The sequence below is a fragment of the Salvelinus sp. IW2-2015 genome, unplaced genomic scaffold, assembly GCF_002910315.2.
Source record: "Salvelinus sp. IW2-2015 unplaced genomic scaffold, ASM291031v2 Un_scaffold245, whole genome shotgun sequence".
Classification (NCBI taxonomy): Eukaryota; Metazoa; Chordata; class Actinopteri; order Salmoniformes; family Salmonidae; genus Salvelinus; species Salvelinus sp. IW2-2015.
The window spans coordinates 1323187-1395275 of NW_019942528.1; the positions used below are offsets into that span (position 1 = coordinate 1323187).

General features: G+C 41.2%; 1 protein-coding gene across 1 annotated transcript; it reads right to left on the minus strand.

Moving 5' to 3' along the window:
- Positions 1-32836: 32836 nt before the first annotated feature.
- Positions 32837-58832, minus strand: LOC112068212 (bromo adjacent homology domain-containing 1 protein-like). Its single transcript, XM_024135302.2, has 7 exons — positions 58657-58832; positions 46691-48346; positions 39631-40073; positions 37340-37499; positions 36833-36912; positions 35962-36053; positions 32837-35356 (listed from the first exon to the last, which is right to left on the minus strand). Exons 2-7 carry the CDS (start codon positions 48324-48326, stop codon positions 35167-35169), a joined length of 2601 nt encoding a protein of 866 aa, XP_023991070.1. The 5' UTR covers positions 48327-48346; positions 58657-58832; the 3' UTR covers positions 32837-35166.
- Between the last annotated feature and the right edge of the window lie 13257 nt (positions 58833-72089).

Below are 72089 nucleotides of genomic sequence, written 5' to 3' on the forward strand. Positions count from 1 at the left end.
TATTGACTTTTGGCGGGGGTGAATAGTTATGCACGTTCAAGTTCCGTTTTTTTGTTTAATTACTTGTTTGTTTCACAATAAAAAATATGTTGCATCTTCAAAGTGGTAGGCATGTTGTGTAAATCAAATGATACAAACCCCCCAAAAATCTATTTCAATTCCAGGTTGTAGGCAACAAAATAGGAGAAATGGCAAGGGGGTGAATACTTTCGCAAGCCACTGTATGCACATCCATATGTTTATGGTTGAAAATAAATAAAAACTATTTGCACTTATTTGCTGTATTTCCTCCCCTGCTCTACCCTTGATATAACAACCTATGTTTTATATTCTTTGCCAGTTGTTACAAGATGACCTTACCTTGTTGAAAAGGTGGCGTAGTACGACTACCTATAGTACGCTCTGTTACACCAGTATAGTGGAAAGGAGGGTAGATACTGATAATCTATTGTTGTGAAAATAATAGTATTGGAGTCACCGTTTTTGTACCATGTCTCCTAGAGGTCTTAACCAAGAGTTTGATATCAGACCATTTCTTACATGAATATGTCACTTATGATTTATCTTGCCTTCCAGGTCACTTACTTGGTCATTTTGTAAGTAAATATTATTTTCTGTCAGTACTAGATGTGCCCATCTCATTGATATCAAATTATTAGAGATACACAAATTGTTTTTGCACCCACCATATGTCATGTATGGTGAAATGTGTATATTTTGGGATGTGATCACTCAGTTTGTTTGTTTGACCTGGCGAAGATCCGTTTCGGATCGAAACGTCAATAAAGCGGTGAATTGGGAGCTTTAACAGCGTGAGGGCCTTCTGGTTCTTTATTTAATCTTCAGCATAACAATGGTTGCATGGAGTATACTGCATGGTTAAAGGTACACAGCGCAGTGCTGAAATAGACTGTCAACTTTTTAGCTGTGCACCTCTGACTATAATCAATATTATAGAACAATTGGATCTATCACTACTACCATATCATAACAATTATCAGATTGGAGCTTAAGCTTGCCTTATATCTATATATTACTCCTGAGGTGCTGACTTGCTGCACCCTCGACAACTACTGTGATTATTATTATTTGACCATGCTGGTCATTTATGAACATTTGAACATCTTGGCCATGTTCTGTTATAATCTCCACCCGGCACAGCCAGAAGAGGACTGGTCACCCCTCATAGCCTGGTTCCTCTCTAGGTTTCTTCCTAGGTTTTGGCCTTTCTAGGGAGTTTTTCCTAGCCACCGTGCTTCTACACCTGCATTGCTTGCTGTTTGGGGTTTTAGGCTGGGTTTCTGTACAGCACTTTGAGATATCAGCTGATGTAAGAAGGGCTTTATAAATACATTTGATTTGATTTGATGTCTATCAGATTCAGTTACAACACCCCTCAGACCCAACTCATCGGAATGCCTTCACCGCTTGACCCAACTAGCAATTCAGACCAGTCCGAATTCAGGTCCTAACTACACAAGGTCTCCCTGTCTAAATAAAGGTTAAATAACATTTGAATAAATCAGATTCTAGTCTAACCCCTATGTCAAAGAGGACTATGGAGATCTTACAGCAACACACCATACACATGTGCACACGCACTCCCTCATTTTTACATGACCACCTGCCAGGGGAGCTGGACCTGATTTCTCAAAGGGAAATTTCTGCAAACACACACTGCTCTCAATTACGACTTTTGATATGGACGTGAGCAATTTAACAAGTGCCCCATAAACATGTTATTTCTTTGCGAGGTTGTTTCTTATTCCATGTCTTAATTACTTGGATGGTAACGGTTTCCAACACATGCTACCCAGCTGCACCAAATCAGCATTGATTCTCAACAAAGTCTTCTAACCTGGTAGCCTACCTACACACTGTAATACATTGATTACCTTTTTTTTTTATATAGCTACATGCTAAAAGACATGTTGTAATATAATGAGTTCAAGGTACTCAGTAAATGTCATGAGAATGGATCACATCATTCAAATAAAGTATGGTATGATGATAAACATGATGTGTCTTTTATAGCAAATAAGGATGCATCTTATGTGTATGCTTTGAATGAACATGGTTGCTGATATAGGAAGATGGACTACAGATGGTGGTCTGCAGGTTCAACATCATTGCACAACAAAGTAGGTTGAGGGGGAGAGAAGGTTGACCTTCACCCCTCTTACCAGGGTTGTGTTCGAGAGAAAACATGTTGTGTTCCGTTTTCCCACAGTGACATATTACACACAGATGCTGGCACCAAATCATATGGTTCTAAGCTTTGGAGTATTTAGGAATCAGCCCTAGAGATATTATTGGTCATTTTAATCACAAGCGTTGCACTGCTTTTCAAAAGCATTTGATCAAGCCAACATATGGTATTTCTAGTAGGGATTAGCTGGAAAAAAAATACCCCAGCTCCGTATCAAGTAGCTTTGCATATGTTTTCATTATATTCGTTATATTTAACGGCATGATTTTCAAATATCAATTTGATGGTTTCTGGTCCAAATGAGGTCCAAAAATTAGAGGAACAGTCAGCTTTATAAACATCAAGAATCATTAACCTTGACGTACTCCAGGGAGTATCAATGCTTTGTGCAAAATACTGTTTATTATGATGGGGATGTGCAACTCTAGTGCTAAGGGCCTCTGCTATGGAACGCTCAGAGTGAATGAACAGCCTTGGACACCCAGGTCAGGGTCTGGGTCACACTCTGTCTCTCAGTTCTTGAATTAGTCCATGGGTCAGACCCCCACATTTGGGATATCAGGGTGACGATGTCTGAGTGATTTTCTTGAAGGTCTATGTCCCTAGAGATGGAAAATGTGTGATAGCAATGCAGCAATGGCAGCTTTCTCTGTTATCACCCTTTCTTTCATCCCAGTCATTTCCCCATAGGGATTTTACCCTATGACAAACAATGTCAGTATACAACAAGTGTACAACAAGTTGCTCACGTATACCTTTTAATCATATATCATTGGAAAGCTAAGATTCACAGCTATCCATCAGACACATTTTCAGGAATGTTCAGGTCAACAGAACTTTGACCTCTAGGGTACATATCAGAAATGCCTGTATAAATTGCTTAAGGAAACCCTTATCTTATACATTTTGAACTTTGTTCGAAACGTGGTTCTGAAAGGACATGAAATTACCTTTTCAAATAATATATAATATAACCAACTTTGAAAGCACCACCCACAACTATTGTTTAAAAATAGCCCATATTGTGCAATTGACATTAGAATGTTGGAAGCTAAGCCATAGAAATCCATGTAGTGGGGCAGCTATGTTTTTGAATCAAAAATACACCTAGAAAATAGTTTTAAAAATATTTGTAGATACAGGGCTAAGATGGCAGCATGTCAAGTTGTTTGTGTAAAGATCGCAGGTCTCCCTCAACTCGGAAATTCTTTTAGCGCTATTTTCACTTCCCTACTCGAAGTTTACCAAAGTAACCCGCTCTCTGGCTGGCCTGGGTTCTATCCTCTTTTCCGTCTACGGAGTCTCATCCAAGCTGCTCCTCTTCGCTCTCCACCTGGCTGTCAGTGGCAGCTCATCAATCCCCAAACCGTTCTCTCAATCAACCCCCACCCCCAATCTACTCACACAGACTCATACACACACACAGTCCCTCTCTCCCCTTACCTTTCCTTGGCCTCTATTTATTACATCTCTCAGAGAAAATTAAAATTTTCGTGGTATTGCTTTGCGCACTGACTTTCCTGAGAAAACTAACATTGTCGCTGGGTGAGTACATCTCCCCTTCATTAGACATTGTGTCTGTAGGAACTCGCTCTTTTTGTGCCGATGCATTTGGGTCATGATGTGAACAGTACGAACTTGTGTCATTACTAAAGTCTAATGGTTTAAAGTTACTGTTTTGTATTGTCTGGAAACTCACTTGTAGAATTTGCTTGAAGTAGGTCTCTTAAAAAAGAGAAGCCGTCAAAAGTTGTTAAACAGAGGTGCCTAGTTATTCTTCTTTTGTTGATATCAGCCAACGTGCAACCTAACCCTGGCCCTGATATTCAATATCTCCAAACACTGTCTGATTTCAAATCCAGATCTGCTCTTGTTTTTCATTTAAATGTACTCAGCCAGTTGTTTAAAATTGACGGAGTTAGGATTGAACTGATTCCAGAGGCCGACCCAAAACACCGCCAACAGAAGAAAGGTACTCGGCATGGTCTTCTAGTCCGATTTAGGAGGCGCTCACACCACCCACCGCTTCCGAGTATATTACTCGCTAATGTTCAGTCTCTGGATAATGAAGTTGACGAGCTCAGGGAAAGGATTTCTTTCCAGCGAGACATCAGGGATTGTAACATACTCTGTTTCACGAAAACATGGTTCTCTCAGGATATACTCTCTGAGTCCGTCCAGCCAGTTGGGTCCTCAGTTCATCGCGCAGGCAGGAATAAATATCTCTCCGGGAAGATGAAGGGCGGGGGTGTATATTTCATGATTAACAACTCATGGTGTGATTGTGATAACATACAGGAACTCAAGTCCTTTTGTTCATCCGACCTAGAATACCTCACAATCAAATGCCGACCGGATTATCTCCCAAGAGAATTCTCTTCTGTTATAGTCACAGCCCTGTATATCCCCCCTCAAGCCGATAACACGACGGACCTCGAAGAACTTCACTGGACTGTATGCAAACTGGAAACCACATATCATGAGGCCGCATTTATTGTAACTGGGGATTTTAACAAAGCAAATTTGAGGAAAAGGGTACCGAAGTAGCCAACATATTGACTGTAGTACTCGTGCTGCTAAAACACTCGACCACTGCTACTCCAACTTCCGGGATCCCTACAAGGCTATCCCCCGCCCCCCTTTAGGCAAATCTGATCACAATTTTGCTCCTCCCTTCCTATAGGCAAGATCTTGATCACGCCGACTGGGATATTATAGCCTCCGAGAATAATATTGACGTATGCACTGATACAGTGACTGAGTTTGTCAGGAAGTGTATAGGAGATGTTTTACCCACTGTAACTATTAAAACCTACCCTAACTAGAAACCGTGGATAGATGGCAGCATTCGCGCAAAACTGAAAGCGCGAACCATCGCATTTAACCATGGAAAGGTGACTGGGAATATGACAGAATACAGTGTAGTTATTCCCTCCGTAAGGCAATCAAAAAGGAAAAACGTCAGTATAGAGACAAAGTGGAGTCGCAATTCAACGGCTCAGACACGAGATGTACAGTGGGGAGAACAAGTATTTGATACACTGCCGATTTTGCAGGTTTTCCTACTTACAAAGCATGTAGAGGTCTGTAATTTTTATCATAGGTACACTTCAACTGTGAGAGACGGCACTAAAACAAAAATCCAGAAATCACATTGTATGATTTTAAGTAATTATTAGCATTTTATTGCATGACATAAGTATTTGATCATCAGAAAAGCAGAACTTAATATTTGGTACAGAAACCTTTGTTGCAATTACAGAGATCATACGTTTCCTGTAGTTCTTGACCAGGTTTGCGTACACACTGCAGCAGGCGATTTTGGCCCACTCGCTCCTCCATACAGACCTTCTCCAGATCTCTCAGGTTTCGGGGCTGTCGCTGGGCAATACGGACTTTCAGCCCCTCCAAAGATTTTCTATTGGCGTTCAGGTCTGGAGACTGGCTAGGCCCACTCCGGGACCTTGAATGCTTCTTACGGAGCCACTCCTAGTTGCCCTGGCGTGTGTTCGGGTCGTTGTCTATGCTGAAAGACCCAGCCATGAACCCATCTTCAACTCCTTACTTAGGAAAGGAGGTTGTTGGCCAAGATCTCGCCGATACATGGCCCAATCCATCTCCCCTCAATACGGTGCAGTCGTCCTGTCCCCTTTGCAGAAAAGCATCCCCAAAGAATGATGTTTCCACCTCCATGCTTCATGGTTGGGATGGTGTTCTTGGGGTTGTACTCATCCTTCTTCTTCCTCCAAACACGGCGGTGGAGTTCAGACCAAAAAACTCAATTTTTGTCTCATCAGACCACATGACCTTCTCCCATTCCTCCTCTGGATAATCCAGATGGTCATTGGCAAACTTCAGACGGTCCTGGACATGCGCGTGGCTTGAGCAGAGGGACCTTGCGTGCACTGCAGGATTTTAATCCATGACGGCGTAGTGTGTTCTATTGGTTTTCTTTGGACTGTGGTCCCAGCTTCTTCAGGTCATTGACCAGGTCCTGCCGTGTAGTTCTGGGCTGATCCCTCACCTTCCTCATGATCATTGATGCCCCACGAGGTGAGATCTTGCATGGAGCCCCAGACCGAGGGTGATTGACCGTCATCTTGAACTTCTTCCATTTTCTAATAATTGCGCCAACAGTTGTTGCCTTCTCACCAAGCTGCTTGCCTATTGTCCTGTAGCCCATCCCAGCTTTGTGCAGGTCTACAGTTTGATCCCTGATGTCCTTCACAGCTCTCTGGTCTTGGCCATTTTGGAGAGGTTGGAGTCTGTTTGATTGAGTGTGTGGACAGGTGTCTTTTATACGGTAACGAGTTCAAACAGGTGCAGTTAATACAGGTAATGAGTGGAGAACAGGAGGGCTTCTAAAGAAAACGAACAGGTCTGTGAGAGCCGGAATTCTTACTGTGGGTAGGTGAACAAATACTTATGTCATGCAATAAAATGCAAATTAATTACTTAAAAATCATACAATGTGATTTTCTGGATTTTTGTTTTAGATTCCGTCTCTCACAGTTGAAGTGTACCTAGGATAATAAATTTACAAGACCTCTACATGCTTTGTAAGTAGGAAAACCTGCAAAATCGGCAGTGTATCAAATACTTGTTCTCCCCACTGTATGTGGCAGGGTCTACAGACAATCAAAGGGAAAACCAGCCACGTCACAGACACCGACAACTTGCTTCCGGACAAGCTAAACACCTTCTTCATGGATTTGACACAGTGCCACAGTGACGTGAGTAAAACATTTAAGCGTGTTAACATCTCTAGGGTACGTGGGACGGTAGCGTCCCACCTCTTCAACAGCCAGTGAAACTGCAGGGCGCCAAATTCAAAACAACAGAAATCCCATAATTAAAATTCCTCAAACATACATGTATTTTACACCATTTTAAAGATACACTTGTTGTAAATCCAGCCACAGTGTCCGATTTCAAAAAGGCTTTACGACGAAAGCAAACCAAACGATTATGTTAGGTGAGTGCCTATTCACAGAATAACACAGCCATTTTTCCAGCCAAAGAAAGGATTCACAAAAAGCAGAATTATAGATAAAATGAATCACTAACCTTTGATGATTTTCATCAGATGACACTCATAGGACTTCATGTTACACAATACATGTATGTTTTGTTCGGTAAAGTTCATATTTATATAAAAAAATCTGAGTTTACATTGGCGCGTTACGTTCAGAAGTTCCAAAACATCCGGTGATTTTGCAGAGAGCCACATCAATTTACAGAAATACTCATTATAAATGTTGATGAAAATACAAGTGTTATGCATGGATTTTAGATGCACTTCTCCTTAATGCAACCGCTGTGTCAGATTTCAAAAAAGCTCAAACCATGCAGTAATCTGAGGTCGGCGCTCAGAGCCCAATCAAGGCAAAAATATACCGCCATATTGTGCAGTCAACAGAAGTCAGAAATAACATTATAAACATTCACTTACCTTTGATGATCTTCATCAGAATGGACTCCCAGGAATCCCAGTTCCACAATAAATGTTTGTTTTGTTCGATAATGTCCATCATTTATGTCCAAATTCCTCCTTGTTGTTCTAGCGTTCAGTACACTTTCAAAACTCACGACGCGCGGGCAAGTCCAGCGGAAAGTACGGACGAAAAGTTAAAGTTATATTACAGTCCGTAAAAACATGACAAACGAAATATTGAATCAATCTTTGGGATGTTTTTAACATAATTCTTAAATAATGTTCCAACCGGAGAATTCCTTTGTCTTCAGAAGTGCGATGGAACAGAGCTCGCTCTCACATGAACGCGCATGGTCAGCACATGTTCAGGTCATGGTAGACCTTACTCAATCCCCTCTCATTCGGCTCCACCTCACAGTAGAAGCATCAGACAAGGTTCTAAAGACTGTTGACATCTAGTGGAAGCCGTAGGAATTGCAACATTACCAATATCCCACTGTATCTTCAATAGGAGCTGAGTTGAAAATCGACCAGCCTCAGATTTCCCACTTCCTGGTTGGGTTTTTCTCAGGTTTTTGCCTGCCATATGAGTTCTGTTATACTCACAGATGTCATTCAAACAGTTTTAGAAACTTCAGAGTGTTTTCTATCCAAATCTATTAATAATATGCATATTCTAGATTTTTTTGGCTGAGTTGCAGGCCGTTTACTCTGGGCACGCTTATCATCCGGACGTGAAAATACTGCCCCCTACCCCAAAGAAGGTAACTTCTCTGGGATATGTGGGACGGTAACCTCCCACTTGGCCAAAAGCCAGTAAAAATGCAGAGCGCCAAATTCAAATAAATTACTATAAAAATCAAACTTTCATGAAATCACACAAGAAAGACACCAAATTAAAGCTACACTTGTTGTGAATCCAGCCAACATGTCTGATTTCAGCACACCTTGCGATTATGTTAGGTCAGTAAATAGCCGCAGAAAAACACAGCCATTTTTCCAGCCAAAGAGAGGAGTAACAAAAAGCAGAAATAGAGATAAAATGAATCACTAACCTTGGATGATCCTCATCAGATGACACTCATAGGACTTCATGTTACACAATACATATATGTTTTGTTCGATAAAGTTCATATTTATATCCAAAAACCTTAGTTTACATTGGCGCCATGTTCAGAAATGCCTCCAAAATATCCGGAGAAATTGCAGAGAGCCACGTCAAATAACATAAATAGTCATCATAAACTTTGATGAAAGATACATGTTTTACATAGAATTAAAGATACATACACTTGTTCTTAATGCAACCGCTGTGTCAGATTTCAAAAGCTTACGGCAAAAGCACAATATTCAATAATCTGAGAACAGTGTTTAGCCACAAAAGGAAGCCATACTTTATATACCCGCCATATATTAGCAACTGGGACTGAGGAGCAGGCAGTTTACTATGGGCACCTCTGTGCACTTTTCATCCAAGCTACTCAATACTGCCCCTGCAGCCATAAGAAGTTAATAAATCGATGTCTCTATTGTTCAGTGGCACTCTCGGGTCATTTTTTAAAGATTTGAGAATGGGATTCACTATATAGACTTATACCAAATGGATGGCATTATACTGTACTCAAAACAAATTTGTAGCAAATCATATAGGACCTCAAATTAATTTAGGGGATTTTAAAACCTCATTAGGCAGTTCATCAATGCCAAATGCTTTCCCATTTTTTGCAGTGTCAATCATCTTAACTTCTCATTTAAATATTGGTTACATATATAAGAGGGTTCAAACATTTGTATTTTCCATTTTAGCTCTCAGGGAGCACATGTCTTTATAAAATCCTTCCTCAAAATATGCCACATTTTTGTTACCTGAGAACAAACTACCCCTGTGTAATATCAGAGTTCAACCCCCCCTGCTCTTCCCTGACTTCCATTGGAATTTTCTTATGTCGTTTTGGTCCTAACTTGTTTATTTTGCTCCAAAACTGTAGAGGATGTCTTGTCTGTATCTCCTCAAGGTGTAATAACTGTCCTCTCTGATATCTCCATTTAAATAGGCGTGGGAGGCCCCGGTTCACAACTGAGCAAGAGGACAAGTACATTAGAGTGTCTAGTTTGAGAAACAGATGCCTCACAAGTACTCAACTGGCAGCTTCATTAAATAGTACCCGCAAAACACCAGTCTCAACGTCAACAGTGAAGAGGCGACTCCGGGATGCTGGCCTTCTACGCAGGCTGAAGAAGGCTGAAGAAATTTGGCTTATCACCAAAAACACTCCCAAACTTTTACAGATGCACAATCAAGAGCATCCTGTCGGGCTGTATCACCGCCTGGTACGGCAACTGGTCCGCCCAGAACCGCAAGGCTCTCCAGAGGGTAGTGAGTTCTGCACAACGGTGGCAAATTACCTGCCCTCCAGGACACCTACACCACCCAATGTCACAGGAAGGCCAAAAAGATCATCAAGGACAACAACCACCCGAGCCACTGCCTGCTATCATCCAGAAGTTGAGGTCAGTACAGGTGCATCAAAGCTGGGACCGAGAGACTGAAAAACAGCTTCTATCTCAAGGCCATCAGACCGTTAAACAACCATCACTAACATTGAGTGGCTGCTGCCAACTGCTACTACTGACTCAAATCTCTAGCCACTTTAATAATAAAAAATTGGATGTAATAAATGTATCACTAGTCACTTTAAACAATGCCACTTTATATAATGTTTACATACCCTGCATTACTCATCTCATATGTATATACTGTACTCTATACCATCTACTGCCTCTTGCCTATGCCGTTCGGCCATCGCTCATCCATATTTATATGTACATATTCTTATTCATTCCTTTACTTGTTAGATATTACTGAATGGTCGGAACTAGAAGCACAAGCATTTCGCTACACTTGCATTAACATCTTCTAACCATGTGACCAATAACATTTGATTTGATTCTATCTAGTGAGAGTGCACAGAACATTTTAGCTTTAATTACCTGGTTGTCCAACTGAAATCAACATAAGTTTTTCATTGCCATGTCTCATTTTCGATTAATTGAAAATTGTACTTTTTTCAAAGTATCTGTCTTTTTCAAACAAGCATTGCAGAGCTGGCTACAATTTCAATTTCATCCCCCTGAAAAGATACAACAAATATTATGATGAACTCAAATGTGCTGGTTGATAAAATACCTGTATTTATGGGAAAGATGTTTGAAACGGGTATTTTGTTCTTAAAGAGTATTGTAAAATGTAATGGTAGAGTTATGTCCTTCATGGAGTTATCAGAATTGGARGGGAAGGTCTGCTCAATCCAAGAGTACAACCAATTGATTACAGCATTGCCCCAAAAATGGAGGAGGCGGGTGGCAGCGGGAGGAGGTAGGGAACTGGTCTGTCTGCCCAATATAAAGGATCAAAACTGGCGGGAGGAATAAAATAGCATAAAACGGAAAGTATACCAGTTTCATTTTGAGGACCAGGATGTTGACAACTGTGCCATTCAGATTGCAAAATAGTTCGGAAGAGATTTTTGATGTACGATTCAATGGTACAGGGTGTATGAGTTGATATATAAAACAACGCAAGATCCAAGACTTCGTGCTTTTCAGCTAAAATTATTACATAGAATTCTTGCCACCAACAAAATGTTGAGTGTTTGGGGGATAAAATCATCGAAGCTCTGCAGATTTTGTTGTGAGGATACAGAATCAATAGACCATTTATTTTGGTATTGCCCTCAGGTAGCCTGTCTCAGGTTCTGGAATGGCTGAACATGCCTAGCATTGATCTAAAATTGACCCTAGAAATAGTACTGTTAGGAGATCTGGAGAGACCGGGTCAGTCAATTACTAATACTCTGAGTAAAATGATTTATCTTCAACACACAATCTGTAGATTCTATTCGATTAGATAGATTGAAATTGTACGTTAAACATCATAGCATAGTTGAAAGATATGTGTTGCGTAGAACATAAGTGGGTGGCCAGCAGAGATAGATGGGATGGGCTGAGGGAAGCTGAGGGTTGGTATGTGGAATTGGAGACAAGTGGGAGTGGAGTTGCTGTGTGAGAGAGAGAATGATGGTCAAAATAAAACATAATAAAAGTACATTTGAATGACACTAAGTGGCAGTGTTTTTACAACTAATGCCGGTTTGCCTGAGGCTGATGCCGTGCAGGTGTTTGTACACATGCATATACACACACTCTCGTTCAAATAAACACATACAAGAACACACACATACATGTAATAGTGCAGACATGCACACAAACATATACAGTGGCATTGCTGTTATGATTTCAGTTGTCTTTGATGTCCTTTGTTATAAATTTATAAAAAAAATATATTTTTAAATTGCATTTGTTGTTTGCTGTTTTCTTCTGTCTTTTCCTTTTTTCTCTTTTAGTTCATTCTCTTGGTTGTTGGTGCATCGTGGGGAATGGAATTAATTGTTTTTTTGTTTTTTTTTCTGGAGGGGGCACTGTGGGAGGGGTCTCGAATGGTTGAGGGACAGCTATTGGGGAACTGTGGGGGGATCGGGTTTCACAAGATTGTGATCATGAAAAAGGAAACTATGACATATATTTTATATCACTATCATGCACACGCACCCTCACACATAAGGATGGCTCTGTTGCGGAAAGACTGATACATGTTTGATAGTGTCTTGATGCTGTATTGTTTGTCCTTCATGTTCTAATACTTTAATGTTACCCCTTCCTTGTGTAAAACCCCCCCCCCAAAAAACTAGTTTTTCATGGGAGTCCTGCTGGTATGGATAAAGGCTTGAGTTTTTTTCACTCTTTAAAGCAAGTGAATAGCTAAAGAAGTGACACCGCCACAGATGCATGAATTTGTGATATCTCCATTTGTTCATTTATCAATTTCTAAGTCCAACTAGATAGACAGACAGTGTTCCTGCTACATTGTTGTCATTCAGTAAAGGTGTAGCTAGCTACTGTAACTTTTACTGTACTAGCCTACTGTAGCCTACAACCATGCTAAATAACGGTATAGTTAGTTAACACACTTTTGTACATCGCGCTGTAATGTAGAATTGACGTTATTTTAGCGCCCAAAAAATGTAATACTTCCAGGTCAACTGTAATATGAATACCATTGTAAAGCACAACTTCATGCTGCCCGTCTCTGCATGATTGAAGAAGGCAATGAGCTCTGTTGGGTCTTTTTTTTAAATGGTGGGTGGGTGAAACCTGCTGCGTGATAGAGAAAGGGGGAGATAAGCCGTGTGGAGAAACTGCTTTTTTCACCCGATCTGTCCAACTTATCACCTCTGAAATGTAAATAAAACACTATAAAGAGTTTATATAATGTGTCATTACATACCTATTGGATGACTAGAAAGTTCTTAAAGCAAAAGTGACTTACCTGTCTTTTTGGCGAGTGCTGATCTGCTGGCAAACTGGATCTAGAGTCAGCTAAAGTTAGCTAACTAGCTAGTAAGTTAGCCATCTTGGACATAAAACAGAGAAAATAATTGCAGTTGTGTTGTAAGAAGTCATTTCCAGATGGAGAAATGCCAGACCGGTATGTCATAACTAACTTTAAATAACAAAAATATATTTTTTAAATTGAACCTTTATTTAACTAGGCAAGCCAGTTGAGAACAAATTCTTATTTGCAATGACGGCCTAAGAACAGTGGGTTAACTGACTTTTTCAGGGGCAGAACGACAGATTTTTACCTTGTCAGCTCAGGGATTCGATCTTTCAGTTATTGGCCCAACGCTCTAACCACTAGGCTACCTGCCACGTCCTTCTTCCTCTTCTTTTTCGATTAGGTTTTGGCATCAAATATATGTTGCATTACTGCCACCTACTAGACTGGAGTATAACTCCCTTATACTTTGCTTTAAACAATAAATTTAAAAAAATACAACTAATACCCTACCATCTAACACTACACTCACAAAAATCTCAAAATAAAATTTAAATAAACATACTCCACTATTTGAATCTATTTAGTCCTACTTCAGGCCAACAGCCTGAAAGGATGGGACACCACCACTTATTACACCCTGTAACTCTTCTGATGTCAAGTCTCGCACACCCAAATACCTCTCTGCAGCTGCCACCACAACCTCTATTTTCTGTGACTTACGTTCCAACCCTGCAGTACAGTTGATAACCATTGCTATAAATGCCAAAAATCCAATCTTACTGAAACATATATCACTTGTTGGTTTATCCCTCTGTACTGGTACAGATCTACTACTCACTCCACTCCTCTCAGGATTCCTCCCCCTTGACCCATCTTCCTCTACTTTCTTCACTGCCTCAGCATATGACAACTTCTGCACTACTCTAACCCTGGAAACCTCAACCTGCCTCTCTCACACAGCACATTTCTGATCCCCAGCCCCATGGGCCCCCCCTTACAATTAACACATACCATTACTTTCCCCAATGCTACACATTCCTTTGTCTCATGCCCTTCTGCACACTTCTCACACCTAGGAACTTCCCTCCTACACACTGCTGGCACATGCCCATAAGCTTGACACCTGTAACGACGTAATGTATTTAGCACAAAAGCTCATACAGGATAGCTTATATATCCTAACATCTCTTTGCCGGTCAAAGACTCAACATCAAAACTCAAAAGAACAGACAATGACTCTTCTGTATCTCCACATACGCCACCCTGTCTGTCACCTAAACAACAAGCATCACAAACACTGGAAATCTTCCCCTTCATTTGGTCAGCTTTCACATTTACCGCTACCTCAGTAAACACTCCTTTCAATGGCACCCTTTTCATGACAGCAAAACAAGTCACATCTCTTGACCCCATTCGATTAACACGGAGCGCCTGCTTCTTCTGACCAGCAGAAACACAAACAATTATCGCAAGACCACTTCTGGTTACCCTCACCGATTCCACAGCACCCAGCTATGTTTTCACCCACCCTGAAACCACAAATGGATCAGCCAAAAGGCAAGGGTCTACTTTTGCCAAAAACGTAACTCCTACTGTCACAGACTCCGCTCCTTGCTCCGTGAGTTACCTAATGTTTTAGTATAGACAGACTGAAAGTGTCCTTTCTACAGTGGCCTTTGGGGTGTGGAACATTGTCACAAAACCAACCAGTGGCCAGAAATATATTACACCCATGGTGATAAGACACCTTAGAGAATGAATAGGAAAAATTGAGGAAAGTTAAGCTTTACTATATCACACACACAGACCAACCGTTCCAACATTATCCCCTTGCCACCTCTGTATCCCCTGTTACTTATAATCTGATTCAGCAGATTTAGTGCCGGGAAGGCAGTGTTTCCATTTTGAACCATTTCATGTGTCTGAAGGTAGCATTCCACCTACCCGGAAGGCCCAGAGAGCAAATCAAGTGCACCTATTGGCCTACCGCTGGCCAATCAGATAGCTCAGATCACAGTGTCTGCACAGTTTCCTCGAACCATAGACTGTAAAAAGAAACCTTGAACACACAGCAAAACTTTTAAAAATCATGGCTAGAGACTCAACGAATACAGCAAAGAGCTGCTGTTTTTATGAGTAAGTTCATGTTTGTTGTTATTCAGCACTTTCAACACTTTTTTATAAGCCATAAAATGCCCATTCCTCCTACTTCCACTCACGCTACAACCAGTGAATGAGTATAGCAAAGTGTTCCAATAAGTTTGCGTTGTTTTGATTAGCGGCTTGTGTCTTTTTATATTGAGGAATATTTCACATTCTCTGTTCATAGGGGTAACAACATTCATTGGTGCATGAGGCAGAAAAAATGCAGTTTCGCCATCAGTTGGGAGACTGTGTCCCTTTTTCTTAGCGGAGGGAGGGAGATCAGAGGAACAGTGAGTAGGGTGAGAGACAGCCTCACCGCTGCTCCCTCCCTCCCTCCCCTCAGATTGACCGTCAAATGCAGGCCATCAGTCCAGTAAAAAAGAAAAAAGATTTATCATGCTCACTCAGCAATGCCTCACAAGTAATACAACAAGTTATCTACAGTATTACCAGTGTGATCATATACCTAAAAAAAAAAAAAATTTACCATATGCTGACACATGCACATTTGTGGCCTGCTGGAGGTCATTTTGCAGGGCTCTGGCAGTGCTCCTCCTTGCACAAAGGCGGAGGTAGCGGTCCTGCTGCTGGGTTGTTGCCCTCCTACGGCCTCCTCCACGTCTCCTGATGTACTGGCCTGTCTCCTGGTAGCGCCTCCATGCTCTGGACACTACGCTGACAGACACAGCAAACCTTCTTGCCACAGCTCGCATTGATGTGCCATCCTGGATGAGCTGCACTACCTGAGCCACTTGTGTGGGTTGTAGACTCCGTCTCATGCTACAACTAGAGTGAGAGCACCGCCAGCATTCAAAAGTGACCAAAACATCAGCTAGGAAGCATAGGAACTGAGAAGTGGTCTGTGGTCTCCACCTGCAGAATCACTCCTTTATTGGGGGTGTCTTGCTAATTGCCTATAATTTCCACCTTTTGTCTATTCCATTTGCACAACAGCATGGGAAATGTATTGTCAATCAGTGTTGCTTCCTAAGTGGACAGTTTGATTTCACAGAAGTGTGATTGACTTGGAGTTACATTGTGTTGTTTAAGTGTTKCCTTTATTTTTTTGAGCAGTGTAGTATGTACAGTGGCTTGCGAAAGTATTCAAACTCGTTTTTCAACCACTCCACACATTTCTTGTTAACAAACTATCGTTTTGGCAAGTCGATTAGGACATCTACTTTGTGCATGACACAAGTAATTTTGCCAACAATTGTTTATAGACAGATTATTTCACTTATAATTCCCTGTATCACAATTCCAGTGCGTCAGAAGTGTACTTACACTAAATTGACTGTGCCTTTAAACAGCTTGGAAAATTCCAGAAAATTATGTCAAGGTTTTAGAAGCTTCTGATAGGCTAATTGACATCATTTGAGTCAATTGGCGGTGTACCTGTGGATGTATGTCAAGGCTTACCTTCAAACTCAGTGCCTCTTTGCTTGATATCATGGGAAAATCAAAAGAAATCAGCCAAGACCTCAGAAAGAAAATTGTAGACCTCTACAAGTCTGGTTCATCCTTGGGAGCAATTTCCAAACACCTGAAGGTACTACGTTCATCTGTACAAACAATAGTACACAAGTATAAACACCATGGGACCATGCAGCCATCATAACGCTCAGGAAAGAGATGCGTTCTGTCTCCTGGAGATGAATGTACTTTGGTGCGAAAAGTGCAAATCAATCCCAGAACAACAGCAAAGGACCTTTTGGCCTTTCTAGGGAGTTTTTCCTAGCCACCGTGCTTCTACACCTGCATTGCTTGCTGTTTGGGGTTTTAGGCTGGGTTTCTGTACAGCACTTTGAGATATCAGCGGATGTAAGAAGGGCTATATAAATACATTTGATTGAGATCTGAAAATAAATGTAGTCCTGTTTTGTGTAATTTCGCGAAGGCTCTGTGCTATACTGATCGCCCTATACGTTTTTGTGCATGTACATATGGTTGTCCTTGTTCGATAAAGCTATTGGGTGGAGTTTTCCATTAAGATCATAGTTAAAACCTTACAATGTATCATAAGTAGTCTAAGTGTTTTCCCAAGCCTTCATTGGTAAAGTGGCTCTTTAAAAACCTTCACACATCTACGAATGATCCAGACCACTTGTAGAGCCGCCAAAGTGCATCGTAAGATGTTTTTTTTGCCCTTCCGTGTCACTTTATTTACAGAAGATCTCCGCTAAACATAGCCTAAACTACTTCATTCTGACTGTGACTGCTGATAATGAAGTTGACTACAAATACAAAGTTGCCAAAGTATTTGCAAGTGTTACGAACAAGTGAAGGATACAATGATGCTTCAAATGAAAACTGAGATGACTTCATTAAAAAGTACATAGCCAATATAGGCCCATGTAGCCTATTTCAAAATATTGTAATCAAAATCATATTCAATTTAGTTATATTTTGTGACTAGGCTACTGTCTGTAGTTTTTGCCTCAATGTGTTTCATGATGTGTGGCAACGTGCGCAATGATGTGCCCAATGTGATTTAGTGCATTATTATTGGGTAAGCATAATAAGCTGCCTCAATATCCTATTTGCAGCCGTAGGTCGTAATATCTCTCTAGGAGCTGATCCGTCGTCTGTATTGTGGAATAATTATAATGTTAAGGTAAGATTTGAATGTAAAAGCTGTTCCGAGAGCAGCGCTGCTTTTCTTTCAATCCTATCAGTATTGACACATGGTCTAACAACGAACTAAGATTTTTTTTTCCCGACAGCCTTTTTTGGGAAACACTTAAAAAGTCGGCCTGTAAATAAGAATGCATCTTGTACGATCATCGGAATGCTTAAGTTTGATCGCAACTGGTAAACGAGGCCCTGACTGGTCCTGTGTCCTACACTGTCCAGACTGCAGAAGATGTCATTTGGAAAAAGCTGGGTGACATCCTAACCCAGCAGTCGTCACCTGAGGCTCACAAGTCACGTTCTCAGGACACTGACTCAGTGTGTGACGAGACTGTGACACAGGCTACTCACATGCCTACTACGCCTGTGTCAACGCCACAGTCTAAAGACGTTGTTTTTGAGAGTCAGGTTGACCGCCGTTACCCTACGAGAGATAGGCAGGCACCAAGATGCTTGGACTTGTAGAACAAGCTCTCCCAACAGTTCATGTAGAAGGGGAAGATTTGTTGTGTATTGGGGTTGTGCCGCAGAGCACAGTCTCCTCCCAGGATTATTTTTGAAAGTTGAAGCTCATTTAAAGCATTTCTATTAATTAAAATAAACTTAAAATGCTATTTGGAGAAGAGAAAAAAACTATAAAAATGACCACAGCCATTATTCACCTCAGTCGATCTGCAAACACATAGCCTATTAGCTATACAATTGTAATGTTATACCCCTGAAAGGCGGGAAATATGAAAAATTATTAATACTGACATGTAGCGTCAGCTCATCAACTGCCGTTCACATTTGTATTCCTAGGCATTAGTAATCAAGCTCCGCACAAACAGACATCATTGGAGCACACAGATGATCATATTATCACATTCACATAGGTAGAGGCTGCTGATGGGATGACGGTTCACAATAATGGCTGGAACAGAGCGAATGGAATGGCATCAAACACATGGAAACTATGTGTTTGTTGTATTTGATACCATTCCACCAATTCCGCTCCAGCCATTGCCACCATCCCGTCCTCCCCAATTATGGTGCCACCAACCTCTTTCACATGAATTTTTAGAATATTACTTATGATTCTTTATTCGTATCAGTGATGTAGTGGTGAAAAGGGTGGGTAATGGCCAAACTATATCTCCAGCAGGCAATCGAGATAAGATCAACAACCACCGATATAGACGAAAACATATGACATTTTTAGAACAGTATTGTTTACATTTTGATTGCATTTTAATGTAGGCCTATAGGGAAGATAGGCCACATGGAGATGTTCATATTGAAACATATTGTCACGCCCTGATCTTAGAGATCCTTTTTATGTCTCTATTTGGTTTGGTCAGGGTGTGATTTGGGGTGGGTATTCTATGTTCTATTATTTGTATTTCTATGTTTTGGCCGGGTAGGGTTCTCAATCAGGGGCAGTTGTCTATCGTTGTCACTGATTGAGAACCATACTTAGGTAGCCCTTTTTCCCATCTGTCTTTTTGGGAAGTTGTCTTTGTTTGTTGGCACTATATCGTTTAGCTTCACGGTTGTTTTGGATTGTTTATTGTTGGCGTCATATAAATAAAGTAATATGTAAAGCTCACCACGCTGCACCTTGATCCTCTTCATTCAACGGCCGTGACACATATCTTCATTTTTGACATTTAGATACGATAAGTATAGATTTTCTCAGAGACTCCACATGGGGCGCCCAACCCCAAGTTTGGGAACAACTATATTAACATCTCTCTCTGCTTGCGTCCTCTCTCTCGCTGTCTCCTCTGCTTCCTCCTGCATGCATTGCAACCTGCCTCAGCATCTCCACTGAGCGCCACATCACTGTCTGTCTCAGTAGCCTACTCTCTGTTAAGCAAAGTTATTATGATAACTTAGTATCATATTGTTTGATCCTGCTGGTGTAGGCTCCATTTAACTTCAGCATCTTACTTCATCCTTCTAGCTGGCTAAGTAATGCTAGCCAGAGACCTTTAATGTTACTGCAGTAGCTGGGATACATTTTTACTGTAGATTTTGACCCATAATTGATTTTCTGTATACAACATATATAAATATTTATTATTCAATTTTTCAACAAAAAGAAATTGAGGTCCGGACCTCTGTGTCCTCATATGTAGTTATGGCCCTGCTGGCTGCCAGTGTCTGGGACTCCATTTTAGGGCTTTAGAATTACACATGAGAATGGAAATGCAGCCCTGTCGGTTGCCGTTGAGTGGCCATGACTAATACCTGATCCTTCTCTTTCCATGGAAGCAGGAGTCTGTTATAATGAGAGAACTAGTGAAAGCTGACTGGGGTAGAAGGGACTTGGACACAGAGCACATGGAAAATAAATCCATACCCATTTGTAATAGTCACACAAACACAGGAGGTTGGTGACACCTTCACTTGGGAGGATGGGCTCATGGTAATGGTTCGAGCGGAATGAGTGGAATGGTATCAAATACGTTAAATGCATGGTTTCCATGTGTTTGATGCCATTCCATTTGCACCGTTCCAGCCATTATTATGAGCCGTCCTCCCCTCAGCAGCCTCCTGTGTTACACAAAGAGCTCACAGGGAATACATTTTCAGTCATTCCATTTGAACTGTGTTAGACACACAGAGGCAATATACCTGACAGAATATGATGATATTGAGAGCTTTTGTCTGGCTTTCACAAGGGGGCACAAATAAAATAAAATTGTATTTGTCACACGCTTCGTAAACAACAGGTGTAGACTAACACGGGGGTACCAGAACGGAGTCGATGTGCAGGGGTACGAGGTAATTGAAGTAGATATGTACATATAACTAGGAATAAAGTGACTAGTATTTTTTTTTTTATTATAATATTTTTTTTTTACCGTTATTTTACCAGGTAAGTTGACTGAGAACACGTTCTCATTTGCAGCAACGACCTGGGGAATAGTTACAGGGGAGAGGAGGGGGATGAATGAGCCAATTGTAAAGTGACTAGTAAACAGGAAAGAAAAATAAACAGTAGCAGCAGCGTATGTGATGAGTCAAAAAAGTCAGTGAAAAAAGGGGTTAATGCAGAAAGTTCAATAAGCTATTTAGTTAACTATTTAACTAACTATTTAGCAGTCTTGTGGCTCAGGAGGAGAAGCAGTACAGGGTTCTGTTGGTTCCAGACTTGGTGCATCAGGACCGCTTGCAGCGCAGTAGCAGAGAGAACAGTCTATGACTTGGGTGGCTGTAGTCTGACAATTTTTAGGGCATTCCTCTGACACCGCCTGGTATAGAGGTCCTGGATGGCAGGGAGCTCGGCCTCAGTGATATACTGGGCCGTATGCACTACCCTCTGTAACGTCTTGCGATCGGATGTCAAGCACTTTCCATACCAAGAAGCCAGTCAAGATGCTCTCAATGGTATAGCTGTAGATGTTTTGAGGATCTGAGGGCCCATGCCAAATCTTTTCAGCCTCCTGACAGGATCAGGCGTTCGTTGTTGTGCCCTTTTCATGACTGTGTTGGTGTGTGTGGTCCCTGATAGATCCTTAGGGATGTAGACACCGAGGAACTTAAAGCTCTGGACCCGCTCCACTACAGCCGAATGGGGGTGTGCCCTATAGTCCATGATCAGCTCCTTTGTCTTGCTGATGTTGAGGAATATGTTGTTGTCCTGTCACCACAATGCCAGGTCTCTGACCTCCTCCTTATAGGCCATCTCACCGTCATCGGTGGTCATGCCTACCACAGTCCTGTCGTCAGCAAGCTAAATGATAGTGTTGGAGTCGTGCGCGGCCACGCAGTTGTGGGTGAACAGGGAGTACAGGAGGGGACTAAGTATGCATCCCTGAGGGGCCCCTGTGTTGAAGGTCAGTGTGGCGGATATGTTGTTGCCTGCCCATCAGGAAGTCCAGGATCCAGTTGCAGAGGGAGGTGTTCAGTCCCTTAGCTTAGTAATGAGCTTGGAGGGCACTATGGTGTTGAACGCTGAGCCGTAGTCAATGAACAACATTCTCACATAGGTGTTCCTCTTGTCCAGGTTGGAAAGGGCAATGTGGAGTTTAATAGAGATTGCATCATCTGTGAATCTATTGGGGCGGTATGTGAATTGGAGTGGGTCCATGGTGTCTGGGATGATGGTGTTGATGTGAGCCATGACCAGCCTTTCAAAGCATTTAATGGCAACCAATGTGACTGCTACGGGGCAATAGTCATCTAGACAGGTTACCTTGGCGTTCTTGAACACAGGGACTATGGTGTAGGTATTACAGACTGGCTCAGGAAGAAGTTGAAAATGTCAGTGAAGACACTTGCCAGCAGGTCAGCACATGCTCTGAGTATGGGTCCTGGTATTCCGTCTGTTGTTAACCTGTTTTAAAGGTCTTACTCACATTGGCTACGGAGAGCGTGATCACACAGTCGTCTAGAACAGCTGGTGCTCTCCTGTATGGTTCAGTGTTGCTTGCCTCGAAACGAGCATAGAAAGAATTTAGCTTGTCTGGTAGACTCGGTTCACTGGGCAGTTTGCGGCTGGGTTTCCTTTTGTAATCTGTGATAGTTTGCAAGCCCTGCAATATCCGATAAGCGTCAGAGCCGGTGGAGTAGGATTTGATCTTAATCCTGTATTGACGATTTGCCTATTTGATGGTTTGTCGGAGGTCGTAGCAGGATTTATTTTTTGTGTATTTTACCCCATTTTTTTCTCTCCCCACTTTTGTGATATCCAATTACGATCTTGTCTCATCGCTGCAACTCCCCAACAGGTTCGGGAGAAGCGAAGGTCGAGTCAAGCGTCCTCTGAAACATGACCCATTGCAGGATTTCTTATAAGGGTCCGGATTAATTTCCTGCTCCTTGAAACCAGCAGCTCTAGCCTTTAGCTCAGTGTGGATGTTGCCTGTAATCCATGGCTTCGGGTTGGGATATGTACGTACGGTCACTGTGAGGACGACGTCATCGATACACTTATTAATGAAGCTGGTGACTGTGGTAAACTCTACAATGCCATTGGATGAATCCTGGAACATATTCCAGTCTGTGCTAATGAAACAGTCCTGTACCTTAGCATCAGCTTCATCGAACCCCTTCCGTATTGAGTGCATCACTGGTACTTCCTGTTTGAGTTTTTGCTTATTAGGAGGATAGAGTTATGGTCAGATTTGCCAAATGGAGGGCGAGGGAGAGCTTTGTATGCATTTCTGTGTGTGGAGTAACGCTTCGACCACACCGATAGCGTCATTGCGCAAAATAGTATGCAGCATCATCTGGGATATGTATGCAACAGAAGTTCAACATTCAACTTCTGCTACCATTTCTGTCAAGCCGTCTATGCATACAGTTTGACGCATATGTTCGATAAATTCAACGTATGCACCACACCGAACACACTGCAACTGCCTCTGCAACGTAATGCTGCAAGGCAAACGCAGCGTTTCATTGGAAATGAATGTAATTCTGGTGTACCAAAATGCAATGACGCTGTCGGTGTGTTCGAAGCGTCAAGGTGATCTAGAGTTTTTTCTCCTCTAGTTGCACAGGTGACATGCTGGTAGAAATGACAAAAAATGGATTTCAGTTTTCATTCAATAAAATCACTGACCACTAGGCGTGCCACCTCTGGATGAGCGTTTTCTTGTTTGCTTATGCAGCTCATTGAGTGCGGTCCTAGTGCCAGTATCAGTTTGTGATGGTAAATAGACAGCTACGAAAAATATACGAAAAATATAAATGAAAACTCTCTTGATAAATATTATAGTCTACAGCTTATCATGAAGTATTCTAACTCAAGCGAGCAGAACCTCGAGACTTCCTTAATATTACAGATTGCGCACCAGCTGTTAAAACTTGTTAGGGCTAGGGTCCTTTTTTTCAGAATTTCCGCCTGACTGTTACTCAGGCCCAGAAGCCAGGATATGCATATAATTGGTACCATTGGATAGAAAACACTTTGACGTTTGTAGAAATGTTAAAATAATGTATGAAACTAAAACACAATTGATATGGTAGGAGAGAATCCAAAGAAAAGCCAACCAGAAGTTTTTTTTGAGATCCCATGCTCTTACAATGGAAAGCTATGGGTCCTATGCAATTCCAGCCCCCAGATTGCAATTCTTATGGCTTCCACTAGATGTCAACAGTCTTTGTTCAAGGTTTCAGGCTTGTTTCTTCCAAAATGAGGAAGAATTTTGAGTTTTGGTACAGGGAGTCAGTTGGAAAATTGTCTGTTGTTTAATATTTATTTATTTATTTGAATTGCGTGCCCTCCAATTTCACCGGAAATTGTCGACAGGTGTCCCGCTGACGGGACGCCTAGCCCTAAGACACACACTCCCCCTTTAGTGACAGGACAGTCTCGAACAGAGCTAGTCCAGTTTGTCTCCATTGATTCTATGTTTGCCAATAGTACGGTGGGTAAGGGCGGTTTTGTCAGGGTGCCCACACGTCATCCTCTCTTACTTCGCCTTTTTCTTTTCCGCGTTTTGGCAATTAGGGCATGGTCCAGGGTGAGCAGTATGTCCTGCACCTCCAACTCGTTGAAGTAGAAATCTTCATCCAAATCAAGGTTAGTGATCGCTGTTCTGATGTCCAGAACCTCTTTTTGGTCATAGGATACGATGGGGGAAACGTTATGTGCAAAAAAAGTTACGATCAGCGGAAGAAAAAGAATATGCAGAATTGGTCTTCGAGCCTGTAAAACAGCAGCTATCCATTGCAGCGCCATTCTTTTTTTTTTACAGTTGGTGGTTAATCTATTATCGGTAGAGGCTGAGAAGACAAATAACAAAGATGGAGCATTCTCAGGACCATATGAGAAAGTTATGGCATTATGGATTAAGGCAGTGTTTCTCAAACTCTGTCCTCGTTTTGAATGTTTGAAGAGAGACTCAATCTGAAATGGTATGTAATCCGTTACATGTAATGGAATTTTAAAAAACTGTAACTGTAATCCGTTACGTTACCAGCAAAAATATTTGTAACCGGATTACCAGAACTTTTGAAAAAGTTGCTAATTCTTCTAGGATTACTTTAAAATTTAGAAGGGATGTTGGCAGAAAAAATATGTCCATAAAACAATTGCCTGTTTTCTTAATTACCTTTCATAATAACATCAGTCATTAACCGAGTGCTACTTTGATCTTCCCGCCTGAGCAACATACATGGTCACAAAAGAAAAAGGTTTGGTGCGCCAACGCAGTGCATACTTTGGATAGCGTTTCAAATAACAAATTGTGTTCAAAGAAGAAAAGGGCAGGAATGCAAACTATGTTTGCACACGGTAAAGCTGCTTTCGACATACAGAGACTCGACTTCGAACCTGAAGAAACACTTGGAGATAAGGATGATGATTGGCAGATGTGGCATGCTAGCTTGCTTAGCTAGCTAGTCTCTAGAGACAGACAGGTTGTCTTTACAATGTTACCAATGTTCCAGCATACAGTACCAGTCAAAGGTTTGGACACACCTACTCATTCAATGGTTTTTCTTTATTTTTACTATTTTCTACATTGTAGAATAATAGTGAAGACATCAAAACTATGACACAACACATATGGAATCATCTAGTAACCAAAAAAGTGTTCAACAAATCAAAATGTATTTTAGATTGTAGATTCTTCAAAGTAGCCAATTAGGCTCTGCATAAAGACAGTAGCATCCCAAATGGCACAATATTCCCTATGTAGTGCACTTCTTTTTTACAGAGCCCATATGGGGAAAGGGTGCTATTTGGGACACACACATCTTTGCACACTCTTGGCATTCTCTTAACCAGCTTCTCCTGGAATGCTTTTCCAACAATCTTGAAGGAGTTCCCACATATGCTGAGCACTTGTTGGCTGCTTTTCCTTGACTCTGTGGTCTAACTCAACCATAACCATCTCAATTGGGTTTAGGTCGGGTGATTGTGGAGGCCAGGTCATCTGATGCAGCACTCCATCACTCTCCTTCTTGGTTAAATAGCCCTTACATAGCCTGGATGTGTGTTTTGGGTCATTGTCTTGTTGAAAAACAAATTATAGTCCCACTAAGAGCAAACCAGATGGGATGGCGAATCGCTGCAGAATGCTTTGGTAGCCATGCTGGTTAGGTGTGCCTTGAATTAAAAATCAATCACCAACAGCATCAACAGCAAAGCACCCTCACACCATCATACCTCCTCCTCCATGCTTCACGGTGGGAACCACACATGCAGAGATCATCCATTCACCTACTTTCACAAAGAAATGGCGGTTGGAACCAACAATCTTAAATTTGGACTCATCAGACCAAAGGACAGATTTCCATCGGTCCAATGTCCATTGCTAGTGTTTCTTGGCCCATGCAAGTCTCTTCTTCTTATTGGTGTCCTTTAGTAGTGGTTTCTTTGCAGCAATTCTACCATGAAGGCCTGACTCACACAGTCTCCTCTGAACAGTTGATGTTGAGATGTGGCTGTTACTTGAACTCTATGAAGCATTTATTTTAGCTACAATTCCTGAGGCTGGTAACTCTAATTAACGTATCCTCTGCGGCAGAGGTAACTCTGGGTCTTCCTTTCCTGTGGCGGTCCTCATGAGAGCCAGTTTCATCATAGAGCTTGATGGTTTTTGTGACTGCACTTGAAGAAACTTTCAAAGTTCTTGAAATATTCCACATTGACTGACCTTCATGTCTTAAAATTCTATACAAGGTGTCACTTCATTCYTGCTATTTGATGGGAACTAGCCCCCGTCCCCCTACAAACCTCAAGTTTGCTCCTTCAGGCCCGCAAATGCAACAAGAAAAATGTTGCTCTATTAATTGCTCCTCTGGGATTTGAACTCTCAAACCCTCCTTTGAAGATCAAACACCATWACCACTACTCTACCGGTCGGACAGAGTCAAAATGTTAAGGGGTACTAAAAATGCACACACCAAAGACACGATTTCAGAGGTTGGAGAAGGGTGTGGGTGCTTGTACTTCTTGGATCCATCAACCATTCCTCAATCTTCTTCTGATGACTACAAGCATAGATTATGAACCTTCAAAACCTACACTATAGGATGGATGTGTTTAGGAATGGGGGACGCAATTCGAAAGTTACATGTTTCCAATTACCAGCAAATAGACGCTAGAAATGTTACACCATCATCATATTATTGTTGTCACGTTCCTGACCTGTTTTCCTTGTTTTTGTATGTGTTTAGTTGGTCAGGGCGTGAGTTGGGGTGGGCATTCTATGTTATGTGTTTCTATGTTTAGGTTATTTGTCTATTGGCCTGATATGGTTCTCAATCAGGGACAGGTGTTTTACGTTTCCTCTGATTGAGAACCATATTTAGGTAGGCTGTTCTCACTGTTTGTTTGTGGGTGATTGTTCCTGTGTCTGTCGCACCACACGGGACTGTTTCGTTTTCGTTCGTTTGGTTAGTCTGTTTCCTGTTTGTGCGTTCTTCGTGTTACATTGTAAGTTCTCATGTTCAGGTCTGTCTACGTCGTTTTGTTGTTTTGTAATCTATTTCAAGTGTTCTTCGTATTTTCGTCTTGTTTAAATAAATTCTTTATGTCTGCATACATGCTGCGTTTTGGTCCGATCCCTACTCCTCCTCTTCAGACGAAGAGGAGGAGAGAAGCCGTTACAATTGTACATTTTTCCCTTCATTTGCCGACTACTGTTTCTAAGCTATCATAGCATGTGGGTTTTTTCAGGGGGACCAGGTATCAGAACACATTTGAATGGTCTACAAAGCATGCCCCCAGGTAAAAGTAGGCTTTTGCAGAGAAGGGTTATATTGTTACTCCACGACATAATATGTTATCACTCCATTAATGTAATGATGGGCTGTCATTTCTCTTTGCTTATTTGAGCTGTTCTTGCCATAATATGGAGCTATCTTCTGTATACCACCTCTACCTTGTCACAACCCAACTGATTGGCTCAAATGCATTAAGAAGAAAATTAATTCCACAAATTCACTTTTAATGAGGCACACTTTTTAATTGAAATGCATCCCAGGAAGCTGGTTGAGAGAATCCCAAGAGTGTGCAAAGCTGTCGTCAGGCAAAGGGTGGTTACTTTGAAGAATCTCAAATATAAAATATATTTTGATTTGTTTAACACTTTATTTGTTATTCAAGAGTTGTGATGTCTTAACTATTCTTCTACAATGTAGAAAATAGAAAAAATTAAGAAAAACCCTTGAATGAGTAGGTGTGTCCAAACTTTTGACTGATTTCAGAGAGTTCTAGCTACCTAGTTAGTCATATTTCTAGCTAGCTAACCTGTTTAGTTTGCTAATTTACTTGCCAACTTGCCTACACTATGTGGTATGCTGCTCACTTAAGGTTGCTCTGTTGGTTGCTAGATACTGTAGTCAGCAAGATATTATTGCAAGTATGCTATTATGCTAATTTGTTCACAATTCCGCTAATTAAATATATTTTAAGTAAGATAAATCAGTTGTAGACAATTAGGTGACATTCACTTGGCTAGATAGTATAGCTAGCTAGCTACATCAAAAGTAAAAATAAAAACATTTTGAAAGCTAGTTGCACTCTGTAACCCAACATAACAATCAGGGTTGCTATGGTTTCAGAGTAACATGCTTCCCAAATCAATAAAGCCACACTGCAATTTTCCTGCTGTTCAATTGTTTTTCAACCCAAATAAATGCCTCTATTATTCAATGTGTGGCTCAAACATTCTGCAATAATGTTGTTAAATTGGTAATAATATTTGTTTTATTATGTGTATCCAAAAGTAACGGAAAGTTTCCAAAACTGTCAAAATATTGTCTGTGAGTATAACAACTGATTTTGCAGGCAAAAACCTGAGGAAATCCAACCCGGAAGTGCCTCTTATTTTGAAAAATCTCTGTTCCATTGCCTGCCTTTCCTTCATTTAAAGGGATATCAACCAGATTCCTTTTCCTATGGCTTCCTCGGGGTGTGAACAGTCTTGAGACATAGTTTCAAGCTTTTATTCTGAAAAATGAGCGAGATTTATCAAAACGCGTCAGTGGATAGCTGAATGTCCTTGGATTAGTTCATGTGCGCGAAAGTTGTAGCTCGATATTTTCTTTATCTCTTTTATTGAATAGTTTACCGTCCAGTTGAAATATTATCGATTATTTATGTTAAAAACAACCTGAGGATTGATTGTAAAAAACGTTTGACATGTTTCTACGAACTTTACGGATACTATTTGGAATTTTCGTCTGCCCTTCGTCACTGCTCGAGCCTGTTGATTTCTGAACATAACGCACCAACCAAATGGAGGTTTTTGGATTTAAAAATAATATTTATCGAACAAATGGAACATTTATTGTGTAACTGGGAGTCTCGTGAGTGCAAACATCCGAAGATCATCAAAGGTAAGCGATTAATTTTATTGCTTTTCTAACTTTCGTGACCAATCTACATTGCTGCTAGCTGTTCGTAATGTTTTGTCTAGTGATCGATAAACTCACAAACGCTTGGATTGCTTTCACTGTAAAGCATATTTTCAAAATCTGACACGATAGGTGGATTAAATTAAATTGGTATATGTTTTTATTTATCACACTCTTCTTTAACCATGTATGTTCTTTAACACAGAGCCGACATATTCCTTACTTTTTTCCCCTTCTACTTGCCTCTTCCATTTTTGTGGTAATGCTGCAATTAGTTGGTTGTAATTTTGGGTAGAGCAGACATTTCCATATGTCTGTGTTAGCTGCATGTGTGACATAACTCCACCAGTCCGATTTATGATATCATTCACTAAAATTACACCTTTTCTAAACATTTCTTCGAAAAATATGTTTTTTTTAATCAATTAGTATATTTGTTGTGTTATCTGTTCTGTCTTTTCAGGTGGATTAAACTGAAATTGCAAACAACTTTTTATAAGGCTTGTTTAAAAAATAACGATATTTTGGAGATTATTTCCTTTTCAAACAACCAAAAGTGAGCAGGTGTAATCTGAATAAAAGGATCAGATTACGCTACTGAGTTTAGGTAATCCGAAAGTTACGTTACCGATTACAATTTTAGACAGGTAATTAGTAACGGATTACATTTAAAAAGTAACCTACCCAACCCTCAGTGGGAGCCAACAGAAGTGACAACAAAAAGGATACTAAACAACACTAAATACACTAAAGGACACTAAACAACACAACACTAAATACTTCCTACAATTCATAATAATTCAATCACAATGGATTCGTTTCCATTAAAAAACTGCCTGTGTTAGCTGCTGAGTTAGTGCAATGTCATTGGCTAGCTAGCTATGTTGTGCTAGCTAGCGAATATGCTAATGTTCACTAGCTAGCTAAACATTTGTCTATGGGCTGGCACTGTTAGTAGTGGATTATGCAGAGTGAATTAAACACTGTATTTGTCATCTTGCTAGGTAGTTATCGAGCTGTGGCCATCTCGCTAGTATCAACAAGGGCTTTCTACAAAATAGCAACATTAGCACAGCTACTGTAGCCAGCTTGATAACATTGGCATCTAGACCATGAACTAAGCAACACACATTGCCAAACAATGCTACTGGCACCTTCTGGTTTGGAGTATTTTAACAAGGCCGAGTGGCTGACTACTTCAAGGTTTTGCTGTGCGAACACAATAAATATTAAATGCTGACACTCTGTACGGAGGTCCTAAGTACTGTCAGCAGGCAAACATTTGACAATCCTACCAGTGTGTCTGAGCTATACGGATTTCTAACCTACGCCAACCCTTCCATTATAGTTCAGAAAGCTATCATTATCAGACACATTTAATGTCTGGTAGCCTATACCATATGCCCTAGGATGGAGAAATCAATTTCTACAGATCACATAATTTACTTACTTTCCGGTGACTATGAAAAATTAATCGGCCACATCGAGAAAGACAATATTTAAATATCTTAAATGCCTAATTATGTCTCTACCCTCCTTCACTCCCCCCAAGTCTGAACCGAGTGCACACTGATTTTACATGTACAATCGCGTGAAAAAAATGTGGCAGTCAGACACAAATGCTAGATCCACAATCGGTGCTATGTGTGCAAGCCTTAAGAACTGAGCAATCTGCTCTATGGTACTTTTTTGATGGGGTCAGAAGGAAACCAGGCCACCAGCCTTTGTTTACTGACCAAATTGACATAAGTGAAGTGGTAGCAAATTACATTTCTCGAAATACGGAAAAACAATATTACACCGAGACCTTGAATTAGCCTCAAGAGCATCCGGAAATAAAATGCACTCTAAGTCGCAAATGATTGAATCGATGGACCAATGTTTTTTCTAAAGAAAGCGAAGACAGCCACTCCAAATTGAAGATCTTAGGGACAGCTGAAAATGGGATGAGTGACCTTGCAGGTGTACTCCATTTTCTTGCAGGTGTACTCTATCTCAAGTGTAGATATAGTTCTACTGTCATTGACTTAAACTGTGTACAACATCTGTGCACGGAAACAGACCGACTGGAGTCAATTTTCACTGGGGAACTTGTAAAAGAATTTCACTGCAGTAGATTGCGAGGTATGAGGGGAATGAACACACATGGACACATACACAAGTGAGGGAGCATGCACACAGACACACACACAAACAACCCGAAGGTAATAGATCAATACAGTACAAGGGGATTAAACTGTAAGAAGGTTACTCTTATTAAGCTTTTATCAAACATGGAGGCTGTTAGACATACAAATGGAGTTAGGTTTAATGGTTAAGGTTTGGGGAAGGGTTAGCTAGCATGCTAAGTAGCTGCAAATTTGTTAATAAGCTAAAGTTGTCCGTAATGAGAGAAAAACATTTGTGTTGCTAGACATTCACGTTATAAGCCCAACCAACCTTCCTCCTATTGTTTCTGTCTTAAGTAACCTACTCTCTTTATCTGTGATTGAAATTAACTGTATACAAAATTGTGTAATGCACACACAAAAAATCACATCTTTGTGTGCCTGTCACAAAGTTCCAATAAGCAACTTGTGTCTATTTCACAATAATCTGTGATACTGGGTTGTTAATTACTACATTGGATCTCCAAGAGTCCTTGAACCCCCCATATCCTGATCCACTCAATGAGAATATATGAATGGCCACCATTAATTCACAAGGAAAGGTGGATTACACATTAAAGTGGCATAAGACATCAAAGGACTGTTGTAAGCACGGGGCATTACATTTTTGTGACACTCAAAAAGGTGTCATGAGGAAACTGTGAAAAGTCAACATATGATAAGAGTACCTTTTATCGTTCCAATATTTTTTCTGATTTGAGGATCAATATTAATTAATTTAATGTAAACTTCTGTGTCCGTATATATCAGTTGTCTCAAAGAAGAAGTGCTGATCTTGGATCAGCTTTCCCCGTCCATGTAACCTGATCCTTAAACTACTCCTACTCTGAGACGCTTGATACATACGGCCTATGGAGACATCCTTTATTGTATTTGTCAGAAGCCAAAATTATGTTGAATGAAACACTGAAAGCAGAACTAGCAGGACACCATGTGGTGGGTTGGTCTTAGTACGCTTCTCAGGTTGTTCCTAGCAACAGCTCATCTCACTGAACCAGGAGAAAGTTAAAGAGCAATTCCACCAATTTCCAACCTCATATTCATCATCTCCAGCACCAAACCAGTATCTATGATCTGTGGTTAAAAAGATAATAAGAAAGGTCCTAACAAATGCTTCTCTATAACCACCTTTCATCCAGTTTTTAAATGCGAATGAAGTCATACCGTAAGAGAGGGTATTTTCTTGCTCAACCACGTCATTGAATTTCACAGTGTTTGAAAATCACGGTTTTAAAATGTTTTAACTTTTGATGATGCACTTGGGTAGAACTTTGTAACTTTATGTAATTTTTTCTGTAAAACTTTTTTTTTTTTTTTTTTTTACATACATTGACACTGGTATGGTGCTGGAGATAATGAAAATGAGGTTGAAAAGTGGTGTAGTTGCCCTTTAAATGCAGAAAGTTTTTTATTAGACAGTCAACTCCGTTCAGGACCTAGATAAGAGTCAGTTACTGATGTTGATTTGTAAGAACTGGACACAATGTCATGCACATGCAAAGATGAGTCAGACTGACTTTGCAATCTCATCAAATTAAACTCTTGGATTCCAAATCATATATTATTTATTCCATTTAAATATTGTTTTATGTTACACAGGTCCATGTTAAATGATACAAACACTCTGTGCTATGAATATCCTTTCCAACAATTCCCAGAAACTCCATGCTAAAACTTGTAACATATGCAAATAAGAAATTTGGAATTCAGAGTTTTCTACACCGGGGAATGAGTTGAATGTGACATTTTACACTCCTTCTATTCCCTTATTGGTAAATCCATTTGTTATCAATTAACAGAATTTACCAGAAAAAAATGGCATTTAAAAAATACATAAAATAACAATGTTGTCCTACTTTTCTTGGAAAGGGGATACCTAATCAGTTGCACAAGTGAATGCATTCAACCGAAATGTGTCTTCCACAAGGGATGCCTTAATCGACGTCATCGGCGCCCGGGAAGCAGATATTGTTAGGGGTTAACTACCTTGCTCAAGGGCAGAACGGCAGAGTTTTTTTCCAGCTAGGGGATTTGAACCAACAATCTTTCGGTTAGTAGCCCAACGCTCTTCAACTGCTTGCCTACCTGCAGCCCATTGGACACTGAGTCCCCTGAGACAGGCAGGCACAACAGGCCATGTAAGACAAATCTGTCACATCTTGATTGGACATAAAGGAATCGAGAGTGTAAGAGATTTTTCTATGGCCGGTGAACTCTACATCAAGATACATCTCAGAAGCAGGCTTGTGTGTGTGTGTGTGTGTGTGTGTGCATATATGTTGATCAGACAGGAAGCTTTCCCAGGAATTGTGATACCAAACTTTGATTCCCTCTGATCTAAGCAAACACACATGTAGATGAATACACAGTGTGACTTCCATGATGACGAATTAGTTGCAGTTTCAGCCTAAAGACACAGTCAATCTCAAAATGGAACATGGATTAGTGCAAAGTAACACAGGAAGGGCCTGAGTGAATTTAGGAGTGGCTTGTACTGAACTGTAGCTCCACTAACTGACAACCTTTGGTTTAGACAGAAAGCAGGGCATTTGGTGCAGTGTGAACTGTGAATGTATTGGGGCTTGCATCCCAAATGTGAACCTGCGGGTTATAAGGCAAGTTCTGGGTAATGGCAGGGTGGATGTTGGGTTCAAACACTTGTTCATTGGTCAATTCAAGGCAGGGTAGTAGGAAAAAAAACATTATCTTGGGGGTGGCCCTTCCAGTTAAGAGTCACAGGTCATTCATATGCTGAATCTAAAAAAACAGTCCCTTCCTTTCTGCCCTCCATTTGCACGTTCATGCACGTCTCCGCCATATGCACAAATGTCCAAAAACTGAGGGAGATAAAATTATCAAAGTGATAGCTACTTTGACTGAGCCAGCAAGGCTGCCGGCTCCAGAGCGAAGTGCTATCCCAACACACAGCGCAAAATGTTTTGAGTTTGCGCAATATGCATTAATTTGTGTCTGATTTTGAGCAAATACCAAATAAATTACCTCACAAATTAAATGTAATCTGTTAACTGTTACTGGGGTTTATATCTTGAGACGACGAGGGGAATTTGTTAATTAGAATTTCCTGCTCATATAACTATTTAAATTATTGTTTAAATGTGAAACATGAATTGCACGATTCAAGTCACAAGTGTGTACCAAAGTTGATGGGTTTATTTGATCACCTCTCCACTCTAGAAGTCCCCCTAGGAATTTCTTCAGCAGCACGTGACAACGGAGGACGTGACAACGGAGGGCACCTCTGAGTGAGTTGTTAGGGGCGAGGTGCTGGTTTGGGATTCACAGGTACTTTACCTCTAAGACAGTGCAGAGAGTGAGTCAGTGTTGGCAAACGCCTGGATAATTTCTCGCTTTGAAAAGTCAAAATAATTCACTCTTAAATTACTTTAAAAATAAATTAGATGTTCTCCATATATAAATACATATTTCTCTATGCACTTAAGCCAATTAAACTTTAAATTCAAGACAAAATCATTACAGATAAGTGTTAAGCTCACATATATACATATAACCCACATATATATATAGGCCAAGGAATGGGATGATGCAAAAATTTAATCATAATTTGGCAAAGTAGTAAAAACAAAAAAGGGGATTTGTGCTTGGGATGATAAAAAACATTTCCTCCTTGACCAAGTGTGACCAACAGGATTTGCGAGAGAGAGAGAGAGAGAGACATTGAGCAAAAACACTTCCAGACATTGAGACTTACTCATCTCACACCCCTCTCAAAACAGAGTGGCTTGGTCTGTCTCAACTGGCGCTTTTGGTGAGTATTCTGAGGAAAGAACAAAAGTGTCTTTTTAACCTCTTCTTTCACTGTTTAAAATCCTTCCTTCTACCACTGTCCTCACAAGCGCTACTGCCGGTTCCTCAGGATGCGCCCGTAGCGTAAGTCGTAGACGTGGCGACAGACGAACACCAGGTTGGGGTCGATGTCCGTGGGCACACAGCGGTGGGCAGAGGTGCCGTATTCAACACAAGGCGGTACCATTCTGGTGGCACTTTCAGGGAGACCCTCCCCGCGACATTTCACGAAGGCACAAAATCTGAAATACCATGTCAAGAAGACCACCCAAATGCTTAAATGGAAATTCCACCGTTTTTCAACCTCATTTTCATTATCTCCAGCAAAATACCAGTGTCTACAAATGTGAAAACGGCACATTTCTATGTTTTGTAGAAAAATATATAACATTTAAAATGTTCCTCCCGATGGCCTCACTAGAAGTTAAACATTTGTGAAAACAGTGATTTTCAAAAACTGAGTTTCGCAGTGACGTGGAGAGCAAGAAAATACCCTCCCTCTGGCTATGAACTCATTGATGGTTTTGAAAATCACTGTTTTTCGTACTTTTAATACTACCTTGTGATGACACAGAGAAGCATTTTGTTTTGTCTTTTTAACCGCAGATCATAGAAACACATAGTTTTTACATATATAGACACTGGTATGGTCCTGAAGATAATGAATATGAGGTTGAAAAGTGGCGGAATTGCCCTTTAACATCTTAGAATAGCTCACAGAGAAAAATAAGTGAACAAATACAATGCAACAGATATAATGTAATACAATCCACTCAACATCATGTGGCTCCCACATCCTATTGATTCTCACGCCCCAGCTCCCATCAGCGAAAAACAGACACCTTACCTACAGTACTGTGCTAACGTCAAAACGTAGCACTTGTCTTCAATGCAGGCCACACTGTTCTGGTCCTGATGCCGAGATGCAAAAATCTCATTCTGGAAACAAAGTCAGGTGACAAGGCGGAAGAAAATTATGCATGAATCTTCACTTATGAACCAAAACAAATACCTTGCTTAAAGGGATATTTCAGCAATTTTACATATGTACATGTATCAAAATATGTTATCACTGAACTATCCCTTTAATATGAAGAGGAATCTCATAACTATGTGTATCTGACATCATCACCAAGACCCACTTACCATCAGGAAATCACACAGTCATGGGAGATCAAAAAAGTGTGTCTTGTTTTAATCCTAGCTAGTTATCCTTACAGAGGTTTTAGTAGAGCAAAGTAGGGCACACTGCAACAAAATGTTTTACAGCAGGTCATGAAAATCTGTGTTTTCATTGGACAAGTTCAGTTCATGCCTCCCTGTTTCAAAATGTTTTTCTCCCTACTAGCTCACTCACACAACCTAGCTCTCTCGCAGATCATTTCCACTGGGCACACATTGATTGAATCAACGTTGTTTCCACGTCACTTCAATTAAATTACGTTGAACTAACGTGGAATAAACGTTGAATTGACATCTGTGCCCAGTGGGTTGTGAATAAGGCTGCTGTTTATTATTTCTAGCCTGGGTGAACAAAGTCTGTTTGTTCCTGAGGGATATTGACAACGGGAAGCCTGTCGCCTATTTCTCCAGGAAATACATAATTCAACGGAAGCAATGTGTTTGCCATCTCATTCCCTATGGAGAACCAGGCTGGGGCTGGACAAACATTGTGGATTGCAGCCACACAGTGTGAACTCAGCTTTCTGTGAACCCACCTCACAGTGTGTGCTGGGATTGCGGCCTCCCTGTGTGTGTTCTGGGCGGTAGTACCAAAACAGACTCATCATCATCTCTCCTGAGGATACACACAGACAGTGCAATTTTCAGAGTGATTAGAGGATAACTGAAGTTGTATCGAATTATGATGGGTAGGGATTCCATCCGGTGATGGGTAGGGATCCTATGCATAATATTTCACGTTTTGTCACATTCTCTAAATGATTATGCAGCAAACAATGGTCTGTTTAACAGACCTTGGTTCAAATGGTATTTGTTTTCATTCTAATGTTTTGAGCATTTGATTCCTGCCTGGAACAAAAGATGGGCAGGTTTTGTACTTTTGGGGCTATTCCATTAGTTTCATTGTGCAAGGCAAGCTCAATCTGAAGTATTTCAAACAAAATCAATACTATTTGAACCTGTGTGTCTATGGTTTTAAACATGGCTATAGTTTTCATCCATCTGTGTCAGTTTAAATTTGTGTAAAAAAGGCAGTGCCTCACCGGATTCTGAGTCCTCCCATAGGGCTGAGATTTTGGCTATGTAGGGCAGAGACTTCTTCCTGGGGCCAGAGCGCAGCAGGACTGTGTCTCGAACCCAAATGACCTCCCCATCCCGCTTGACCCCTTCAAAACATTTGCGCAACACTGTTGTCTCTTCCCCCTGGAAACATAGTCAATATATCACCATTGTTGCCACATACTATTAGCAATGGTATTAGTACATGCTAAGCACATGATGTGTAATAATATCATACATGCATACAGACAAAGTTTGTCTTTACAGTACTAAATATAATATTCTGTAGCCTCAGCTAGTTACCTTACAAGGTACAACCAATATCTCGACTTGAGCTGCAGCAGATTTCCACAACAATTTTCAAATTGCAAAAAAAATAAATAGGGGTAGGGATTGCTAGCTAGCTAGCTAGCAAACGTAGCTACGCACAATAATACCAAAGTAAATATCAGCATGTAAAGTAGCTAGCTAGCTGGAAAATGACCTAAACAAACTGCTCTATCCATTTAGAAGTCTATCTCACTGAGTTCAACTTGCAGTTCCTCTCTGCCCAGAGCGAGTGCAGAGTACTTTGCTATGGGAACAACGGCCCTTTCCCACTTTTCCCACAGGCAAACAGGGCGCATTGCAAGATGGTACATAAAGGAGAAACTGAATTGAAAATTGGTGCACTGTTTAGATTGAGCACATCTAATCGAAATATACTTTGTTGTGACGATATAAACGGTTGAATGTGTTCTAGACCAGTGGTTCTCAACTGGTTTTGCCTCGGGACCCACATTGAACCCGGTTGTCTGTCGTGACCCAATATTCGCCAAAAAATAATTGCCAAAACACAATCTGGAAACCTATACTGATCAAAAATATAGACGCAACATGCAACAATTTCAAAGATTTGACAGTTCATTTAAATTAAAATAAATAAATTAGGCCATAATCTATTGATTTCACAGGACTGGGCAAGGGCGCAGAAATGAGTCAGCCTGGGAGGGCATAGGCCCACCCACTGGGGAGCCAGGTCCAGCCAATCAGAATGAGTTTTTCTCTACAAAAGGGCATTATTATAGACATAAATACTCCTCAGCACCCCCTCAGACATTCCCGCAGGTGAAGAAAAAGAATGTGGAGGTCCTGGGCTGGCGTGATTACACGTTGTCTACGGTTTTGAGGCTGGTTGGACGTAGTGCCAAATTCTGTAAAACGAAGTTGGAAGCTTATGGTAGAGAAATTAACATTCAATTATCTGTCAACAACTTTGGTGGACATTCCTGCAGTCAGCATGCCAATTGCACACTCCCTCAAAACTGCACATTTTAGAGTGGCCTTTTATTATTCCCAGCACAAGGTGCACCTGTGTAATAATCATACTGTTTAATCAGCTTCTTGATATGCCACACCTGTCAGCTAGATGGATTATCTTGGCAAATTGAGAAATGCTCACTAACAGGAATGTAAACAAATTTGTGCACAACATTTGAGAGAAATAAGCTTTTAGTGAATATGGAATATTTCTGGGATCTTTTATCTCAGCTCATGAAACATGGGAACAAAACTTTACATGTTGCATTTATCAATTATTTCAGAATATTTTAAATGCTATATTGATATTAAATGTAGCAATTACATGACAAGGGAACAACATTCCCACCACTTTTATTGTCAATAATTAAATTTTGCCCATATTATTGATGAAGAATGTTAATAAACTCATAGTTTGAGACCACAAAATCAACCAAAATGGCACTGCTAATAGCTCTACATTAAAAATACTGTTATTAAAGAAAGATTGTTCAGAGATAAAATTATTTAAAAATGTAAATTCATTATAATTTCTTCAAACTTTCTACCTGGTTTAAGTCACTCAAGTTCAGACTGGAGTATGTTTTCATAAAATCATTATTATTATTATTTATTTAAAAAAATGACCACCGCAACCCATTCAAATCCTCCCACCAGTTGAGAATCGCTGTTCTAGACAAGTATGCCCATACCATCTATTGGCTGATTTGGCACTCTGGAGTGCAGGTAATTGTTTTAAAAGCGTTATTGAATGTGATAGTGTAATCCCCTATCTCCACTGACGAGAACCATGTACAGTAGCTATGATGCGTTCCTACACAATTTCCTGATTTCACAGACAGACCACTTAGAAGTTAAATCACAGGAATATTATTACTTTACCTTCTGATTAAACATAGGCTTTCACCAAATTGACAGGAGTTTCATGATTTTTATTTCTGGGGGTGGATTATCCCTTTAACACAGCAACACATACCACAGTGAAAACCTCTCTCTCGAAAGGCACGCCCACGGGCAGCCAACCATTGGTTGCCCGGCGACGGGTGATCCTCTGCTGCTTGGCAGCTCTGCAGGCTGCGAGGCCGGCGGGCCCCAGCTGCTGCTTGGCAGCTCTGCAGGCTGCGAGGCCGGCGGGCCCCAGCTGCTGCTTGTCTTGAATGTGGGGGCAGACGGACCACGACCCGCTGCTCACCCCAGACAGAGAGCCGCTTGGTGGCTTAGCACTCTGAGGGTACTCCCGGACCACCTGCACCGGGACCTGCAGTTGGCTGGGGTCTGATAGAGAGGTCTGAAAGCAGGCCACTGATTGGGCAGCTGGGGGAGTGCTGGGGCTGGCGGGGAAGCCGGAGAGGGGCCGGGGTGCGGGGGAGGCTGGGAAAGAGGAGGAGCTGTGGTCCTCCAGAGACGAGGAGTAGTCTTCTGTGGGGAAAATTGGAGCTGTCAGACACTGGAGTGATCAGTCTCTTAAACACACACACATGCACCCACACACACCCTCACATAGACCCTCACAAAAACTCCAGACTCATCCTCTCCTTTCCTGTCATGGTGAGCCCACTCTGTTTCAGCACCAGCGACGCTGCATGCAGTAGAGATTAGAACACTGCCTATCTGTATCCCCTGTATTAATTGTAGCTGTGAGGCACAAGGCTGAAACAGCGGGCCACAAACGCACATCAGAATGACAGAGATGTCCATTTATTGTGGTCTGATGGACCACAGACCGGCAGTGTGGAATCAGAGAACTGGTTAAAGTTGATATGATACTGTAATATACAAAGTGATGCAGTCAGTTGAGGTCAAAGCATTTAATGCACCTTTTTTTTGTGAATAGCGTTTAGTCACCTATTACGCTAAATGTGTTTTTGTTGTTGTATTATAGCATTTATGCTACTTGACTCTCATCTCAATCGGCACTCATTTACCACTTCTGTTAATTCCTGGAAGTATATTATTACATAATCTGATGCATGATTGGATCTGTGCACAAAGGTCGTGGAGATGCTGTATTGTACTCTAATGTAATGTAGAGTCTTTAAAAAAAACATAGGAATCAACCAAGCTGTGGGGCAGCTTCACCTGACTATTAAGGCCAGCTAGGATGAGACAGGATACAATAAATGTCACATTATAATAAATTATCTCAATCTTGTTGTAGCTGATCAAGATGTCTTGATCACTTCTTTGGGGAAAAGGGTCAATTTCTGTGTCACTTCAAAGCAGGCGGTTCAACAGAGGCAACAGGACACGACCAAATACCAATTTACTTCAGCTAATAGCGCCTCTGACTGTGCAATGCCAATTATATACCATCTTGATCTGTAATCAGCCTACTTAATGAGGTTGTGAATGCTGCTGTGGTCCCTGACAATTAAGACCTGAACACAGACCAGCTGAGAACAAATTCCCTCAGTAACAGTGGTTCTGCTGTCATCCTGACGCAGTGACTAAAGAACAGTAAAGGGGCTATGATACTTTGGGACTCCTGGTTGATAGTAACAACATGTGGAATCACGTCGGCCTGTCTTGTGTGTACAGTAATTCAAAATGCAAAAGGCACTCGCACATCTGAGCAATCTTTTTTGCAGGTGCATGGTAACAGTTGAACAAGATGAAGGAAAAAGGAAACCGCACACTGCTCTTGATAGTATTACTGATCTTTAATAAGCTTTACGTATCGGCCTCACGGCCTTCGTCAGAGCTTTTGTGAGGTTTTTTTAATTAGCACCCTTATGTAGACCTAGCCCCACCCACATCCGTTCCACGCATTGAAAGGGGTTGGAGGCCAAGGAAAAACAAATAAGTGTTACCAAATATAACAATATGCATTTCACAAATATTCGAATAAAGTGTGTAAATAAGACGTATTAAACACGTCTGTAAAACCACAATGAGGACATAGACCTACCGAGCAAGTTTTCATTCATCATTGGGTACATCGTACGAAAAACAGTAATCTTAAATAGGGGAATAATTCATGTTCAAATTCTCTTATATATAAGAGTTGTGAATATTATTAGTATTATGAGTATTATTCATGTCACCTCCGCTGTCTGATATCTTAACTTTCTCTATGCCACAAAATCTAAAGGTAGAAATGTCATGCTTTAGGTCATTAAAATGTACTGCGACTGGATAATCCCTGTCGTTTCTCCTGATTGAACTTTTATGTTCACTGATTCTCTGTTTGAGATAACAAGAGGTTTTACCTACATAGCACAGCCCACATGGACATTTAATAATGTAAATAACATCGGTGGTGGAACACATAATAATGTAATTTATTTGGAACCGTTTTCCTGTGTGTGGATGGCAGAAATATTCACACTTCATCATGTCGTTGCACTGTGTGCATCCTCTGTGGATGAAGCTCTTAATTTGGCATTTGGAAAAACACGAGATGAACTGCTACAAAAAAGACCAGCTAAAGCTAAAGAACACTCTGTAATGTTCACAACCACATATACTTTGAACTCGCGAAAAGTGGGAGATGCGGTCAAGAAACACTGGAATATTTTATCATCGGACCCAGTTTTGCCGGCTGAATTTAAAAATCCACCATTTATAGGACAGGTCACAAGGGATTATCCAGTCGCAGTACATTTTAATGACCTAAAGCATGCCATTTCTACCTTTAGATTTTGTGGCATAGAGAAAGTTAAGATATCAGACAGCGGAGGTGACATTAATAATACTCTGAGTAAAAGAGTTGTGAATTTGAACATGAATTATTCCCCTATTTAAGATTACTCTGATGTTTTTCGTATGATGTACCTAATGATTAATGAAAACTTGCTCGGTAGGTCTATGTCCTCATTGTGGTTTTACAGACGTGTTTAATACGTCTTATTTACACACTTTATTCGAATATTTGTGAAATTAATATTGTTATATTTGGTAACACTTATTTGTTTTTCCTTGGCCTCCAACCCCTTTCGATGCGTGGAACGGATGTGGGTGGAGCGAGGTCTACATAAGGGTGCTAATTTTTTTTAAACTCACAAAAGCTCTGACGAAGGCCGTGAGGCCGATACATAAAGCTTATTAAAGATCAGTGATACTATCAAGAGCAGTGTGCGGTTTCCTTTTTCCTTCATCTTATGTGTACAGTACCAAGCTCTGCTACAAAGATGAACAGAGCCTATATAGAGGACCACTGGGAGCAATTGGGATTTCGGAGTAACTGTACTTCAGTTGATCAAAGACCACAGCTTGGCATCTCCGCATGAATACTACTCAGCTTCAGTAGTAAATACAGTACATTCTATCTAAACCATCTGTGGTGATTACTCATACAACTAGTGGCTAGATACAGTAGTTAAGGCACTCCACTGACCATGTACGTTGAGTGGGGGGCTGGGATAAAGAAGCAAAGTTCAGCTCAGGACTGTGGATGTTAAACCCTACTAGGCTTTTAGACCCCACTGAATGAATCCGGAGAACATGACTGAACAAATGTCTTGTACAATGTTGATTCTTGCCTCCTATTTGACATTTCTGATTCTCTGTAACATTTTCCTATAACTGCCATTTCTGTGAGGAGTATTCTGAGGGGTCAAAACATGAGTATTCTCCACAGATTGTTGCTGGTTTGACTGCTCGACTTAAAGGACACTGAGCCATCTCAAACATGTGGTTAACACCCTGCAACTATCATGGCCCGTTCACATCATTATCACTGTATACAGTCACCTCCAAAATGAGTAGCATCCTTGATAAAGATGAGCAAAAAAGACTGTATAAAATAAATTTGACAAATACTGAGCTATATTGTAAACAAAAAAAATACATTATTTTAGACTAATACAATTGCTCAGAGAAAGAGATTTTGTTTAATAAGTGATACAAATAAATCAAAAAATTATTGGCACCCCTGTTTTCAATACTCCGGCAGCCTTCCCTTGCCATTTTCTAAAATGTTTTTTGAGATTGGAGATACATTGGGAGGGATCCTCCATACAGAATATTTCCAGATCCTTGATATCCTTTGGTCTGCGCTTATGGACTGCCCTCTTCAATTCATTCAAACCAAAGGTTTTCAATGGGGTTGTAGTCCGAAGACAGAGATGACCATTGCCAAAATGTTGATTTTGTGGTCAATTAATCCTTTCTTTGTAGATATTGATGTGTGCTTGGGGTTGTTGTCGTGCTGCAAGAGCCACTCGTGGCCAAGTTGAACCTCCTGGCAGAGGCAACCAGGTTTTTTGGCTAAAATGTCCTGGTACATAGTAGAGTTCTTGATGTCGTTGACCTTAACAAGGTTCCCAGGACCAGTGGAAGCAAAACAGCCTCATAACATCAAAGATCCACCACCATATTTTAAAGTAGGTACCCAGCTAGCACATTTGGTTCCTTGGAAGCTGTGGGAACATCCGTTTTTGGTTTCTCACTAGTTCTGGGAACGAAGCCATAAGTGTCCTGACTGGTAAAACTGATTTTTCTTTTAAACGTTCTGAGAACTGACGTGAACATTTTGCCTGTTCTGTCAACGTTAATTCTTAGGTTGCAGGTAGATTCTGATAGTGTTTTACTATGGTTCCCTGGGAGGCTTTATTAACGATCTGAGAACAGAAAGTATAGGTTATTTGAAGTTAATTATTAAATTACGTTCTGAGAATATGTTTCAATAAGACTTTTAATAACACAGCTAGCTTAGGCTAACTGTTTTGAACTCCAAGCACACATGGAAATTAATTTGCTTAGGCATTAATCATGGAAACACATTCATTTTTTATTGTGGCACTACAGTGGGGCAAAAAAGTATTTAGTCAGCCACCAATTGTGCAAGTTCTCCCACTTAAAAAGATGAGAGAGGCCTGTCATTTTCATCATAGGTACACTTCAACTATGACAGACAAAATGAGAAAGAAAAATCCAGAAAATCACATTGTAGGATTTTTAATGAATTTATTTGCAAATTATGGTGGAAAATAAGTATTTGGTCACCTACAAACAAGCAAGATTTCTGGCTCTCACAGACCTGTAACTTCTTCTTTAAGAGGCTCCTCTGTCCTCCACTCGTTGCCTGTATTAATGGTACCTGTTTGAACTTGTTATCAGTATAAAAGACACCTGTCCACAACCTCAAACAGTCACACTCCAAACTCCACTATGGCCAAGACCAAAGAGCTGTCAAAGGACACCAGAAACAAAATTGTAGACCTGCACCAGGCTGGGAAGACTGAATCTGCAATAGGTTAGCAGCTTGGTTTGAAGAAATCAACTGTGGGAGCAATTATTAGGAAATGGAAGACATACAAGACCACTGATAATCTCCCTCGATCTGGGGCTCCACGCAAGATCTCACCCCGTGGGGTCAAAATGATCACAAGAACGGTGAGCAAAAATCCCAGAACCACACGGGGGGACTTAGTGAATGACCTGCAGAGAGCTGGGACCAAAGTAACAAAGCCTACCATCAGTAACACACTACGCCGCCAGGGACTCAAATCCTGCAGTGCCAGACGTGTCCCCCTGCTTAAGCCAGTACATGTCCAGGCCCGTCTGAAGTTTGCTAGAGAGCATTTGGATGATCCAGAAGAAGATTGGGAGAATGTCATATGGTCAGATGAAACCAAAATATAACTTTTTGGTAAAAACTCAACTCATCGTGTTTGGAGGACAAAGAATGCTGAGTTGCATCCAAAGAACACCATACCTACTGTGAAGCATGGGGGTGGAAACATCATGCTTTGGGGSTGTTTTTCTGCAAAGGGACCAGGACGACTGATCCGTGTAAAGGAAAGAATGAATGGGGCCATGTATCGTGAGATTTTGAGTGAAAACCTCCTTCCATCAGCAAGGGCATTGAAGATGAAACGTGGCTGGGTCTTTCAGCATGACAATGATCCCAAACKCACCGCCCGGGCAACGAAGGAGTGGCTTCGTAAGAAGCATTTCAAGGTCCTGGAGTGGCCTAGCCAGTCTAGAAAATAGAAAATCTTTGGAGGGAGTTGAAAGTCCGTGTTGACCAGCAACAGCCCCAAAACATCACTGCTCTAGAGGAGATCTGCATGGCGGAATGGGCCAAAATACCAGCAACAGTGTGTGAAAACCTTGTGAAGACTTACAGAAACCGTTTGACCTCAGTCATTGCCAACAAAGGGTATATAACAAAGTATTGAGATAAACTTTTGTTATTGACCAAATACTTATTTTCCACCATAATTTGCAAATAAATTAATAAAAAATCCTACAATGTGATTTTCTGGATTTTTTTRCCTCATTTTCTCTGTCATAGTTGAAGTGTACCTATGATGAAAATTACAGGCCTCTCTCATCTTTTTAAGTGGGAGAACTTGCACAATTGGTGGCTGACTAAATACTTTTTTGCCCCACTGTATGTCAGTGTGATTTGAACCTATGTTCTTCTGTTCTCTATCTATGGAATTAGTCCACTGCACCACCAGGATGGAGATAGCATGTCATGTTTTTTTTTTTACTTATACAAAGCTGTTCATTTTTGTGTATTCAAACAGAACCCATTTCAAAGGAAACAAGCACTCATTAAGATCAGGTGTGGCCAATTAGTAGCTGTGGCCACTAATTGGTATATTCGATATATGTGGTATATTCGATATTTTTGCCAAAAAAAATTCTCCCATTGCCTGATTTTTGAAGGTCAACAACCATTCATCTCTTTTCGTTTGTGGATTCTTTGCCTTTTCACATGATGAATGACAAATATGTGTGTATTACCTCATTTTTATACCCCAGTGAAATAGGAAGCCATGGAAGGCCACAATACAGTTCCTTGTTTAATTTTTAAAAGTAGAATGTTAATGCAGATTTTATTTTGTTACATCTTATTTATAATATTCTTTAGAGGTGCCAATAACTTATTTGTTTTACGTACTTGTTTAGCAAAATCTCTTTCTCCTAGCAATTGTCTTTGTATAAAATACTTTTTTTTAAAGCATATAATATAGCTCAGTATTTGTATCATTTATTTTATACAGTATTTTTGCTCATATTTATCAAGGGTGCTAATAATTTTGGAGGTGACTGTATCTATAGGCATTTCTGCCTCCCCTTACCCATCTTAATCTTGTAGCTGCAGCTGGAGCAGCCTGCGTTATAACAGCACCTCCTGCTGGCTAGGGTCGGTACTGCTCTATATGCGTATCCACTGATTTGGCAGGATTCTCCATAGCAGTAGACCGGGTGGACGATTCCTGAGGGTTGAGAGCCTGTCGGGGACAGCAGCTTGGGGCTCTGAACCTCACCAGAGCACAACATCATGGGGGCCACAGAGGAGGGAGGGTAGGGCATGGGGATGGAGCTCATGGAGGTCATGAGGGTAGAGGAGGTTTCATGGTGAGAAAAGTGGACGTAGTAGCCCGAGAAACACGGGTAAGGGTGGGGGCTTATGGTTAGGGCATGTGGGTGGGACAGGGAACGGGGAGAGGGGAGGTAGCTATTGGAGAGCGAACGCTCCTCAAGTTTGTCTTCACCGAAGCTCTTCTGGTTGAGGAACAGGGCCAGTTGGTGGCAATACTCCACTGACCTTTCTTGGGAGCAGCAGTAGAAAGAAGGAGTCAACTGCGTCTCGACCTGTTCCTTGACCTGTTCCTCCTTCACAGACTTCATCGGGTAGCCCAGCAAGGCTCGACACTGGAAGCCAGATCTGATGGAACCGTTCCCCCCTGTAATACCCTCGCACTGGGGTTCGAGGTGGAATGACTCCCTCTTATAGAGATTACAGCATCTCTGAACCAGCTGTGGATGGGTCTGGGATTTCCCGTGTTGGAGTTTATGATACTGTTGTTTCTTTAGCTTGGGGTGCAGCGACTGTTTGGTCTGCAGTACTGCACTCAGTTGCTTGCAGTTGGTCTTGGCCACCCGGTGTTTGGCTTTGAAGGAGGTGCTGGTGATCTTGAGCAAAGCAGCAGCGTTGAGGCTGGCCTGACGCCGGGGGGTGGGACCGTACAGACTTAGCAGATCCATGGACTCCATGTTCATAGACTTTTTGTTTTGTTTAGAACTTCCAGTTACATAAATGTCTGATTTTGCCACTTTAGGACCCCTTGGGGTGTTGTGTCCCAAAATTACTGCATCTTTTGCCAGATTCCCATTGGACTGTAGCTTCTTTGTGAGTTTTGTCGCTTGAGGATATTCTCTATATAAGAGCAGACTATTCACAGCCTCCGCATTCAGAGAGGCCAGTCTCCGTTTGCGAGGCTCCACGACAGGTAATGTGCATAACACTTTTGATTGTTTGTTTAATTCCGGCAATTTCCGATAAGCTTTGAAGGTCTTTTGTCTAGACTTGCAGGGCTTGGTCCTTCCACACACCAGGTTATGGCTCCCTTCCTCTTTGGTCTCTATTCGACACTTCAAGCAGCTCGCCTTGTCCTCATCACCACTCTCCTCCAGACGGGTGAGAAGGACGCGACAGTCGAGGCTGTCCCCCTCACATTGATCCAGTGTCCTGGCCCTGAGAGGGTACAGCTTCCTGTCCTTCTCCTCCTCCTTCTTCTCCACCACTCGCAGATCCTTGCACTCTTTCGCTCTGCCCCTCTTGATCTTCTTGGGCCTCCCTCTTTTTAGTTTTGGGCGATCAGGCCGGGCTCCCCCCACCATGGCCTCAGCATGTGGCACCCCCCCTACCTGCTCCCAGGAGTTACCGGGATGGTATCTGCTCAGAGAGTCCTTCTGTCGTGCATGGGTCATCACATCCCTTCATACAGACCCTGGGGGAGGAGACATAGAAATATCAATGAATGGGGAGTTTTTTGCAGAAACTTAGCCGACATGACAGTGAATGCACGCCCATTAAGAAAGTAAGGCTCAATACAGTTTGTATTATGGTACATGTTCGTGAGAGTCTCAGCTTTCCATAGTGAGGTCATATTAGTTTCTAGCCCAAACCATTACGACGCTATCAACACAGAGGGGATATGGGTTTTAAATAAGCCACAAGGTCAGAAGGGTATTGCTGCTGACTTCCATAGGATCATCTCAATAGATGAATTTCCCCTCAGGTGGACACACACACTCACAGTAACCGGGGAAACCACACACACACTCACAACACACACAATATTGAGTCATCGAAAGCAAAAACTTGCCCTATGCTATTGTGTAGTTCTAATCATGCTTAAGTGATTCGGCAGGTAGCTTAGCGGTTAAGAGTGTTGGGCCAGGCCTCCTGAGTGGCGCAGTAGTCTAAGGCACTGCATCGCAGTGCTAGCTGTGCCAGTAGACATCCTGGTTTGAGTCCAGTGTCGTGAGGGTTTGGGATGTTCTTTAAAAAAATATATACATATTTTTTAAATTATTTATTATGAACACAACTAATACAAAAAAACTGAAATATACAAACAAGAGTACATAAACCTAACATACCTAACATGGTATTACATATCAAGATTCATTTTTAATTTGTTAAATACTTTTATGGTGCGTATTGCTTTTTTGTTTTTACATTTACTGATAATTTCAAAACAATATTTCAATTCTATCTTAAATAAAGTGAAGAGGGGTTTGTTCTCCGCCCACTTCATTTTATGGATGAAGAATCTTCCATGAAAAAGAAACAAATTAACAATGAAAGTTAAATCAGGGTCCATATTATTTGGATCAAAATAAAACATAATAACAGTCTTTCAAATTAACATTAACAGTTGTTTCTTTTAAAATAAAATCTTCTAACTCACACCAAAATCTTCTGACATAAGAACAGTCCCAAAATAAATGGTCAAGAGTCTCTGGGTCACAGCCACAAAATACATATTTGTTATCAATAGCTATTTTAAATCTGTGTATAATAAAGGTCTTTACAGGGTAGATTCTATGAATGAGTTTGTATGATACTTCTTTCACCTTATTAGATATACAATATTTACCAGATAACAACGAAACTTTGTTCCAGTTCACTTGTCCTAGGGCTGCATTCCAGTACATTTTCGCAGAGGGAATTGTAACATATTGACAAAGTTTCCTTATATACATGTTATTACATTTATAGTTTAAAATGTAAATTCCTTCTAATTGTATTGAGACTACAAAATCCTCAATAGTTGCACTTGGAATATTGTTATATTTTGGGACCTTTAGGTACAGCTCTAACAACAATTTGATACTCCTCCGGAGTGAATGTAACATTGTGTGTTCTAATAAATTCTAATAAATTCTGGATAAGTTGTCCATCATTCAATAATTGTTTAACCCAAATAATGTTGTTGTCAAACCAGTTCTGGAGAAACAAAGACTTGTTTTTGTATTTTATGTATTTATTATTCCAGATTGTATACCTATGTGGGGAAAAATTATGTTTGTACATGAGGTTCCAAGTTAGAAGTACTTGTTTATGAAAGATTGCAAGCTTAATAGAGATTTTACCCATATCAAAGTTGCATTTGAGTAAGAATTCTAGACCACCAATCTGTTGGAATATTAAATTAGGGATGATATTCCAAATGCAATCCTTATTTCTTAAATCGTTTTTTATCCATTTAATCTTAAATATTATATTAGAGGTTTTAAAATCCAGAGCATTCAACCCTCCCTCACATTGGGTGCTACATATTACCGCTTTTCTTAAATAATGAGGTTTATTCCTCCATATGAAGTTAAATAATTTAGTATCAACCATCCAAGGCAAGGGAGGTATAAACAAATCTTTGGGATGTTCTTGTCCCATCGCGCACTAGTGACTCCTGTGGCAGGCCGGATGCAATGCACGCTGACACGGTCGCCAGGTGTACTGTGTGTTTCCTCCGAAACATTGGTGCGGCTGGTTTCTGGGTTAAGCGGGCATTGTGTCAAGAAGCAGTGCGGCTTGGCTGGGTTGTGTTTCGGAGGACGCACGGCTCTCGACCTTCGCCTCTCCAGAGTCCGTACGGGAGTTGCAGCGATGGGACAAGACTGTAACAACCAATGGCTACCACGAAATTGGGATGGAAAATATATATTTTTTAAAGAGTGTTGGGCCAGTAACTGAAAGATCACTGGTTCGAATCCCCGAGCTGACTAGGTGAATGTGCCCATCAGCAAGGCACTTGAGCAGTTAGGGTTATGTAAGTAGCTCTGGATAAGAGTGTCTGCTAAATGACTAAAATGTAGAATTCATCAATCAAGCTTAACACTGAACAGACTGGGACTGTGTATTCAATGGAAAAAGATTCAAATCATATGCTTATTACAACTTCTTAGAAGGGTTAGGGTTAAGATACTACTTTAACATCTACAGTGCATTCGGAAATTATTCAGACCCTTGACTTTTTCCACATTTTGTTATATTACACCCTTATTCTAAAATTGCTTAAACTATTTTTTCCCCCTCATCAATCTACACACAATACCCCATAATAACAAAGCAATAACAAGTTTAGAAATAATTGCAAATGTATTACAAATAAAAGACTGAAATGTCACTTTTACATACAGTACCAGTCAAAAGTTTGGACACACTTACTCATTCAAGGGTTTTTCTTCATTTGTACAATTTTCTATATTGTAGAATAATAGTGAAGACATAACAACTATGAAATAACACATATGGAATCATGTAGTAACCAAAAAAGTGTTAAACCAATCAAAATATATTTTATTTTTTCAAAGTAGCCACATTTTGCCTTGATGACAGCTTTGCACATTCTTGGCATTCTCTCAACTAGCTTCATGAGGTAGTCACCTGGATTGCATTTCAATTCACAGGTGTGCCTTTAATAAAAGTTAATTTGTAGAATTAATTTCCTTCTTAATTCGTTTGAGCCAATCAGTTGTGTTGTGGCAAGTTAGGGGTAGTATACAGAAGATAGCCCTATTTGGTAAAAGACCAAGTCCATATTATGGCAAGAACAGTTCAAATATGCAAAGAGCAGCGACAGTCCATCATTACTTTAAGACATGAAGGTCAGTCAATGCAGAATATTTCAAGAACTTTTCAAGTGTCTTCAGTCGTAAAAACCATCAATCGCTAACTTGCTCTCATGAGGATCCGCCACAAGCTCATTATTAAGCTAGAGGCCCTGGTTCTCAACCCCGCCCTGTGCAACTGGGTTCTAGACTTCCTGACGGGCCGCCCCAAGGTGGTGAAGGTAGGAAACAACATCTCCACTTCACTGATCCTCAACACTGGGGCCCCACAAGGGTGTGTGCTCAGCTCCCTCCTGTACTCCCTGTTCACCTATGACTGCATGGCCATGCACGCCTCCAACTCAATCATCAAGTTTGCAGACGACACAACAGTAGTAGGATTGATTACCAACAATGACGAGACAGCCTACAGGGAGGAGGTGAGGGCACTCAGAGTGTGGTGCCATCAAAACATCCTCTCACTCAACATCCAAAAAACAAAGAATATGATCTTGGACTTCAAGTAAGAGCAGAGGGAGCACCCCCCTATCCACATCGACGGGACAGTAGTGGAGAAGGTGGAAGGTTTTAAGTTCCTTGGCGTACACATCACGGACAAACTGAAATGGTCCACTGAAGAAGGCGCCTTTTCAACTTTAGGAGGCTGAAGAAATTTGGCTTGTCACCTAAAACCCTGACAAACTTTTACAGATGCACAATTGAGATGATCCTGTCGGGCTGCATCACCGCCTGGTACGGCAACTGCACCGCCCACAACAGCAAGGCTCTCCAGAGGGTTGTGCGGTCTGCACAACGCATTACCGGGGCAAACTACTTGCCCTCCAGGACACCTACAGCACCCGATGCCACAGGAAGGTCAAAAAGATCAACAACCACCCGAGGCACTGACTGTTCACCCCGCTACCATCCAGAAGGTGAGGTCAGTACAGGTGCATCAGAGCTGGGACCGAGAGACTGAAAAACAGCTTCTATCTCAAGGCCATCAGACCATTAAACAGCCATCACTAACACAGAGAGGCTGCTGCCTACATACAGACTTGACATCATTGGCCACTTTAATAAATGGATCACTAGTCACTAATAATGCCACTTTAATAATGTTTACATATCTAGCATTACTCATCTCATATGCAGATACTGTCTTATATACCATCTACTGCATCTTGCCTATGCCGCTCTGTCATTGCTCATCCATATATTTATATGTATATATTCTTATTCCACTCCGTTACTTAGATTTGTTTCTATTAGGTAGTTACTTTGGAATTGTTAGATATTGCAGCACTGTCGGAACTAGAGTCACAAGCATTTCACTACACTCGCATAACATCTGCTAACCATGTGTACTGTATGTGACCAATAAAATGTGATTTGATTTGAGGAAAGGAAGACTCAGAGTTACCTCTGCTGCAGAGGATAAGTTAATTAGATATACCAGCCTCAGAAATTGCAGCCCAAATAAATGCTTCACAGAGTTCAAGTAACAGCCACATTTCAATATCAACTGTTCAGAGGAGACTGTGTGAGTCAGGCCTTCATGGTTGAATTGTTGCAAAGAAACCACTACTAAAGGACACCAATAAGAAGAAGAGACTTGCATGGGCCAAGAAACACTAGCAATGGACATTGGACCGGTGGAAATCTGTCATTTGGTCTGATGAGTCCAAATTTGAGATTTTTGGTTCTAACCTACGTTTCTTTGTGAGAGTAGGTGAACGGATGATCTCTACCTGTGTGGTTCCCACCGTGAAGCACGGAGGAGGAGGTGTGATGGTGTGGGGGTGCTTTGCTGGTGACACTGTTGGTGATTGATTTTTAATTCAAGGCACACTTAACCAGCATGGCTACCAAAGTATTCTGCAGCAATATGCCATCCCATCTGATTTGCGCTTAGTGAGACTATCATTTGTTTTTCAACAGGACAATGACCCAAAACAAACATCCAGGCGGTGCAATGGCTATTTAATGGCTATCTTCACAATTATTCTACAACATAGAAAATAGTAAAAATAAAGAAAAACGGTTGAATGTGTCGGTGTGTCCAAACTTTTGACTGGTAGCATTGGTATTCAGACCCTTTACTCAGTACTTTGTTGAAGCACCTTTGGCAGCGATTACCGCCTTGAATATTCTTGGGCACACCTGTATTTGCAACACAGCATGATGTTGCCACCACCATGCTTCACCGTAGGGATGGTGCCAGGTTTCCTCCAGACGTGACGCTTGGCATTCAGGCCAAAGAGTTTAATCTTGGTTACATCAGAATAGAGAATATTGTTTCACATGGTCTTAGAGTCCTTTAGGTGCCTTTTGGTAAACTCCAAGCGGGCTGTAATGGGCCTTTTACTGAGGAATGGCTTCTGTCTGGCCAATCTAACATAAAGGCCTTATTGGTGTTGTGCTGCAGAGATGATTGTCCTTCTGGAAGGTTCTCCCACCTCCACAGAGGAACTCTGGCGCTCTGTCAGAGTGGCCATCGGGTTCTTGGTCACCTCCCTGACAAAGGCCCTTCTCCCCCGATTGCTCAGTTTGGCTGGGAAGCCAGCTCTAGAAAGAGCCTTGGTGGTTACAAACGTTCCTTTTTTTAAGAATGATAGGGACCACTGTGTTCTTGGGGACCTTCATTGCTGTAGAAATGTGTTGGTACCCTTCCCCATATCTGTGCCTTGACACAATCCTGTCTTGGAGCTCTACGGACAATTCCTTTGACCTCATGGCTTGGTTTTGCTCTGACATGCACTGTCAACCTTATATAGACAGGTGTGCACCTTCCAAATAATCTCCAATCAATTGAATTTACCACAGGTGGACTACAATCAAGTAGAAACATCTCAAGGATGATCAATGCAAACAAGATGCAACTGATGTCAATTTCGAGTCTCATAGCAAATGGTCTGAATGCCTACAGTTGAAGTCTAAAGTTTACATACACCTTAGCCAAATACATTTAAACTCAGTGTTTCACAATTCCTGAGATTTAAAAATTCCCTGTTTTAGGTCAGTTAGGATCCCCACTTTATTTCAAGAATGTGACAAGTCAGAATAATAGTAGAGAGAACTATTTCTTTCAGCTTTTATTTCTTTCATCACAGAAGTTTACATACACTCAATTAGTATTTGGTAGCATTGCCTTTAAAATATGTAACTTGGGTCAAACGTTTCGGGTAGCCTTCCACAACCTTCCCACAATAAGTTGGGTGAATTTTGGCCCATTCTTCCTGACAGAGCTGATGTAACTGAGTCAGGTTTGTCGGCCTCCTTGCTCGCACACGCTTTTTCAGTTCTGACCACAAATTTTCTACAGGATCTAGGTCAGGGCTTTGTGATGACCACTCCAATACCGTGACTTTGTTGTCCTTAATTAAGCCATTTTGCCACAACTTTGGAAGTATGCTTGGGGTCATTGTCCATTTCGAAGATCCATTTGCGACCAAGCTTGAACTTCCTGACTGATGCCTTGAGATGTTGCTTCAATATATCCACATAATTTTTCTACCTCATGATGCCATCTATTTTGTGAAGTGCACCAGTCCCTCCTGCAGCAAAGCACTCCACAACATGATGCTCCCACCCCAGCGCTTCACGGTTGGGATGGTGTTCTTCAGCTTGCAAGCCTCCCTCTTTTTTCCTCCAAACATAACGATGGTCATTATGGCCAAACAGTTCTATTTTTGTTTCATCAGACCAGAGGACATTTCTCCAAAAAGTACGATCTTTGTCCCCATGTGCAGTTGCAAACTGTAGTCTGGCTTTTTTATGACGGTTTTGGAGCAGTTACGGTTTTGGTGCAGTTAGCAACTTCCTTGCTGAGTTGCCTTTCAGGTTATGTCGATATAAGACTTGTTTAACTGGATATAGATACTTTTGTACCTGTTTCCTCCAGAATCTTCACAAGGTCCTTTGCTGTTGTTCTGGGATTGATTTGCACTTTTCACACCAAAGCACATTCATCTCTAGGAGACAGAACGCGTCTCCTTCCTGAGCAGTATGACGGCTGCGTGGTCCCACGGTGTTTATACTTGCGTACTATTGTTTGTAGAGATGAAAGTGGTACCTTCAGGCATTTAGAAATTTCTCCCAAGGATGAACCAGACTTGTGGAGGTCTTCAATTTTTTTCTGAGGTCTTGGCTGATTTCTTTTGATTTTCCCATGATGTCAAGCAAAGAGGCACTGAGTTTGAAGGAAGGCCTTGAAATACATCCACAGGTACACCTCCAATTGACTCAAATGATGTTAATTAGCCAATTAGAAGCTTCTAAAGCCATGACATCCTTTTCTGAAATTTTCCAAGCTGTTTAAAGGCACAGTCAACTTAGTGTATGTAAACTTCTGACCCACTGGAATTGTGATACAGTGAATTATAAGTGAACTAATCTGTCTGTAAACAATTGTTGGAAAAATGACTTGTGTCATGCACTAAGTAGATGTCCTAACCGATTTGCCCAAACTATAGTTTGTCAACAATAAATTTGTGGAGTGGTTGAAAAATGAGTTTTAATGACTCCAACCTAAGTGTATGTAAACTTCCAACTTCAACTGTATATAAATAAGGTTTTTCGTTTTTTAAATTGTTAATAAATTTGCTAAAATTAAAAAAAAACTGTTTTTGCTTTGTCATTATGGGGTATTGTGTGTAGATTGATGAGGGGGGGAAAACTATTTAATCCATTTTAGAATAAGGTTGTAACGTAACAAATTGTGGTAAAAGTCAAGGGGTCTGAATACTTTCCGAATGCACTGTATGTCCTCTCTGGCACAGAACACTTGAGTAAATTTTCCTTCACACTCCAGAGAAGCACAACTTTCCACAGAGGCCATTCATATCTTAGACTCACTGAAGTGATCATCCATGCCATACCATCCGGAATTAAGTATTTTTTCCAATACTGGCTGAATGGAGATAAAACCTAAAAGCTGATATGATCCATAGTCTGCTTGAAAAACTCATAGTTACTGTCTAAATGGACATTATTTAACTGCTTTCTCTTATGACAAGTCCTGTTTTCTATCATACAGATAGATGACTATCATCAATCAGCAACCATTCATATGTTGGTGTGACTACTAAGCAAACAATTTCCTAACAATTAGCCTACCCACTGAAATCAATGCAAAATAACACACATAACTCTAAACTAACTAGTCACCCCCAGTACAGGTAGTGGGAAATTCTTATGACATGAATGGAGATGGGGGTTTTTTACGCACAAATGAATAACTGGTCTTAAAAACAATAACAGGACTACAGGAGCTGGATTTTGTATGAAATACCACTTTGTAACAGTAGGCTCTATACACACCAACGGTATGGCACTTTGTGGGACCCCAGCCTGCCATTCTATGGATATAGTTTTCTGTTATTCACACAAATTCCTCACACATCAGTTAGAACAGAGGTTTGATGTAGGCTACATTAATTGCCTTTTGGAGTGCAGAATACCCCTTGTCTATATGCATATGCATGATTGCTACCAAATGCAAGACTCTTACAGATGTGGGTTCACTCAAATACATGCCTTTTACTGAGCCTGCCTTGAGTGCCGGATAGGTGGGGTTTGCACATTTGGGACTATTCCATTGAGTCCATTGTGCCAAGCAAGCTTAATCAAGTGCAGTATTTAAAAAAAAAAAAAAAAAAAATAACTGAACCCGGGTCTGGTCCTTTTTTTCTTCACAATGTCATTGCACTGGTTTCCTCCAATCTTTTACAACCAAAGAGCAACCTTTGCAAACACCCACTACTGAGTCAAAATATGAATAAGATATGACAAAAAAAAACTAATTTGAACAGATGCCTGTGGTTCTGGTAATCTTGTTTTCATATGTTATAATCATTTCATTTACAAATCAATACTAAGATGTGTATCAAGAATATAATCCCAAAAATGCAATGTAATTTTCCTTCTAAAAACAAGCCAACAAGCCAACAAGCCAACAAGCCAAGCACGATATTATTCCTTCTTCAGCATGTTTCTATTCTATAGCAGACGTACATGTTTTAAATGACAACCAGAATAATGCTCAGTTGACTTGATTCTGGACTGCATTTCTAGCCTTCCATTTCCAAACATCCCACAACTTAAAGGGACATTATTTCCAGTGGACTCAGAGGACCATGAAATGCAATACATCAGAAAGACCATTTTTATTTAGAGATAATGAGGGAACAGAAGGGGACACTTTGAGTTTATGTCTATGTATATCAAATCAAGTTGCTTCCTTGGGATAAGAATGCAGGCTATGGAACGACTGAAGTGTAAATGAAGCACGTTGTTTTCTACAGAAATGTTTTATTGAAAAAAGAAAAAGCTATGGATAACTTGGATAAAGAAAACAATCATAATATTAATATTATATGGTCTATGATATGTCATATTCTTTTTAACTTTCAATAACACCTAAAGTTGGACTTGGTACAATATTTAGTGTAACCCACAAAGCCTACATTAAAATAATAATTGGAGGGATGAGGGTACCAGGTAGGCTAGCAGAGCGTTTGGCCAGCGTTCGGTAACCAAAATGTCACTGGTTCGAATACCTGAGCCCGAGAAGGTGAACAATCTGTCGATGTTCCCTTGAGCAAGGCACTTAACCCTCAGTTGCTCCAGGGGCTCCGTTCTACTATGACTGACCCTGTAAAACAACACATTTCACTGCACCTATCCGGTGTATGTGACAATAAAACATATATTTTTTTTAAACCGACCTTCCGTTACAGTGCCGTTCTCATAGGGCGTATCACATAAACCTGAATTACTCTCATATCTATCACGGTTCTGGATTTACCAGATTCATTTACCACCATGAGCAACGAGGCTATGAGTTTAGACCGCCAACTCACACATGACTCAATGCGTGTTCAGTATTTAGATGAGCGATTAGCCTACTAATCGAACATTTAGCCTAACATTATAGTCAGTCTTTATAATCCGGTTAAAACCAAATCATGAAATTGATAATGCACTATTAAAAATCTGTTCTAAATTCTTGAGTTCGACTCCCGACACGGGCTATTCTAAGGCTATACTATAATATCAGAAGTAACGGTTCAGGTGGATGCAGGCAAGGAATAACCATGATATCTGACTGCAAGCATAATAAAGCAGTTACATGTTATTACAACGTATCTCACATAGGCTATACATTAAATATGATGCATTATGAGCTATATAATTTTACCTTAGGACACGATAGATGGTCGATTTGAGTCCACTCTTTACTTCAAATTACACCTTTTTATAAATGACGAACAGTGTCGACGTGTAATTGAGAAATATAACGAGCACCCAATAGAGCTGAGACATGGTAAAACGGTGACCTACTTCCGAAGTGGCATGCTAGAGATGATATTCATGCGCTGCATTCGCGAGACTGCTGTTGCGCTGGGACAACGAACAATGTCGTTCCAAGAGCCACGATTTTCACAATGATAGCTTATTTTCGAAGTATACGGACGTCAGAATTAACTACCAGTGGCAATATCAATCTGCTCTAACTGCGACGGAGATTATTTTCTGCACAAACTTGCTGCATGAATCAAACATGCTTCACGAGACGCAGCCGCCCCAGACTATGAAGAAATCAATATCAAGGCAAAACTTTTTTGCAAAGTGTATAATTAAGATTCTTCCTAAATCAACCCCGATCGGGAACAACTCCTTACTAAATGTTAACCAATGACACGGACGGTATTTGTGTTACCTTGAAATCTAGATTTTCCAATCAAAGTCCTCCCTGGGATGGAACAAATTCAGTTAATTGTTTTAGGCTATCCAATGTCCACCCATCAACAGCCTACAATGAAAGTATAAGCCTACTTAAACCTAAATTAAATCCACGCAGGGCCGGCTCCAAGCATAAGTGACATAAACTGTCGCTTAGAGCCCTTGTTTAATCAGTCACTGACAGTAACTCAATTAGCCATGTCAGCTAACAGTGTTTTGATTGTTAAGTTAGTCTAGCCAGCTATCTAAATGTATAGTAATCATGGCAGAATATCAACCGGGCACGTAGGGCACGTGCCCAGAGTTAGTTACCTTATGGAGCAGTTCTCTCTCTGTGGGTCTAACCCCAAGAAGTTCTGGAAAACGGTTAAAGACCTGGAGAATAAATGTGGGTGTTACTGACAAGGAGCACATGGCTGAGCTCAGCTTGATCTCCCCATTTATAGGCCAATTTCTATTTTGCCCTATTTATCAAAAGAGTTGGAAAAACGTGACAATAATCAACTGACTAGCTTTCTTGATGMCTATAGTATTCTCTCGGGTATGCAATCTGGTTTCCGCTCTGGTTATGGATGTGTCACTGCAACCTTAAAGGTCCTAAATTATGTCACCATTGCCCTTGATTCTAGGCAATGTTCTGCTGATATTTTTAATGACTTGGCCAAAGCTTGTGATAGGGTAGACCATTCTGTTCTTGTGGGCCGGCTAAGGAGTATTGGTTTCTCTGAGGGGTCTTTGGCTTGGTTTGCTAACTACCTCTCTCAAAGAGTGCAGTGTATAAAGTCAAAACATCCTGCTGTCTCAGCCACTGCCTGTCACCAAGGGAGTACCCNCCCCCCCCCCCCCAATTTACATCAACAACATAGCTCAAGCAGTAGGAAGTTCTCTCAACCATTTATATGCAGATGATACAGTCTTACACTCAGATGGCCCCTCCCCGGATTTTGTGTTAAACACTCCACAACAAAGCTTTCTTAGTGTCCAACAAACTTTCTCTGCCCTTAATTAACCTTGTTCTGAACACCTCCAAAACAAAGGTCATGGGGTTTGGTAAGAAGAATGCCCCTCTCCCCACCGGTGTGATTACTACCTCTGAGGATTTGGAGCTTGAGGTAGTCACCTCATACAAGTACTTGGAAGTATGGCTAGACGGTACACTCTCCGTCTCTCAGCACATATCAAAGCTGCAGGCTAAAGTTAAATCTAGACCTGGTTTCCTCTATCGTAATCGCTCCTCTTTCACCACAGCTGCCAAACTAACCCTGATTCAGATGACCATCCTACCCATGCTAGATTACGGAGACGTCATTTATAGATCGACAGGTAAGGGTGCTCTCGAGCAGCTAGATGTTCTTTACCATTCGACCATCAGATTTGCCACCAATGCTCCTTATAGGATACATCACTGCACTCTATACTCTTCTGTAAACTGGTCAGCCCTGTATACCCATCGCAAGACCAACTGGTTGATGCTTATTTATGAATCCCTCTTAGGCCTCACTCCCCCCTATCTGAGATACCTACTGCAGCTCTCATCCTCCACATACAACACCCGTTCTGCCAGTCACATTCTGGTAAAGGTCCCCAAAGCACACACATCCCTGGGTCGCTCCTCTTTTCAGTTCGCTGCAGCTAGCGACTGGAACGTGCTGCAAAAAACACTCAAGCTGGACAGTTTTATCTCCATCTCTTCATTCAAAGACTCAATGGACACTTACTGACAGTTGTGGCTGCTTCGCGTGATGTATTGTTGTCTCTACCTTCCTGCCTTTTGTGCTGTTGTCTGTGTCCAATAATGTTTGCATCATGTTTTGTGCTTCTACCATGGTGTGCTGCTGCCATGTGTTGCTACCATGTTGTTGTCATGTTGTGTTACTACCATGATGTGTTTTAATGTGTTGCTGCCATGCTATGTTGTTGTCTTAGGTCTCTCTGTGTGTAGTGTTGTGGTGTCTCTCTTGTCGTGTTGTGGTGTCTCTCTTTGTCCTATGTTTAGATTTTATTTTACATTTTTAATCCCAACCCCGTCCCCGCAGGAGGCCTTTTGCCTTCTGATAGACCATCATTGTAAATAAGAATTTGTTCTTAGCTGACTTGCCTAATTAAATAAAGGTAGAATAAAAAAACAAAAATAAAAGAACACAAGGCGGTGCCATTCTGTGAGTTTATGTGGCCTACCACTTCACGGCTGAGCCGTTGTTGCTCCTAGACTTTTCCACCTCACAATAAAAGCACTTACAGTTGACTGTGGCACCTATAACAGGGCAGAAATTTGACAAACTGACTTGTTGGAAAGGTGGCATCCTATGACAGTGCCACGGTGAAAGTCACTGAGCTCTTCAGTAAGGCCATTCTACTGCCAATGTTTGTCTCTAGAGATTACATGGCTGTGTGCTCGATTTCACGAGTGTGGCTGAAATAGACGAACCCACTAATTTCAAGGGTTGTCCACATACTTTTGTATATATAATGTAAATCAAGTAAATGGTTTGACGATGGCCTAATAATTAGGCTAACTGAGAGACAATTTTATTGTAATTTTATTATCATGTTGGCATCATGTCAAAATCCCACTTATTGGGGTAAATCATTGGCCTCATCAATATTAACTTTGGAGTATGTAATTAACTGCTGTAAACGGCCTCATGTATGATTTAATGGAGCATGAAAATGGTGGGAAGCTGCTAAGTAGGCAGACTGCAGAGAGCATGACCTCCTACACTATATCAGCACCTAAATTGCATTCCGAGCTGCACTTGCTCCTCATTTAGGAAGTCATTTAACACCGAGCTTATACTTTCTGGAACCAACTTGAAAATGATCTCTTCATGCAATGGTTTTGAGTTGCAGCTGAGATTCATTCCGTCTCCAGTTTTAACAAGACAAAATCATGCAGAAATTCCTCTATTCTGAATGAGTGAATATGAACAAGCAAATAAACAACCTTCACATTTTCAAATTAGTCAAAAACCAACACATGAGGGTGTGTTCATTAAGCACCAAACAAAAGAAAATGGACTGAAACAGCAAGGGACTACCTGGATCTTTCCAATAAGAAACATACATTTTAGTTTTCCATTGAAAAACCTTTTCCATTACGGGCCTTATTGAACCCGACCCAGGTGCCATGAGAAACAAATGGTCATTTACCATCCCTTCTAAAACAAAGTGACAAGTACATTCATAATCACTGTCAAACAGGATATATAGATAACAATTCAATAAGTTTACAAAAGCTTCAAAATCAGTCACTAAAGTACAGTAGTTACTACATCCACAGTTCTATAACATTAATATTGACAGAGCATGTCATGTGGTGAACGCTTGAATGTACAGTTGAAGTACACAAACTTCAAACCGTTTGATGCTTGCCTTACCTAACAGACAACAAATGCTTGCACTCAAATTCAAATCAAATCAAATGTTATTGGTCACATTTATAGCAGATGTTATTGCGTGTGTATAGAAATGCTCATTTGTACACCTTCGTGGACACAGATTTTGTAGATGACAGTTCACAACCTCTGATCAGAGGAGATGACACAGGAAGTGTAGTTAGCTGCTGCTACAGCTCATCTTCAAAGAGCAGGGGAATACAGGGCAAGATGCCAAGGAGAGTGACAGAGAAAGCTGAGAGAGAGAYAAAATGAGGGGGTTTAAAACTAACCAATGCGTGTGAGAGAGAGAGAGTAGACAGCGAGAAAGAGAGAGAGACAGGGAGTCTTCCCGCTGTGAGCACTTTAGATCTCATCCAGTTGCACAGTAAATCATAAACTCATATGGCAATTTTTTACTCGCAACCTGGCCCTTCGTTGACAGCTTTTATACGCTAGTAAAAAGGTTGACATGCCTCTCAAAAAACATCAGGAACAATGGCTCTCTGATAAAGTGGAACTAGTAGGTCCTTACTTTCCGAAGCAGGGAGGTGCCCAATTTCAGTGATGCTTTTAAAGCATCTGTCACTTTAAGGACACTTTATGCAATGCGCTCGGCGCTTTTCAGTGGATGTTAAAGGGCAATTCCGCCAGTTTTCAATATCATATTCATTATCTCCAGCACCACAGAAGTGCATGTGCCATGACCAGAGTAGGCACATTTGCTATTTAATGCAACCATTTTTTGTGACAAAACTATAGGTAGAGTTGAGAATGCGATGGAAACACATTGAACTTTCGGTTTTTATTTGGTATAGTACATGAAAACAAGCAACACTATTTGGCCATCAGTGTATACAACTTTGATGCCCTAGTAGGGAACATAAAAAAATGGTTTTGCTTTCTGGCATCACAGCAATGTATCTTCAGCTACATTGAAGTTACTCCCAAGCTGTAGTTCTTGACTCAAGGTGGTTTTCTCATCTTTAGAGAGCAGCTTATTACAAAGATAACCTCCTGGCTGTTCAGCCCACGATTCTCATCTCCCCAAGATGTCAAAATGAGTGTAGGCACTGTGCCTACCTTATTTGTTGTGCCGGCTCCTGTTCCACTGATCTGGCCTCTTTGGTTGGTTTAAGCTGTCATGGTTTCCGTCGAGTTCTTACTCTGATAATTAGAACCTAACAGTTGGCATTGTCGGCAGGATTCACCACGATTTTCTATCAAAGTTTATTCTTCCCAAAGGATCGAACAGCAAGAGACATTCACACAAAAGACATTCACACAAGCACTGATATTTAACCCTTTCTCCTATGCTGAGTGTACTCCTACACATCTGAACAGCCAATGCATCTCTGTTGCTAGACAGAACCGTGTTCTTCCTCACTTCATCTGACCTGACCTCTGCCCCAAAGTGCACACTCCTCCCCAACTCATGGCTGTCATGTTGACTCGTACCAGACAGTGTCTCTTCTCCTCCCATAGTATCCCTGATGGCTAACAATAACATGTTTTGACATAATGTACATTTTATAAATTACCCTCTCTCCCTCAGTTGAAAGGAATAAGTATATTTCATGATTTCATAAGTCAAGAAATCAGAACCAAACACAGTATTCAATGTAATTTCTCTAAAACAGGCCACAGGCTACATGTTATGAGGGGGAAAGGGACCAAATTATTAGGGTGAGGCACATGGACTACTAAGAGCTTACTACACAACATACACTTATTACTTTCATAGCTACAGTATACATATCTCCCTGGCATATTACATAATTTATGCAGCAGCATACAAGACATTTGTGACTGACCGGCTCAAATCGGTCTTATGTAGCAAAATTTGAAATTGTTTAACATTGGATTAAAGTAGAGATTCAGAGCTACAAAATGGTATATCACACACTGCATTTGAAGAACAATGGGAAAGTAATTCTGCTTTGAAAGTTGACAAACTTGTAAACTCACCGTTGAGGAAATGGCCTTAGAAGGTTTAGGTACCTACTAAAGAGCTCTCCTTTGTTTACACCCATTCAGCACTGTTCACACCCTTTTAACCTCTCTTGGGTAGGGGGCAGTATTTTCACGTTTGGATGAAAAGCGTGCCCAGCGTAAACTGCCTCTTACTCAGTCCCAGATGCTAATATATGCATAATATTATTATTAGTATTGGATAGAAAACACTCTGAAGTTTCTAAAACTGTTTGAATCATGTCTGTGACTATAACAACACTTATTTGGCAGGCAAAACCCCGAGGACAAGCCATTCAGATTTTTTTTTTTTTAGGTCACTCTTTTCAATGATTTTCATTGGTAATCCAGATTTCTAAGGGACCTTACTGCAGTTCCTATCGCTTCCACTGGATGTCAACAGTCTTTAGAAATTTGTTGAGGTTTTTCCTTTGAGAAATGAAGTATTAGCCGTTCAGAATGAGGCTCCAGTGAAGTGTACTGTTTGTTAGAGGGGCGTGACCAGAAAGCATGCTACACATTGTTTTCCTCCGGTATTGAACACAGATCATCCGTCTTCAATTTTATCGATTATTTACGTTAAAAACTACCTAAAGTTGTATTACAAAAGTAGTTTGAAATGTTTGGACAAAGCTTACAGGTAACTTTTGAGATATTTTGTAGTCACGTTGTGCAAGTTGGAACCGGTGTTTTTCTGGATCAAACGCACCAAATAAATGGACATTTAGGATATATATCGACGGAATTAATAGAACAAAAGGACCATTTGTGATGTTTATGGGACATATTGGAATATTGGATATTCTGTCTCCTGCCATGATTTCGTCCCACGTCCAGGATGTCCTCCACTCCTGGCTTTCCTCCCAGGCCCAGGATCCCTGCTCCTCCTGGGCGCGCTGCTTGGTCCGTGGGTGGTGGGATCTTCTGTAACGATCGTTGTCGGAACGATGGTCGGACCAAGATGCAGCGTGATGATATGATAACCAGATAACCAGCACAAAACAAGAAAGAGTAACAAACGAAACGTACAGCTTTGTAGGGCTAAAGCTACAATACAAAATCAAGATCCCACACACAACAGGTGGCAAAAGGCTGCCTAAATATGATCCCCAACCAGAGACAACGATAGACAGCTGCCTCTGATTGGGAACCATATCAGGCCAACATAGAAAAGACAAAACTAGACTACCCACCCTAGTCACACTCTGACCTAACCAACATAGAGAATAAAAAGGCTCTCTAAGGTCAGGGCGTGACAGGAATCAATGCTATATATAGGCAGGCAATATGCTTAATAGGCAAACATAGATAACTAGTAATTATTGAATCACAAAGCATTACAGAAAATGCATACAGCATTCCTTACCTCTCAGTGTTAGGGTTTGCACAGCGACAACTTGTACAGCCTCAGGTTTCCTCAAAATCAGTCTCCACCAGTATCTCCCTGAGAAATATGGAAAGTGAAAGGCGGTACCTAGTCACTTGCACAACTGAATGCATTCAACCAAAATGATGCACTCAACCAATGTAATTTTAGAGAATTTGGCAGTACGTCAAACCGCCCTCACAACCGCAGACCACGTGTGACCACGCCAGCCCCGAACCTCCACATTCGGCTTCTTCACCAGTGGGATTGTCTGAGTCCAGCCACCCGGACAGCTGATGAAACTGTGGGTTTGCACAACTGACGAATTTCTGCACACTCTCAGAAACCGTTTCAGGGAAGCTCATGTGCGAGCTCGTCCTCCGCAGCAGGGTCTTGACCTGATTAAAGTTTGGCGTCTTAACCGACTTCACTGGGCAAATGCTCACCTTCGATGGCCAGTGGCACAGTGGAGAAGTGTGCTCTTCACGGATGAATCCTGGTTTCAACTGCACCGGGCAGATGGCTGACTGTGGGCAAGCAGTTTGTTGATGTGAATGTTGTGAACAGAGAGCTCCATGGTGGCAGTGGGGTTATTGTATGGGCAGGCATAAGCTATGGACAACGAACACAATTGCATTTTATCAATGGCAATTTGAATGCACAGCGATACCATGACGAGATCCTGAGGTCCATTGTCGTGCCATTCATCCGCTGCCATCACCTCATGTTTCAGCATGATAATGCACAGCCCTATGACGCAAGGATCTGTACACAATTCCTGGAAGCTGAAAATGTCCCAGTGGTTCCATGGCCTGCATACTAACCAGACATGTCACCCATTGAGCATGTTTGGTATCCTCTTGATCGACATGTATGACAGCATGTTCCAGTTCCCGCCAATATCCAGCAACTTTGCACAGGGACAACATTACACAGGCCACAATCAACAGCTTGATCAACTCTGTGTGAAGGAGATGTGTTGCGCTACATGAAGCAAATGATGGTCACACCAGATACTGACTTGTTTCTGACCCACGCCCCTTCCTTTTTTTAAAGGTATCTGTGACCAACAGATGCATACATGTATTTCCAGTCATGTGAAATCCATAGATTAGGGCCTCATGAATGTGTTCCAATTGACTGATTTCCTTCATATGAACTGTAAGTCAGTAAAATCTTTGAAATTGCAGACCAAGTAAATGCTTCAGAGTTCAAGTAACAGACACATCTCGACATCAACTGGTCATAGGAGACTGAGTGAATCAGGCCTTCGTGGTAAAATTGCTGCAAAGAAACCACTACTAGTAGGGCGGCATGTTAGAGCGTTGAGCCAGAAACTGAAAGGTTGCTGGATCGAATCCCGAGCAGACAAGGTCAAAATCTGTTGTTCTTCCCCCAAGTTAACCCACTGTTCCTCAGGTGCTGTGGATGTTGATCATGGCAGCCCCTTGCACCTCTCTGATTCAGAGGCGTTGGGTTACATGCAGAAGACACATTTCAGTTGAATGTGTTCAACTGTACAACTGACTAGGTATCCCCCTTTCACCAATCATATTATTGGTTAGAATGATGGTTCTATACTGAATGTATGTGCTAGTCATTGCTAAACAATATGAGTAGTGTAGGTAGGGAATGAAGTGAACCTATAGGAGGGAGAGTTCTCCACGAGGCGGGTTGGGCATGAACTCACGGCATGCTGTTCAATACTGAGCCATGCTGACTGACAAATGGCGTAGAAGTGATGCTGAGACTCTTTGAAATGTATCTCAAACAAACCAATGATTGCAAATTGTTAAAAGTAGTCCTTGTGCATAGAGTTGTATGGTTTGTTTCACTTTGAAATCATTGTTTTTTGTTTGACATACATTTTAAAGTAAAAAATCTGTGTCAGCATCACTCTGTTATCGAGGAATTGCCCTGCAGTTCGGGCCCACATTTTGTTATCACTTATTTGGCTAAATGATTAACCACAGTTTCCTCTTTTGATGCTGCAATCTTAAAATGGACTGCTACCTTGAATGCAACATTGAGATGTTAAAACATTTCAACTCCAACCTCTTTACCAGTGTCTATGGATTGTACAAGGATTTTAAATCTAATTCCATCTCCTGTAATGTTCTGCCCTCTCTATAGATTATGCTGATGCCCGACAGTAAAAACCTGGAGATCTTTACTGGTTCTGAGGGAGGTGACGTGGCCACAAACGGTGCCTGGGACACCTCCCAGCGCTACCGCTGTCTAGAGAACAACCAGAGGGTGGTCAAGACATCTGCCGCAACTTCTGCTTTAGTGAGTCAGCTCTGCTGCACCTGGGAGCTAATGGTATGGCACGGCACTCCCAACAGTCATGTATACTCATGTATGTGGTTCTTAAAGCGTCAATCAGCAGCTGAAACAATAACAAAGCGTTCTCCTGGCCCCGGTTTCGTAAAAGCTGAGTGGCGGGGCTGGAGAAATGTAACCACTCTCAAATTCATAGAAAGAGCTATGGATGCAAGGACTGAACAATGCGCCTCCTTCTAAAACCCCATTGGAGGAGACGACCCAAGGTTCCTAATCTAAGACCTCTTCCAATGGGTTTTGAGAAGGATGCACAAGGAAGTAAGGAGTTGAGATTAAACGGGACAGGGCTCATGTCATTGTTTTAGGTGGACTCTTATGTTGAATGATACATTTATTCTGTTTGCACTACAGGAGGTTGGTGCCACCTTAATTGGGAGGGACTGGCACGTGGTAAATGCACGTGGCACATGGTATCAACAACATCAAACCCATGGAATGCATGGTGTTGTTTTGACTTCAGTCCTCCTTTGAATGCTGTGTGTACGGATTCAGTACTAAATGACAATCATCGAGTCCATCCTCACCTCCTCCATCACTGCAACGGATTGTCCGGTCTGCTGATAGCGTCGTTGGCTGCCACCTGCCCTCCATCGAGGTCCTGCATGACTCCAGGGCAAGGAAGCGTGCAGGAAAGATCATCGCCGACCCCTTCCACCCCCAGTTCCAACGATTCCCCTCTGGCAAATGGTGCAGGTCAATTGCGACCAGAACCTCCTGCCACCTGAACCATCCACCTAGTCCATGGACTTTGCACTATTCATCCAGACTATCCACTCTGCACATTCATCCCTAAACTGCACATTGCTCTTTGTGATACACAATTTCACTTATTTGTTTACATTTTAGTCATTTAGCACACTCTCTTATCCAGAACAACTAGATAAAAGTGCCTCATTTTTTCACATAGTTGGCTCGGGATTCAATCCAGCTACCTTTCAGTTACTGGCCTAACGCTCGTAACCACTAGGCTGCCTGTCACTTAGTCTTCATAGTGTACTGTGGATCTGTGGAAATTCTGCATCTATATATTTTTTGTCTACATATTCTGTTTATCGTCTGTATATTCTGTTTATTGTGGCAGCACCATTTCACATTCAAATTCCTGTACATGCAAATGCATTTGGCGAATAAAGCAGATTCTGACATGTTAACCTGAGTTTAGCTGGTTTGTCAGTTTACATTTTATTATTTGGGACTGGTTATGTACTGGATGAACAGTAGCAGGTAACAGATTATCCCCTTGTGCTGTGTGTGTGTCCTTCCTTTGGCTTAATACCCTAAATATTGGCTCCTGCCTGCAATTAGTGGACTCTAGTTTAATGGTGTTTGCTTGAGCTGACTGTCTGCATTCGTTTTGCTGTTCAAACAAGTAATAAGCTAGCTAAGTTTAGCAAGTAGATTTCACTCAAGGTATAGTATACCTATTGGAATGTATTTCCCAATACATCTGCTGGGTTTCCCAAGTTTTTTGGCGCTTACTGCTCAACCCGGCTAGCCAGGGTTGCCAGGTGAAGCTAACATTTCTAGCCCAATGACCACTCAAAACCAACACAAAAGGCCTGGAAACCAACCCCAATTTTTTTTCACATCAAGAGAGGAGTTGCCCTTTCTATCAACCCTTCTTCCAAAACGTTATCGAGCCAATTAAGAAGGAATATCTTAGTAACTTGTAATGACGTTAGAAGCTAAATTCAGGTTTCCTCAAAATAATAATTATCGCAAGCTATGACATTGCTTAAACATAGCAATCAAACAAGTTAAATCAACATCCATTGATGGAAAATGATCTGGCGAGTTTAATAGGGGCGAATTATCCTTTCTCTTGCCACATTCAAATTCCTTTATTACGCTATAAGGCACAAGAGGTATGTCATATTGTCAGGACCCGGTGCGAGAAACAGTCACTAATAATCGTCAGAACCCAGAAGATGAGGCAGACAAAGCAGTACTAGAGATGGTGGTTTAATTAAAGAACAAAATCTTCAGGCAAAGAAACTAAATCCACAATGTCCAAAAATAAAGCCAAGAGGCACAAAATGGAAATCCTCCAAAATACAAAAGAAACTCCACAAAGTGGTAAAAAACAGCAGGGAAAAAACAAACCTCAAAAGACTACTCAAATAATACACAAGAACTAAACCAGAGAACCTCTGGAAAATCCAACAAGAGAAATATCTGTATAAAACAAGGCTTGGGCTGGGGCTGGGTGCTAACTTACAAACACTGAGCAAGGAACTGAGGAACACACAGGGTTTAAATACTAACAAGGGAATGACCTACAGGTGCAAACAATAATTAGAGCAAGAAAAAACAAAAGGTACAAAAAAGGTGCAATGGGGACATCTAGTGACCAAAACCCGAACAGTCTTGGCCAAAACCTGACACATATGGCCAATATACTACGGCTAAGGGCTGTTCTTAAGCACGACGCAAAGCGGAGTGCCTGGATACAGCCGTTAGGCAGGTAGCCTATAGCCCCTGGTAGGCCTAAATCTAATTTCAGATAGTCTACTCCACAATATTTAAACTGAACGATTTAGTAGCTAGCTTAGTTCAAATTAACAGACTAATTTATGAATGAATAGCGAGGCGATTTCACAATAATAAGTGCTTGCGTTTCCCAATAGCCTGCTGGAATAGGCTACTGAGGATGGGGTCATAATGTTGTTAGTTCGTTCATCACTCCAGTGAAAGTGACCAATCTAAGGTTTCTAGACACGCACCCGCCTGTAAACCCACCCTCCCATCAGCCTGAAATCCAAACCCAAAGGTGCCAAGACTTGAGAGAGCAATTTGAGAAATTGAGAGATAATTGAATGCGTTTTTACACATTTGAATCACATTTCTTTGCTTACAGTTCTATATGTACTGGGTTTTTTTTAAATTGGGGGGAATGTGACGATGTTCTTCTGCTCGCTCAAAGTCACAATTGCAAGATCTAAAGTTTAATTTGCGCTCTTGACTGACCTGTGCATTCGGGGGACCGGTCCTCTGCTAGCTCGACCATTTTCTTCTCTCTCGACTCAGTATTTGCAAGCGCAATAATGTTTAATCTTGCTCGCGCCCGCCATCTACTGCTCGTTCGACTTTTGGATTGGATTTGACACCATACATGCCTCCACATGGAAAAACAGGTAATCTGAATATTCGTCACTTTCAGCAGCGGATTGCTATTTTCAGGTCTCTCCAGAGATGTTCGATCGGGTTCAAGTCCGGGCTCTGGCTGGGCCACTCAAGGACATTCAGAGACTTGCTCCGAAGCCACTCCTGCATTGTCTTGGCTGTGTGCTTAGGGTTGTTGTCCTGTTGGAAGGTGAACATTTGCCCCAGTCTGAGGTCCTGAGCGCTCTGGAGCAGGTTTTCATCAATGATCTCTCTGTACCTTGCTCTGTTCATCTTTCCCTCGATCATCCCCACAGTATGATACTGCCACCACCATGCTTAACCGTAGAGATGGTGACAGGTTTCTTCCAGACGTGACGCTTGGCATTAAGGCCATAAGTTCAATCTTGGTTTCATCAGACCAGGGAATATTGTTTCTCTTAGTCTGACAGTATTTTATGTCCCTTTTGGCAAACTCCAATTGGGCTGTCATATGCCTTTTACTGAGGAGTGACTTCCATCTGGCCATTCTACCAGAAAAGCCTGATTGGTGGAGTGCTGCAGAGATGGTGGTGCTTCTGGAAGTTTCTCCCATCTCCACAGAGGAGCTCTGGAGCTCTGTCAAAGTGACCAACAGGTTTTTGGTCACCTCTCTGACCAAGGCCCTTCTCCTCCGATTGCTCAGTTTGGCCAGGCGGCCAGCTCTAGGAAGAGTCTTGGTGGTTCCAAACT

Excerpts from the sequence above, each read along its gene's own strand:
- LOC112068212 (XM_024135302.2), bottom strand. The coding sequence starts at position 48,326 with ATGACCCATGCACGACAGAAGGACTCTCTGAGCAGATACCATCCCGGT. Across the intron at positions 37,500-39,630 it reads AGAGAGAGGTTTTCACTGTG|GGGGAAGAGACAACAGTGTT; the intron begins GTATGTGTTGCT and ends CTATGTTTCCAG. Across the intron at positions 36,913-37,339 it reads ATGGGAGGACTCAGAATCCG|GAGAGATGATGATGAGTCTG; the intron begins GTGAGGCACTGC and ends GTGTATCCTCAG.